The following is a 72,089-nucleotide window of genomic DNA, read 5'->3' as shown; positions in this document are numbered from 1 at the left end:
TCCATTCATATTTCTCTCTCGCCATCTTTCTCTACATCTCTCTCTCTACATATCTCGCTTTCTCTACTCATCTCTCTCTCTATCTAGGTTCAGACTGAGGTGGTTGTTATAGCGTCACAGGGAATGGGTTAGATTTTTTATTTTTGGGTTGGCTGATAAGGCTCTCTTCATGTCATTGGCCCCCCAGAGCCTTGACACCGTGGCTGCAGATAATAAATCACTCAGACAGTGGGTGGCCAGATAGATACATATTGTTTGTCCAGTCATACCTCAGTGTCTGCTGCAGTAAGAACTCTAACCCCAACACACCTGCATGGAGATGTCTGCATCTGATAGGCTAATGTCTGCACTGCATTCCCTGACTCACCAGCGCTAACGGTCTGAAATTACAATCCTGGTGTCAAATAGGTACCCATTATAATGATCATTACAAGATATTAGCTGCACTTGTCGTTGTGGCAACCCATTTCCCAAACTCTCATTCATGACCAAACCAAGCATATTTGATGGAGGGCCATTTAAGGGTAAGTATTTTGTATCAAACCTGTAAAAATGATTTTTACAATTAAACTTCTCCCACTGTATATTATTTTTTACCTTTATTTAACTAGGTAAGTCAGTTAAGAACACATTTTTATTTTCAATGACAGCCTAGGAACAGTGGGTTAACTGCCTGTTCAGGGGCAGACTGACAGATTTGTACCTTGTCAGCACGGGGATTTGAACTTGCAACCTTCCGGTTACTAGTTCAACACTCTAACCACTAGGCTACCCTGCCGCCCCATATGCTGCTAGATAGAAGGTATCAGTCAGGAACTGTAAGAACCACATTATATCCTCTTAGAATCTTATCTGATTGGCTGATTGAAGCACGAGGCCCAGTAAGTGGCTCTCCCAGTCATGTAGTACTTACAGTTGAAGTCGGAAGTTTACATACACCTAGGTTGGCGTCATTAAAACTTGTTTTCAACCACTCCACAAATTTCTTGTTAACAAACTATAGTTTTGGCAAGTCGGTTAGGACATCAACTTTGTGCATGACACAAGTAATTCTTCCAACAATTGTTTACAGACAGATTATTTCACTTATAATTCACTGTATCACAATTCAAGTGGGTCAGAAGTTTACATACACTAAGTTGACTGTGCCTTTAACCAGCTTGGAAAATTCCAGAAAATGATGTCATGGCTTTAGAAGCTTCTGATAGGCTAATTGACATAATTTGAGTCAATTGGAGGTGTACCTGTGGATGTATTTTAAGGTATACCTTCAAACTCAGTGCCTCTTTGCTTGACATCATGGGAAAATCTAAAGAAATCGCCAAGACCTCCGCCCCAAAAAAGAGTAGACCTCCACAAGTCTGGTTCATCCTTGGGAGCAATTTCCAAACGCCTGAAGGTACCACGTTCACCTGTACACACAATAGTACGCAAATATTAACACCATGGGACCACGCAGCCATCATATCGCTCAGGAAGGAGTTTCGTTCTGTCTCCTAGAGATGAACGTACCTTGGTGTGAAAAGTGCAAATCAATCCCAGAACAACAGCAAAGGACCTTGTGAAGATGCTGGAGGAAACAGGTACAAAAGTATCTATATTCACAGTAAAAGGATTCCTATATTGACATAACCTGAAAGGCCGCTCAGCAAGGAAGAAGCCACTGTTCCAAAACCGCAATAAAAAAAGCCAGACTACGGTTTGCAACTGCACATGGGGACAAAGATTGTAATTTTTGGAGAAATGTCCTCTGGTCTGATGAAACAAAAATAGAACTGTTTGGCCATAATGACCATCAATATGTTTGGAGGAAAAGGGGGGAGGCTTGCAAGCCGAAGAACACCATCCCAGCCGGGAAGCACGGGGGTTGCAGCATCATGTTGTGGAGGTGCTTTGCTGCAGGAGGGACTGGTGCACTTCACAAAGGACAACAAAGTCAAAGTATTGAAGTGGCCATCACAAAGCCCTGACCTCAATACTATAGAACATTTATGGGCAGAACGGAAAAAGTGTGTGCGAGCAATGAGGCCTACAAACCTGACTCAGTTACACCCGCTCTGTCAGGGGGAATGGGCCCAAATTCACCCAACTTATTGTGGAAGCTTGTGGAAGGCTACCTGAAACGTTTGACCCAAGTTAGACAATTTAAAGGCAACGCTACCAAATACTAATTGAGTGTATGTAAACTTCTGACCCACTGGGAATGTGATGAAAGAAATAAAAGCTGAAATAAATCATTCTCTCTACTATTATTCTGACATTTCACATTCTTAAAATAAAGTGGTGATCCGTACTGACCTAAGACAGGGAATTTTTACTCGGATTAAATGTCAGAAATGGTGAAAAACTGAGTTTAAATGTATTTGGCTAAAGTATATGTAAACTTCTGACTTCAACTGTATCTCTGACTCCACACACATGTCAACCTGGGTCTGGTCCAGACAAGGTCACTGATGTATGGCCTGGTGGGGGAAGAATGGTATCAGGTGTACTTAAAGGAGTGCAAACCACAACCTCACAATAACAGCTCAATCAGAGTCACCGCTAAACTAATCTCTTCTATCAAGGATTCTTCAAAGTTTCATCGGAAGGAGGAGGACTCACGTGTCACGGTGAAACCTCGTTGACAAGGTTTGCGTGCAGCCAGTAGTCATTCATGAACAATTCCAATGGTTTAATGAATCATATGTTGTTGTTTTTTTGTTTTTTTCTAGTTGAGAATATTTAAATATGAATGAAACTATAGGATGCTTTCTTAATCAGCCTTGTTCAAATGGTCAAAGAAGAGATATAAATCTTTAGCTGTTTTTCAGCCGTTCAATAAAAATATTATAATAAAAATGCTATAAAATGATTGCATCAGTCCATTAAATAAATATTGAATTCAGTAAGAGCAAATAAAAAGAGCGCTGAAGGTTTGGTAGGTTGTTTACAACTCAGAACAGCCCAGTCTCTTAGAAAGTTAAAAGATAAAAGCTAGCTGCTCAGAGGGGAATTTGTAAATCCACAGAAACAAGGAGAGTTATTGATTAATCAATATGTCAGTCGAGGAGCTGTTGCTGAGTGGCACAGAGAGACACAGAGAGGAGGTAGGAAGACAGAGACAAACAGAGAGATGCTCATCTCTCTTCAAAGTCCTGATGTATACTGCCCAGGCAATAGATGTCACTATAGAAGTCAATGTCATCATGGATAAACAAGTGCATCTTTGATCATTTCATCAAAAAGATCCCTCCCTTTTTCATTGGATGTGGGGAGATCATCTTTTTGGACTACCTGTCACCATTAATATGGTTGTGGAATGTCCCATTCAATCATTTCTTAAGCATATTTTTCCTAAATAGGTATAGTATCTGTGTTTCAGCAACCTGAATCTAATCCCTAGATAGAGATAAGGGCTGAACGCTCTGAGGCAGACAAATGTGTTTTGTTACAGTGCCACAAAAAACAACAATACAGAGCCTGATCTTTTGTCAGCATTTGGGTGCAACATTGGGTCAGGAGATAAGCAATTCCCTGTGGACTGTGGACAGATGTGATCCATCTCTGGCTGTATTTCCGTTCTTTGCTCACTGCCAGGCAGATCAGATGGTGACCTGTGGAGAAACAGCTCTGCCCTGGGGGTCTGAAAGGCAGCAGGAGCTTTTGACACATCAGCCGTCATCATCAGAGGTGAGGAGAGATAGCACAGAGATAAAGATAATTTTGTTCTGTCATCAGAGGCAATGGGAGAGAGCACAGAGATAAAGAGAATTTTGGTCTGTCATCAGAGGCAATGGGAGAGAGCACAGAGATAAAGAGAATTTTGGTCTGTCATCAGAGGCAATGGGAGAGAGCACAGAGATAAAGAGAATTTTGGTCTGTCATCAGAGGCAATGGGAGAGAGCACAGAGATAAAGAGAATTTTGGTCTGTCATCAGAGGCAATGGGAGAGAGCACAGAGATAAAGAGAATGTTGGTCTGTCATCAGAGGCAATGGAGAGAGAGCACAGAGATAAAGAGAATTTAGGTATGTCATCAGATGTGATGTGAGAGAGCACAGAGATACAGAGAACATGGGCCAGTCATGATCATACTACAACTAATTAATCCAGAACTGAAGTGTTGAGTAATTGGTCAGCGGCTCGATTAAGTTCTGGGTCCATACATCTTAAGAGAAGGGATTATTAAGAGATGCTAGAATGAGGAGCTCCACCCTCTCTATGCCAGTGATGTGTCCAAATAACCCGTGACGAAAAACCCAAACACCGGAAATACTGCTGCTCATTAGCCCACACATCCCATTCCTTCCTGATAGATTCTACGGTAGGCTACCAGTTATGTTGACGTAGATCTGTCCACGAGAGATTATACTACAACTCATCCCTACTAGGTCTAAGGAAAAACACTGGGGTTTTGGCATAATTTATCTGGTGCCATGAAACAGATGTTTTACTGCTCTACTCACAGTAAAAGGTCAGATGTTCTATTTGACTTCCTCCAGCACATGTTTTGGCCATTGAAATCACTGATTTATTGATGTGTTATCCAATGTATTATTGGCAAAGTCATTAATAATGCAGGTCATGTAGATTTGAATAGATTTTTGTGGAAAATACAAACCATTCAGCATTAATAATTTAAAAAAGGCTGAAAATATGCATGTGTGTGAAGGGTGAGGGTAGACTCATGACGATCAAGCCATAAACCAAGAACAAGTCAGCGGTACATCTCAGATAAGCCCAGTCCAGGTGTGCCTCTCTCTTGACCTGGCGCCTGACAGAGGCATTATTGAGGGAGATTTGGGGGACAGATGTGGTGATAGGGTTTAATGAAAAACACCCAGCATGTCATTCCTATATAACTGTTCCATGGCCTCCTTCCCATCTCAGACAGAGACATTATGTTTTTGGAGTGATGTGGGGGGTTCCCGGACTGTCATCTATCTCTCTGGGCCAGTGGTAAGCTCATTCTGCCCTCAGGGAGCTGAAACCAGTTAGAGCACATCTCCATCCACGGAGTTGTGTGTAACGACCGTCGTCTTGGCTGACCAATATATGTATAATAGGTACAATTCCAGAATAAGCATTTTCTGACCAGGGAACTATACAATATTATTCCAGATGGAACTAGTAAAACATACAAAGAAAGAATAGTGCTCTATTTGAAAGCCTTTATACAGCACTGACCTTCTGAAGAAACCGTTGTTATAATGATGATTATTATGTTTCTATGTGATGTACTGATATCTTTGTTTCCATCTCTGAATGTGCTTGTCAATATCTCTTTGTGTCATTCCCCTGGTGATTTAATGGGGCCACATGGGACAGATCAGCACCTATCGTCAGGATTATAAGACATAAGGGGTTTATTCTGATAAAGCCCTGCCACAGCCACAGCCCTAGCCTTTCCCTACTAATAATGCCCAACAAATGCTTCTCCACACGGCAGCCGGGTCATGGCTAGATGGGATACAGTTCATGTCATATTGACGTCTAAAATAGTTTCTATTTTATTTCTGAGATAAGCTGTATCCCATCTAGTTAAAAAGCCAGCCATGCGGGCGAACAAAGACACAGACAAAGGTCCCATGGAGAAACGCTGTAGCCTCAGCAACATCCTTATCTGGCCAGTCCAGGTCAACGCTGCTTGTAAAAAGGGGAAAAGCAGTGGGATTTATGGAGCGGCACAGAAAGCTACAGTCAGTGATAGGCGCTGCTCACCCAAAGCTGTTTCAATACACAGACACCAATCATGGCTGATAACCTGGGCTGTGTCTCCCTGTTGCTCTTTGGGGAGGAGACAATAGCTGTGCCCTAAAGGCTAATTAACGGGCTCACTCTGTATGAGACGGTTCTGCTCTGCTCGTTAGTGCTGTGCGTACTCACAGAAATGCAGATAAACCATCACCCCCCCCCCACCTCCCCTCCTGCCCAGTCACACCCCTCCTCTCCCTTCTGCTCTCACCTTCCAAACCTCCCCTCAGATCCACCCCTCTCTTCTTGGCTCCGTGGCTGGGCTGCATGCTCACTGTCCCGAAACATGATGAACCAATCAGCCCTATGGGAATTTCTCCTCCCAGCTAGCGTCAGCTACATCTGTGTCTGTCAGGGAGGACAGTAGTATTAGCAGGGATCAAGCATCATCTCTTTTCCTTTCTGCCACAGACACTGACTGAGATCCAACTTCACTGAAAAGGAGTGAGCGTCACCAGCCAGTCTACAGCAGTTCAGGGGAAAGTTCACCCCTCCTCTTTCTCTCTCTCTCTCCTCATCAGAAACCTTCCTCTACTCCTCTAGAGCATTGGTTAATTCACAAATAACAAAGTAAGGATGCCATGCAACTTGTGGATAATTTTCTTCATTGGACTGCTAAGTTGACTGATTTCTCTACATTTTTTCTCTCCGAAGAGATGTCCTCTCCTCTGTTGTCAACGTCTGAGCGGTGACAACTAAAGCCTTCTACTTCCCGACATACAATATTACTCTACACTCTGGGATCTATATATCTGGACTTCTATATATCTGACCTCATCCTCATCCTCTTTCCCAGGGTTGTGATTACACTTTTCAGCCCTGAGATTAACCTTGAGAGTTCAGAGCAAAACAAAGGGATTAAATATTAACTGGGAGAATCTATCTTCACACATCAAGAAGATCCTGCTGTCACACTGAAGGCAACGGGGCTTGAATAGTGAAAGTCAACTGTGAGTATATGTCTGTGGCTTGCTCTGCTTTTTCTAGAGGAACACAAGTGATTCTTCTGGGGGTTTTATATGCACAGAAGTTTGACCTCTATAAAGGCGAGCGGAAACTGCTGCGAGCACGTCTGAGAGGTCTTAGCATGTATATTTAATGCATCCTTTTACCTTCATGAAAGGAACAGTTAGGTGGTGCTCAAACAGAGAGAAAGAGTTACAGTGGAAGAGGAACAGGCAGTCACGTAGGGTAACTGTATCACATAGCAGCACACACATTTAGGTTTCTACAGTGAATCACTGATGAATTACATACAGACAGCTTTCCTGAGGAGGTAGCAGCTCATGGAAAAGTCCTACCTCTATCTCAGGTCACGTTTATGCACATGCACGGTATGTCTCTATACCTTGCTCTCACATCACATTTCTGGACATTTACTTAATTTTCCTCCCCATTCATCACTTTTAATCTTCCTCTTCCTCCATCACTATATTCTCCTCTGACAGCAGACTGTGCACTCCAGCCCCTGTACATCCCATATATATATATATATCCCTGACCTCTCTCCCACTATGTATCCTTCTGTATATTTTCTCAAAATCTTATTCTCCCTTTCCTTATTATCATGTTTTCTTCATCTTCCTCCCTCCTCCAGTCTTGCATCCTTTCACATCCATCTGGCTCTTTGTAGCTTTCTTATTCTCCTCTAATTAACCAACTCTCCTCCCCCTATCTCTCCTTTCCATGTGTCTCTTCTCTTTATCTCTCGTTTTCCCCCGGAGGCAGGGGACAGGTGCAGAAGAATGAGCATGTGCAGAAAAAAAGCAAATAAAGAGAATAACACTAAAGCCCTAGAACTTGTTATCTTGTAACTCAACAGAACAATGATAACATTTCATTTGAATTTAGTACACAGTGGAATTGTCTCCAAATGGTCCCAAGAAATCTAGCTACTGTACAACTGACTGTAGGCTGTCTCTCATCCTAAGGTTACACTCCTCCACCACTCAAACCCAATAAATCGTTATTTTACCCATTGAAGGGGCTATGTGACCCTTCCAGCCCTCGATCCCCTGCTCTGCTCTTTGACTGAATGAAAATGACAAAAAAGGATTAAGCAGTGGAGCGTGATTTTAACGAGTCCTTGCAGAGCCCTGAAACTTGGTGGAGCGTTAAAGAAATGTGTTGAGGCACAAGGCTATCAAATATTCAGGGATAGGTTGCCACAAAACAGGAAGGATCTGCCAAGCTTGGAGACATGACAAATGCGACAGTGGTAGTGTTAAAGACGTTGGAGCCTCACATATGGGAACAAAAATAACCTCAATGTTATTATGAGGCCATTAGGAATCATGTCTGGGGAGAAGTCAAGGCTTTCTAAAAGACTGTATATCACCAGAACCAGAGTTTACTAGAGTTGCTATAGGGGAGAATGGGTTAAAATTGAGCCAAAGGAGAAAGTTAATCCACCCATGTTTCTAGGAATCCACAAACAAAATGGATAATTTCACCAAATATTTAGGAAGAGGTCATCATTTCATTGAGTCTTTGAAGGAAGAAACCACATGGAAAAAGTGGTAAGCCACTGGGCAAAAACTGGTTGAATCAATGATGTTTCCACATTTCAACAAATAAATGCAATGCTATGACATTGAATCAACGTGGAAAACTGATTGGATTTGCTAAAAGTAATCAACGTAGTGGAATTTCGTATTTTTTTCATCCAACTTTTAACCTAAATCCAATGTCATGGTGAAATGTTTTGCTGATTTCATGTTGAATTCACATTAGTTGACAACTCAACCAAATGTAAATCAAAAATAAACATTGATCTGACGTCTGTGCCCAGTGCGAAGCAACATAGGTCAAATTAATTTATTGTGTTAGAGGATTCATGATGCTTATATCTAAACCAAAGCAGATTATTTTAAAATGGCTCTATATATCTGTTGGGGTCTCTATAAGCTTAAATATGAGGGTAAGTTGAGCCAATGGTAAGTGCTTTCTTCCCATTTGCAATGCAAGGCATTTTGGCTGGGATATGAGTTAACGACTAGGCCGGGCCTATGTTAAAAGTGTTAAAAAAAAACATACAAAGTGTTTGTTAAGCGTTAAGCCTGTTTTAAAATAGGCTTAACCCTTGGCCTACTATTTCTGCAGCCCCTAGGTTATCTAATTAACATCATAAAACATCACCATCAAAAACGGTCTGTTTAAGCCAGAGATATGTGTTTTTGCTGGGCTACATCTCAATCCACCTCATCCACCGATATCGCCTTTCCGCATTTGCAGTGAAAGGTGGCAGAGCTAGAGCTATGTTTGTCAGACCATGAGACATCCAGAAAATCGGTCTTCTCATGAAAACGTCTCTAGCGTCAGAAAGGTTTGACCTATAAACTATTATGGCCACTCCATTGATAGATGGGACTCTCACAAATAAGATAGTGTTCTCCATTTTGCGCCAGGGTGTCCCACAAGACTCATCTGAAGTCTGTACAGCCTCATCTGACAACTTCTGTCTGTAGTGTCTGAATGGTTTGGGCTACACACTAATATGACCCTTCTGTGGCAATTAAGGTGATGAATACAGTACATATAAAAACAATATATATATATATATTTTTCCTGAAATTTCATATATCTCTCAGATGTAGAGGACAGAAACTTCAGAACAGACTTCTTTTAGATTTTTTGGGGAACTATCTGTTGCATGTAGTGAATCTGTAGTGAATTCAATGCATTTCTATTGGCTAATAGCAATAATGCCAAATTCAATGTTTCATTCCCCCCCAAAAATATAAAAAATGTTGATACCTTTGGAGGTCTTAAAATTCAAAATCGAGTAGCTAAATGATCCCTGGTATGACCATTTTAAAACAATTCTACATGTTAGCTTAGAACTTATTTTGCACAAGCTATGTTTTTGGTCACACTTTATTTTGATAGTCCAGATAGTCCATCTGTAGATGCTTTACAGACGGTCATACTGTCAATAAACTACCTGTTGATAAGCAACTGCTTACTAAGGTTAAGGTTAGGTTTAGAATAACGGATTAGGGTTGGGGGTAGGGTTAGGGTTAGGTTTAGGTTTAGGATATGGGTTAAAGTTAAGGTTAGGGCTAGGACTAGTAGATAGTTGAAATGTTACTGATAGTCTGTAAATAGTCCATCTGTAGATGCTCTACAGACTATCTAAATAAAGTGTTACCGTGTTTTCAAAATTGTAATGTTTACATGAATTTGGATTATTTCCAGGGATACATAGCATCCTGAAATATATTTAGATATATTTGTTAGAAAGAATGCTATACTTCGCTTGATGGATGCCGAATGTAAAAAGAAGGCCTATCCCACTTTAGATACACACCCTTGAAGGTCTACTGCCCCCTTCTGGTTTTGATTTGACATGAACAGAAATGGCTGGCTCTTTCTACCTCCAATGCCAGTGAACAGCGATGGGAGCGTCAAATTATGCTCCTTTATTTATAGGTTTATGGGAAGAAAAAATCCCTAATAATGCTGTATCTAACCCATTCTTTTCTAATATTGTCATGTGGCACATATTATATTGACGATATTCTAGTAGTCAGGAGGGGCACAGAAACGGATTTGAGTAGACTTTTGTTGTATGAGGGTATGTCAAGGAATATTGGTGTCAAGTTCAAACAGAGTGAGCCGGACGCCAGTTCGAGTTCTGGAAGTGATATGAAAGGGGTAGAAGGTGTTGTGAGGAGCTCGGAGCCCGAACCTTGCATTGATGGATATGGTTGTGATAAAGATACGTTTGGTCCAGTGCGAGTGAGATTTTTGAAGAGGGTGATCCATGGGTGGTTTAAGGTTGGGTGGAAAAGATGGTGAGTGCTGTTGAGTCGGTGAAGGTAACCCATAATCAGAGGGAGCAGGCACTCGGTGCAACGCAACTTGGGGAAAGACCTATACCTTAGGTACCTTAGGTACAGAGCACTATTGAAGGGAGGGATTTCCACCCGCCCGTTGGTGCGATGCATATCCGGCTGGGAGTGTGGTGAAACAGAGGTGACAAAGTCTGTTCTTTTGAGTTTTGATTCGGAGTCTTTACCTGACAAAGTAATGTTGGGATATATGAGTTATGATGTTAGAGCTGTTGTGCTGATTACACTGCAGTGTTATAGGTGTCACGTTTATGGGCATGTCGCAGCAGTGTGTAGGAGGGAAATTCCAAGATGTGGGAAGTGTGCAGGAGGACATGTGCGAGAGAGGCAGGTTGAAGTGGTCAGAGTGGAGCAGAAGATGTCATATGGTGAGGCAATGAAGAAGGTAGAGGAGGGTTGATCAAGAGTGAATAGTAGATCTGTGTCAGATAAGAGGGATAGGCCAAGGAGTGATATATGTTTCAGTAAGTTTGGCTTCTTAGCGTTCATAGCAATGATTGTAAACTGTACCACAGAGATGGAACATACAGTGCCTTGCGAAAGTATTCGGCCCCCTTGAACTTTGCGACCTTTTGCCACATTTCAGGCTTCAAACATAAAGATATAAAACTGTATTTTTTTGTGAGGAATCAACAACAAGTGGGACACAATCATGAAGTGGAACGACATTTATTGGATATTTCAAACTTTTTTAACAAATCAAAAACTGAAAAATTGGGCGTGCAAAATTATTCAGCCCCCTTAAGTTAATACTTTGTAGCGCCACCTTTTGCTGCGATTACAGCTGTAAGTCGCTTGGGGTATGTCTCTATCAGTTTTGCACATCGAGAGACTGAAATATTTTCCCATTCCTCCTTGCAAAACAGCTCGAGCTCAGTGAGGTTGGATGGAGAGCATTTGTGAACAGCAGTTTTCAGTTCTTTCAACAGATTCTCGTTTGGATTCAGGTCTGGACTTTGACTTGGCCATTCTTACACCTGGATATGTTTATTTTTGAACCATTCCATTGTAGATTTTGCTTTATGTTTTGGATCATTGTCTTGTTGGAAGACAAATCTCCGTCCCAGTCTCAGGTCTTTTGCAGACTCCATCAGGTTTTCTTCCAGAATGGTCCTGTATTTGGCTCCATCCATCTTCCCATCAATTTTAACCATCTTCCCTGTCCCTGCTGAAGAAAAGCAGGCCCAAACCATGATGCTGCCACCACCATGTTTGACAGTGGGGATGGTGTGTTCAGGGTGATGAGCTGTGTTGCTTTTACGCCAAACATAACATTTTGCATTGTTGCCAAAAAGTTCAATTTTGGTTCCATCTGACCAGAGCACCTTCTTCCACATGTTTGGTGTGTCTCCCAGGTGGCTTGTGGCAAACTTTAAACGACACTTTTTATGGATATCTTTAAGAAATGGCTTTCTTCTTGCCACTCTTCCATAAAGGCCAGATTTGTGCAATATACGACTGATTGTTGTCCTATGGACAGAGTCTCCCACCTCAGCTGTAGATCTCTGCAGTTCATCCAGAGTGATCATGGGCCTCTTGGCTGCATCTCTGATCAGTCTTCTCCTTGTATGAGCTGAAAGTTTAGAGGGACGGCCAGGTCTTGGTAGATTTGCAGTGGTCTGATACTCCTTCCATTTCAATATTATCGCTTGCACAGTGCTCCTTGGGATGTTTAAAGCTTGGGAAATCTTTTTGTATCCAAATCCGGCTTTAAACTTCTTCACAACAGTATCTCGGACCTGCCTGGTGTGTTCCTTGTTCTTCATGATGCTCTCTGCGCTTTTAACGGACCTCTGAGACTATCACAGTGCAGGTGCATTTATACGGAGAATTGATTACACACAGGTGGATTGTATTTATCATCATTATTCATTTAGGTCAACATTGGATCTTTCAGAGATCCTCACTGAACTTCTGGAGAGAGTTTGCTGCACTGAAAGTAAAGGGGCTGAATAATTTTGCACGCCCAATTTTTCAGTTTTTGATTTGTTAAAAAAGTTTGAAATATCCAATAAATGTCGTTTCACTTCATGATTGTGCCCCACTTGTTGTTGATTCTTCACAAAAAAATACAGTTTTATATCTTTATGTTTGAAGCCTGAAATGTAGCAAAAGGTCGCAAAGTTCAAGGGGGCCGAATACTTTCGCAAGGCACTGTAAGTCACAGAAAATAGATGTTGTGGTGGCAGCTGCAGAGAAGAACTAGGGTGCTTAAGATTTTACTTCAGAAGAGTTACAGGGTGTGAGTGGGGGTGTCCTGTCCTCTCAGGTTGTTGGTCTGGGGTAGGATCAGATAGGGTTGAATAGTGGAATAGGGTGGTGGGTTTTTAATGTGTGTAGTTAGTTGGCAGGGTAGTTTTTAATATATTTGTATTTTATTTGTATTTTTTTTCCCATGTTGTATCACAGTGTTATGAATTCATACTATAGTTCAGTTGGGGTTGGTAATGCAACATATTGGATGCCAAACAACTTCTTAGGGCTGCAATCCCGTTAACGGGATCAATATGACAACAGCCAGTGAAAGTGCAGGGCGCCAAATTCAAAACAACAGAAATCTCATAATTAAAATTCCTGAAACATACATGTATTTTATACCGTTTTAAAGGTAATCTTGTTGTTAATCCCACCACAGTGTCCAATTTCAAATAGGCTTTACAGTGAAAGCACCACAAACGAGTATGTTAGGTCCCCACCAACTCACAGAAAAACACAGCCATTTTCCAGCCAAAGAGAGGAGTCACAAAAAGCACAAATAGAGATAAAATGAATCACTAACCTTTGATGATCTTCATCAGATGACACTCATAGCACTTCATGTTACACAATACATGTTTGTTTTGTTTGATAAAGTTCATATTTATATAAAAATAATCTCAGTATACATTGGCGCGTTCCGTTCACTAGTTCCAAAAACATCCGGTGATATTGTAGAGAGCCACATCATTTTACAGAAATACTCATTATAAATGTTGATGAAAATACAATTGTTCGACATGGAAATATTGATATACCTCTCCTTAATGCAACCGCTGAGTCAGATTTAAAAAAAACTTTACGGAAAAAGCAAACCATGCAATAATCCGCCATGTTGGAGTCAACAGAAATCAGAAATAACATTATAAATATTCCCTTACCTTTGATGATCTTCATCCGAATGCACTCCCAAGAATCCTAGTTCCACAATAAATGTTTGATTTGTTCGATAATGTCCATTGTTTATGTCCAAGTAGCTACTTATGTTAGGGTGTTTAGTACACAAATCCAAATGCTTGTGCAGGTCCAGCCGAACGTCGGACGAAAACTTTAAAAAGTTATATTACAGGTCGTAGAAACATTTCAAACTAAGTATAGAATTCATCTTTAGGATGTTTTTATCATAAATCTTCAATAACTTTCCAACCGGAGAATTCCATTGTCTGTAGAAAAGCCATGGAACGCAGGTCGCCATCATGTGAAATGCGCATGACCAGGACCTGGCTCTCTGCCAGACCACTGACTCAAAGAGGTCTCATCCGGCCCCACATCACAGTAGAAGCCTCATTCAAGTTTCTAAAGACTGTTGACATGTAGTGGAAGCCTTAGGAAGTGCAACCAATATCCCACTGTGTATTCAATAGGGGCTGGGTTGAAAATCGACCAACCTCAGATTTCCCACTTCCTGTTTGGATTTCTTCTCAGGTTTTTGCCTGCCATATGAGTTCTGTTATACTCACAGACATCATTCAAACAATTTTAGAAACTTCAGAGTGTTTTCTATCCAATCTGACTAATAATATGCATATATTAGCAACTGGGACTGAGGAGCAGGCCGTTTACTCTGGGCACCTCTGGAAACCTCTGGTCACCTTTCATCCAAGCTACTCAATACTGCCCCTGCAGCCTTAAGAAGTTTTCAACTCCAGCAATGAAGAAGAAGAAGCGCGTGCTCCAGAATCCTGCACCTGCTCCCTCTACCGGTCTCCCACAGGTCCCCCCAATGACTTCTACTGCTGCGGTCATTGCACACATTGTTCCAACTCAAGTGACACAAAAGTATTCTACCACCCACACTCATAAAGAATACAAGATAAAATACTTTATAAATTGTAGTACAAGAATATGGAATATGTGATTGCCAATCATGGCTCTGCCTCTGCCTTGAAATTCTGGGGAATGAGGGTGCAATACTTTTGTGAGGAAATTGTTACAGAGAGGAACTATGGATCGACTGCTTAGATTGCATCGAGCCAAATGGTCTGAATGAACAGCTATCTTTTTTGTAAATACGTTCTTTGTTTATTTCTATGTCTTTTGTAATTCAAGTGGAATGTATGTGTAGGAATCTTGAATGATGATCATACTCTTGTTTGAATGACCGGTATAGTTGCTACTACTACTGACAGTATTGACATGTTTGAGTGACATGAAGAGCGGCACACTCCCCTGTAAGGGTATATAGGTGCCTCCCAACCTTTTCCTATTGAAGTCTCTGATGAAGGTAATTCATGCCGAAACATAAACCTATTGTTTGTTTGTCCCGTCAATAAATCTATCAGGTTTACACAGCAACAGAGCACTCCTTTTTCTTCATTCTCCTGGATAGTCACCAGTAGAAGTATCCTGGGGTAATGGATGATAGTCACCAGTAGAATTATCCTGGGGTAATGGATGATAGTCACCAGTAGAAGTATCCTGGGGTAATGGATGATAGTCACCAGTAGAAGTATCCTGGGGTAATGGATGATAGTCACCAGTAGAAGTATCCTGGGGTAATGGATGATAGTCACCAGTAGAAGTATCCTGGGGTAATGGATGATAGTCACCAGTAGGATGAGTATCCTGGGGTAATGGATGATAGTCACCAGTAGAAGTATCCGGGGGTAATGGATGATAGTCACCAGTAGAAGTATCCTGGGGTAATGGATGATAGTCACCAGTAGAAGTATCCTGGGGTAATGGATGATAGTCACCAGTAGAAGTATCCTGGGGTAAGGAATGTCTTTTGGGATTTTCAAGTCCCTCAGCCGAGCACCTGATTGCCCCTTTTTCGTTTAAGCTGGACTGAAGCGTGTTTGGGCATACCTACCCATGTTTCATACATCAACAATAAGGTCAGTAGATGCAAACTGTGAGTATGTTGTCCACCTGAATGTATTGACAATGTCTCTAAGTCCTTTCCATGCAGGCCTTGGAAGAGGTAGTGCTGTGTGTGAGAGAGTCATGACACATTGAGGATCATTTATAATAGCCAGGTTCCATCAAATAAGCCCAACAGTCAGACAACAATAAGAATGCAAAGTAGAGACGTAGCAGTAACACAATGTTCCAGTGGTGATAGAAAATATGGATCCTCAGAGGCAGATAGTTATGGGAATGAGTATCATCAGCAGACAGTCAGTATGGTCATGAGTATCTTCAGCAGACAGTCAGTATGGTCATGAGTATCATCAGCAGACAGTCAGTATGGTCATGAGTATCATCAGCAGACAGTCAGTATGGTCATGAGTATCATCAGCAGACAGTCAGTATGGTCATGAGTATCATCAGCAGACAGTCAGTATGGTCATGAGTATCTTCAACAGACAGTCAGTATAGTCATGAGTATCATCAGCAGGCAGTCAGTATGGTCATGAGTATCATCAGCAGACAGTCAGTATGGTCATGAGTATCATCAGCAGGCAGTCAGTATGGTCATGAGTATCATCAGCAGACAGTCAGTATGGTCATGAGTATCATCAGCAGACAGTCAGTATGGTCATGAGTATCATCAGCAGACAGTCAGTATGGTCATGAGTATCATCAGCAGACAGTATGGTCAGTATGGTCATGAGTATCATCAGCAGACAGTCAGTATGGTCATGAGTATCATCAGCAGACAGTCAGTATGGTCATGAGTATCATCAGCAGACAGTCAGTATGGTCATGAGTATCATCAGCAGACAGTCAGTATGGTCATGAGTATATTCAGCAGACAGTCAGTATGGTCATGAGTATCATCAGCAGACAGTCAGTATGGTCATGAGTATATTCAGCAGACAGTCAGTATGGTCATGAGTATAATCAGCAGACAGTCAGTATGGTCATGAGTATCATCAGCAGACAGTCAGTATGGTCATGAGTATATTCAGCAGACAGTCAGTATGGTCATGAGTATCATCAGCAGGCAGTCAGTATGGTCATGAGTATCATCAGCAGACAGTCAGTATGGTCATGAGTATCATCAGCAGGCAGTCAGTATGGTCATGAGTATCTTCAGCAGACAGTCAGTATGGTCATGAGTATCATCAGCAGGCAGTCAGTATGGTCATGAGTATCTTCAGCAGACAGTCAGTATGGTCATCAGTATCTTCAGCAGACAGTCAGTATGGTCATGAGTATCATCAGCAGACAGTCAGTATGGTCATGAGTATCATCAGCAGACAGCTATTGTCATATCCATCAAACTGATTATAAAATGAATGTAATAATAATACTTAGCCTCTCTCGTCTGAATGGAAATGCCATTACAAAGTGTGTCATCACAGTTGTAAAAAGACACTTAGTGTGCTGAAGGAGAAAATTAACACCCACTGAAGGTAATTCAATGGTACATTAGGAGATAGATAATGCATAAAAGATATAAATGATTGGTATGAAACAAATGTGAAAAGATTTATGAAAACCATGTCAACCAGCTCCAGTTGTATGTCGCATCACAGAGTGTAGATGGCTTTAGAGGACTGATTTATCTTAAGCATGAGGTTAATAATCCAGAAAACTGTACCTGATATTTGTCTCTTTGCGCATATAATCCCCCTCTACCCACTACACTACCGCTCTCCAGAGCACGCACACAGAACAACATACATGTGCACTCTCTCTCCCCCTGTCTCTCCCTCTGTCTCTCTCTCTCTCTCTCTCTCTCTCTCTCTCACACACAAACACACCCTCATCCCCATTCACTTTTAGCTTTACCCAAGCACACAAACATGAGCAGAGCTGCAGTGCAGGGAAAGGTTAAACGTGACTCTGAGGAGTGGTCAGTGCCGGTGCGTGTGGAGACTGGTGGACAGAGAAGCCATGGCAGTGGAAGGCTGATGGCTGACTGCCAATGGACTTGGGTAATGAGCATGAGATCTACTCTGAGCGCTGCCATAGATACCGTTCATTGATACACACCTGACCGCACACCTGACCAATGTAATGAGGTGCAGATAGGAAAATACCTCAAATAAAAAGAGAAGATCCGCACTACAGCAGGATTGAAATTTAAGGCAATGTTCTTGCATTGGCGACAATTCATGATTCATGATAATTTCTGTATAAATCGGCTCAATCTAAAATGACCATTTCATTTCAATTTACGCTTCGGATTGAATCTAGCCCTTAGAATCCATCTCACTTTCTGGTTTTATTGTGATTGTAGTTGAGCTAAAATGCATACACACTAATGCAAAGATAAAGAAGGCAGCCAAATCCATAAAAAAGACACAAATACTGTATACAGTAGAAATATATGTAGTCAGGCCTCTCAAGTTGTGCAGCGGTCTAAGGCACTGCATCACAGTGCTAGCTGTGCAGCTAGAGATCCTGGTTCGAGTCCAGGCTCTGTCACAGCCGTCCGTGACCTGGGAGACCCATGGGGTGGCGCACAATTGGCCCAGCGTTGTCCGGGTTAGGGGAGGGTTTGGCCAGTAGGGATGTTCTTGTCCAATCGGGTACTAGCGACTCCTGTGGCGGGCCGGACGCAATGCACGCTGACACGGCATGGGTTTGAATCTGGCCCTTTGACTCATGGAGGAAGAGGGTTCATTTTAACAGGGTTAAAACAGAATCAACTCAAAGGTTAACAGTTTAGGCATTTCATTGCTTTTTTAAAACTTCATATTCATCACCCCAACATATGTTAAAATGGCTCGTTTCTATATTTTGCAGTAAGAAATATAGAAGAAGATAAGTGTTTCCAATAATACCCTAAACCAATTAGTAGGCAATTAGTAGACAATTAGTAGACAATTAGACACCGCCTATTCATAATTGGTAAAATCATATGATGCACGCCGATGATGTCAATGGAAACACATCTCCCTCTGTTTTTTTTGCTATAAAACACAGAAAAGTGCAATTTTCACATACTGTATGTTGATGTTACGGTGGCGCTGGAGATGATTAATATGAAATTGAAAACATTTAAAATTCCCCTTTAAGGTTAAGGCTATGGTTTGGGGAAGGCTTAGAACAAATAAATAAAAACAACGCGCATATGTATCATCAGTATTCATAGTATTCTTAGTGTTTGCTAGAGCATTGTGAACTGTCCCCAAGCTTTGAACTGCTGGTGTTAGTCTGACCACAATAACTCATGTTTTGTGCCATTTTGGGTGAAAATTAATCTTGGTTAACCCAGAACTAAAGTCTCACGTAATTGTTCAGATGCTCGATTAAGTGCTGGGTTCATCGTGTTAAGAGAAGAGATAGAATGAGGATCAGAACCGGAACAGAGAGCCCCAACCTCTCTCTTTGCAAGTTACGGACAAGTCTATGGGCCAAATGTCACCTCCTGTTCCGAAATTCTAAAGATGCTAACACCTGCGAAATCCTGATTTGTCCAAAGCACTGGAAGTAATGGTCCTCATTATTTCACGCATCCTGTTGTATCATGAGAGGGAGACAGAGAGAGACTGATAGATTGAAGGAGAAATAAAGAGAGGGAAAGAGAGACTGATAGATTGAAGGAGAAATAAAGAGAGGAAGAGAGAGTGATAGATTGAAGGAGAAATAAAGAGAGGGAAAGAGAGACTGATAGATTGAAGGAGAAATAAAGAGAGGGAAAGAGAGACTGATAGATTGAAGGAGAAATAAAGAGAGGGAAAGAGAGACTGATAGATTGAAGGAGAAATAAAGAGAGGGAAAGAGAGACTGATAGATTGAAGGAGAAATAAAGAGAGGGAGAGAGAGTGATAGATTGAAGGAGAAATAAAGAGAGGGAAAGAGAGACTGATAGATTGAAGGAGAAATAAAGAGAGGGAAAGAGAGACTGATCGATTGAAGGAGAAATAAAGAGAGGGACAGAGAGACTGATAGATTGAAGGAGAAATAAAGAGAGGGAGAGAGAGAGAGACTGATAGATTGAAGGATAAATAAAGAGAGGGAGAGAGAGACTGATAGATTGAAGGAGAAATAAAGAGAGAGAGAGAGAGAGAGAGACTGATAGATTGAAGGAGAAATAAAGAGAGGGAGAGAGAGAGAGACTGATAGATTGAAGGAGAAATAAAGAGAGGGAGAGAGAGAGACTGATAGATTGAAGGAGAAATAAAGAGGTAGAGAGAGAGAGTGATAGATTGAAGGAGAAATAAAGAGAGGGAGAGAGAGAGAGACTAATAGATTGAAGGAGAAATAAAGAGAGGGAGAGAGAGAGTGATAGATTGAAGGAGAAATAATAAGAGGGAGACAGATTTGTTCATCATCTAAAGGGACAGTACAGAAGAAGAAAAACAGCTGTCAAGTGATACCTGGGCTCTCCAGTGCTGTGATGTTGATTATGTGAGTGATATAAAATGTCACAGTAATAAGCTGAAGGGCGATCCAAGGGCTCGCTGAGCCTCCCTGTGGTGAGTGGAATGTCATTTGTGTGGACCTCAGGCTGCCACTGTGTGGAAACAGAATACCAATGAGTGGAGAAGTTACTCCGAAGTATAGGTCCCGATAGGGTCAAAATAATACTGGTAGATGAAGTGACAAAGTATAGATTCCTCTTCCAAGGCTGAGAGGATAACATATGAGTTTTTCAGGTATCCAGGATCAGAAATGGAGGATGTGATAGTCTATCATAATAGTTATACTGAGACAGCAAAGCTAAAATTGAGACAGCAAGTTAAGCAAGATATCGCACACCATACTGCGTCTTATGTAATGAACTGTCAATGTTTCCATTGTTACAACTTACGGCCGGACTCAAAATGTATTTGAAGAGCATCTGGTGTATGACACAAAGATCTCTCAGTAGACTGATGATGCAGATGTTTTGAGGAAGGGAACGACTAAGCAAGTGCCGACTTTATGGATGATAAAGGGAATCCTTCCATTACTGAGTGATCCCATTGATCCTAAGTATCATGGACAAGGTGTACAGTGGATATCCATTTAACAAGGCCCTAAACTCAGCATCTGTGATGCCACCTTCATCCCCTCTCAACAAAATGGACATTACCCATGTTGGAAGTTCTCCAGAAACACTGGGTTAGCAATGAGATGACCTGGGACATTGCATACTTAGGCTCATGGTAACACAGAGACACAGGTTTCAAACATAGGCACAGGTTGGCAATGGCACATGCTAAAAACGCTACCATCCTCATCTCCCATTAGATGTATTTTCATGGTAGTAGACACAGTCAACCCTATACACTGAGTATACAAACACTAAGAACACCTGCTCTTTCTGGTATACTCAGGTTAGATCAAATATGACTCACTAAATGTTGCTCACATCTCTCTTAACAACACCATTTCTTCATCTCAATATTATTAGAGATGTGGTTTTCTTTTCCTCCCTACAGTATTGTCAAGAACAAAATGAAATGAAAGGAGAAACGATTGCTGTCAGATGTGACAGAGAAACACAGGAAGAATAAATGATAGCAATCACTCCAATCATTATTTCATTCCACAGTCTCTAAGGGTGCTGCTGTTCCATTGACATAATGCCTGAGTTCATGATCATTACACTGAATAACCTGCCGGGAAGAAATGGGCAACGCTGAAATGAGCACTTGAAGTTCCTGTCTCCAGGGCTAGATGTAGGCCTCTGCTTTAACCCAATTGGTTAGAATCGAATCCAAGGTTGCATGTTCAATTACCATGGAGGCCATTTGACATATGACACTTCAGAATCTGTAGGTCACTTTGGAGAAAAAGTGTTAAGTGTAAAGGACAATTCTGGTAGCCCGGTAGCCTGTATTTTGTTGCTAATCTACAATCTACTTAATCACAAACCATAACAGTCTTGACATTGAAATAAAACATCCCAGTCAGCCCATTCAGAAGCGGAGCGGAGAGGCTGAAGCCAGGAAAACAGATAGAAATATAGAGACCTTGGGATTTAGCACCGCCATAGTGATCTGAGGTGGATTCTTCTCATAAAGGTGTGTGGAGAAACTGCAAAGGCCCAGGTTTAATTGTGTTTTATCAATCCCGGTCAGTACACATGGCGCACTACGTGTCCCAAGAACTGGGATCCTGCTCTTCTTCAGCTGGGTAAACTCAGCCAGGAGGCAGAGAAAAACCCCTGATAAAACCACCGCCTCGCCAGACAATTCAAACAACCTCTGGGACAGAAATGTCATGGTCATCTTTTGTCTGTTTGTTGATTGTTCTATCAGTACAAAGCTTAAGCACATTTTATTTAGCTCCACTGATATCAGTGTTCGTCATTCAGAATCAGAAGCAATCACTTCATCGTCACCCTGGTTACAGAGAGCCACTGAGATAATACTGTGACATCTATATCCATTTAATACAGACAAGAAACATGCTTGCTGGTATTGATGAGCAACGGACTAGTTATTTTAATGACCTGGATTTAAAAAGTGTCATTTGGCTAGACTGCCTATAATGACCCATGTGTCAATCTGCTAAGCCTCTTTGTCTGCTAATGTACCTCTGTAGTGTAACAAACTGTCTGTGAGAGACCTCAATACAGACACACATATCTTTACATACTAGATGAACACACAAGAACTATAGCAAAAGAGACCTGAGTGCTTATATGACCTAATAGCCCTAAAATGTTCATACAGACATTCATGTGTGACACAGCTCTACCTGAGCTTTTTTTGCAGCAAAAATAGAATAATACACTTTAATATGACACAGCACAAACATGCATACTTTTTAGGTGCTGTTATCACTTTATTTACATTGAGGTCTTAAACTGTCTAGACAATATGTTTTGCAGGGTGAATGGACCCCATATTTGGCCAGTGTGAGCATTGCTGCCCTACTTACTACTAGACTCACATGGGGATGATTGTTGATTATTACTGCCATCTAGTGACTATTTATGGCACTACCCTTTATTTTATATACTGTACATGGAGTTTGACTTTGCATGAAAAGATCACTTGTAAACTGCATTTGTTATTTTATTAACTCACTTTATTTGTTCTTCTTTCTAGGATAGCCTACTCAATATGGCATACCCAACAGATTACTCTCTCATAGCCATACCACTCATACCACAATAAGGACAACATTAGAGAAACAACATGGACGGTGGGGGAATACAGAACTTATCCATAAATGGCAATGCATCAGACATCCACCCTGTCACACACAGTCTATGGGAGGTCATAACCATAGCAACTGTGTCGGCCATCGTGAGCCTGATTACGATAGTGGGGAACGTCCTGGTGATGCTGTCGTTTAAGGTAAACAGCCAGCTGAAGACAGTCAACAACTACTACCTGCTGAGTTTGGCTGTAGCTGACCTCATTATAGGTGTGTTCTCTATGAACCTCTACACCTCCTACATACTGATGGGATACTGGGCACTGGGGAGTGTGGCTTGTGACCTCTGGTTGGCTTTGGACTACGTGGCCAGTAATGCGTCAGTGATGAACCTGCTGGTAATCAGTTTTGACCGGTACTTCTCCATCACCAGACCCCTGACCTACAGAGCCAAGCGCACCCCCAAACGGGCTGGGGTCATGATAGGCATGGCCTGGCTGGTGTCCCTCATCCTGTGGGCCCCTCCCATACTGTGCTGGCAGTATTTTGTGGGGAAAAGGACAGTCCCTGAAAGGCAGTGTCAGATCCAGTTCTTCTCGGAGCCAGTGATAACATTTGGGACAGCCATTGCTGCGTTTTACATCCCAGTGTCAATCATGACCATCCTGTACTGTCGGATCTACAAGGAGACGGAACGTCGCACCAAGGACCTCGCTGAGCTCCAGGGCATCAACAGTTCCACAGACACTGGTGTCACCAAGCCCCAGAAAACCATCATTAGATCCTGCTTCAACTGCAAGCAGCTCAGCTCTGCCTCCCGGGACAGAACCCAGGCCTCCTGGTCCTCCTCCAACAGGAGCAATGCAGCCAAATCAGCAGCAGCCACCAACGACGAGTGGTCCAAGACTGACCAGCTGACCACCTTCAACAGCTATGCCTCCTCGGAGGACGAGGAGCGGCCCGTGTCCCCGGGGGCCTTTCAGCCCACCTGCCAGGAGTGTAGGCAGAGCACGGGTGCAGCGGGCTGTGATAAAGAACAGCTCAGCAGTTATGAGGAGAACAACTTCTTCCACACGCCACCAAAGACCAACTCCCAGAAGAGCAAGAAGTGTGTGTCCTACAAGTTTAAACCAGTTCCCAAAGACACTAGCAGCGGTGCCCAGCTAAGCAAGAATGGGGACACTAACATGGCCCCATCATCTTTCTCTTCAGCTGACTCTATGAGTGCCCCACCCTCCACCTCCTCCTCCAAGCCAATAGACACCACTCTGAAGATCCAGCTGACCAAGAGGAAGAGGATGGTGCTGATTAAGGAGAGGAAGGCTGCCCAGACTCTCAGTGCTATCCTGCTGGCCTTTATCCTGACGTGGACACCATACAACATCATGGTGCTCATCTCCACCTTCTGCTCTGACTGCATCCCTGTGTCTCTCTGGCACCTGGGCTACTGGCTGTGCTATGTCAACAGTACAGTCAACCCAATGTGCTACGCCCTCTGTAACAAGACCTTCCAGAAGACCTTCCGCATGCTGCTGCTCTGTCAGTGGAAGAAGAAGAGAGTGGAAGAGAAACTTTACTGGTACGGGCAAAACCCTGTAGTGAGCAGCAAGCTAACATGAGCCATTCACACCTTCCTTTCAGAGGAACGAGTATGAAGACTATATGACTCGATAGATGTTGAAATATTTCTGTCAGTATTTGAGTTATGTCTACACGTAGGGTGTGTCAAAAGTGCAAAGGTTAGAGACAAGACTCTAGTTTGTCAATGGTATTGTTCTTTAATCAATACCTTGATCACTGCTCACAAGGAATTCAGAAGTGTTTGATAATCTTGCCCCAAATGCTGATACTGTACACCAATACATAATTGAACATGTAAATATTAAAAATAACCCAACATGCACAAAAAAGTTAGAGATATTTAATAGAAAAACATGTTCTGAATGTTTTCTAGGCATTATGTTAGACTACATTGTGTTTATTTTAAGGGCTATCACAGTTCTTGACTTGATTTCAGAGTGAGCCGGATAACAAATGATTGTACACTCTGATCATCAAAGCCTTGTTCACATGTACCATTGACTTTTGTCAGATACTAATAATCAAACATTCAACAGCCAATCTTTCCACCAATACACAAGCACAAACACATATACAGTACAAATGTATTCATCCCTCAATCCAAATGAATCCAGACACCACAGAAACAGAGGGGAAGAGATTTGATTAAAGTAAATGCTGAGTTTGCGATATCAAATTCTATTTAATTCTCAACTCAGCAGCTTTAATCTGCACATAAACTGTGTAAAACATGTGATTTCATGCAATAGTTTATGGGACACTTCCGCATAAAGTATACACCTGACAAATGACTTGTCAGATAAGGATTAGCCTTTAATCAATCATAGTGGGTTCAGTTCAGGCCTAAGCATGGGATCATATCAGGGAGTGATTTAATCTGTCCAGGGTCACTATAAGTCACTCAGTACAGTGACAGCCCTCAACATTTACATCCATACTGAGTGGGAGACCGTAGGCTTTGATTCATCCACTGTTCTGTGTCATGTATTCATTAGAATGTGTTTAACATCTGTCTGTACTCAGGAGACAGGCTTTTGTTTTGGTCATTCTGTGCTGTATAATTCTCATGTCCCCATTGCTAGACATTATATTTACAGAATTTCAATTGATCAGAACAATCAAAAAACGTTAAAATCGAGTTATTTAATCAGATGTGTCATCAGAAAATCTACTGTAAACTTACTGGATTGAATCTTATTTTGATCCAGTATATCTTGTTTTTTGGCCCAACAACCAACACATTCGTTCAGTGATATTAGGTGAGTAAATAAATACAGCAAAAGTGGGTTTACATGTGTAATAAGCTATGATATAATGACCACAAAATGTGGTCTGTGATCATTTAGACATACAGTTCTGGGGGAAAGGTAGAGGGGGAGATTTAAGTGTATGAAGTCCCCAAAATAACTATAGCTTTTTTTTTATTACTTTAAAAAAATGCGTGACAAATCAGTTGATACTGAACTGTTTCCTTTACAGCATTTTGTGATCATATGTCTCTATGTATTTCTGAATTAAATGTGTTGAACTATTGTCTCTATTACGTAAACAATGTTTTGAGAAGCACTGCGTTAGAATAACCACAAATGGCACGGATCAACCTAATCTCCAGACAACAGACTCACAGTTCATCCTTCTTACAGTCCCCAGTGTGGACCACCTTTACTGTGTCTGAGGGCTTTACCATCATCCAGGCGTATTTACACAGGTGCTCTTTGTTGCAGTCCTTCTGCCAGTAGATCACGTTCCTGCGGTTGAGGTTGGCCCCAGCACAGGCGTCGTACCACCAGCCCCCTCCCGCCACACCCTGGAACTCCAGCTTAGCACAGTTTTGGAAGTAGTTGTCATTGTCTCGGTCCTTGGTGGTAAACCTCTGGTTGTCATGCAGGTAGTTCTCTGTGTCCTGGGTGAGAGCGTCTAAGGCAGAGCCCTGGAACAGACCAAGACGCAGCCTGAACCCAGACCGCTCGTCCTCCACCATGAAAGGGTCATACTCGCCAATCTTGGCGACGGCATCTTTGTCCACCAGCTTGACCCCCAGCTTGTAGCGTCCTGGCCCTCGGGTGAGATGGTGGAGGTGTTCGTTCCCCAGCCAGTGGTCACCATTCAGCAACCCAAAACCCTGCTTGTATTCGACCCAGGTGCGGTCGAAGTCCACGCTGCTGTTAACCGTGATGTGCTGCACTACGGTCCAACCACCATCTTGCATGGCACAGTAGGCCAGGATGGGGTAGTCAGCTGGCTGAATCAAGTACACTCCATCTCTGGCCTGACCCCCTGAACCCATCAACATCTCATAGCAGTCCCTGGGGTACTCTGAAGGGTAAAAGAGCAACAAACTGAATTAACACCCACAATACGCAAAATACGCAAATTGCACAAAGAGTTGACGAGTAACATGAGATCAAGTTGATTAAATCAAAGCAGATAATCTGGATTTATTTTTCTAATCATTGTGTACACCTATTCAAGGTATTGTATGATGACAGACCACGATGATTAACCTGCCACTCCCTGTCTTATCATCAATGGGCTAATCTTCATGACTGTTGGCAGTTTCATAATCCATGGGATTTCACCGTGTCCATGACAAGCGTAGTCAAACCTTGATGCTCTAATGTAGCATCTCTGCTGTTTAGTCTGACAAAAGTGTGTCACTACAATACACTACTGTTCTCAGCAGCAGGTAAGAAATGTGAAAGAAGTTTATAAGGAACACAGTTGTCAAGTATGAAGTATAGAAGGGTCAGTAAGTAATTCGGTCTAGGCTTTTGCATTTGAACTACCTCCAGAATTACAGAGACTCAAAACAAATGGGTTTGTCTATCAGCAAAGATATGATACTTCAAGCACCACACATAGGGCTATTAATACAATTTGAAGCCCAAATTAAATCCCACTGAAACGACACATGACAACTACAGAAACAGCCATAAGTCCTACTGTAGAATCCATTTCTACATTATGTTGGTAATTCCATTCCATTACTAATAATACAGTATTGTCATCCCTACCTTTCATTCCCTGGTTGAGGACCATCTCGTGCTCTTCAGAGGTCAGGAGATGGGTGTTCTCAGCTACCAGGTGTTTAGTGTGTACTCCCATCAGACTGAACACCAGTGCTGCTGCTACTGTCCATGTTCCAAAACTCTGCATCTTCTAACGGGAACTTCCTTCAGGGTAAATAGACATGTGGATTCAATTGACCATACATACAGAGTGGTAAGGCAATTTCTCTAACAATTGTGTTACGCCCATTCAAGAGATACATGTATTTGACAATTTCATACTTGGACAAAAATCAGTCATTTTGGAATACAATGTATAGAACAGGTACTTTAAGAACCTTACTGAAATGTTGTAAAGAATGAACACTTACCTTCACTGCTACTGTTCCACTGTGTGTGTTTGTGTGCTGCGCTCTGTGACCATAAACCGTTATACACACATTGTACTTTGATAGCACTATATAGGGGGGAGAGAGAGAGAGAGAGAGAGAGAGAGAGAGAGAGAGAAACAAACAAGGCCACCCAGGCTGCCAACCAGTCCACTGAGGTGCAGTCCCTTCCACACAGCCTCTACAGGCCAGTCACGACTGGACTTCAGCCTCAGCTTCACGTCACAATAGGAAACACCATGGGTTAAAGCAACCTTCAACGTATCTGTGTCAAGTGGGATGGTTGCCTAATATCTCACCTTCTGAACACTTCCTCCACTGCTGGGAAGAAGCGATTGTAACCTTTGTCTTGGTGTTGCAATGTCAGTTTGTTTTAGCTGATCAAGTAGAACAACAAACAAGACAACTTTTAAAACTGGCATCCCCTAAATGTGTTCCCCCATCCTCACAAATACTGTATCACCATGTCCCTGTTATGCAAAGAGGTATTTTACAGTTATTTGTTTTCATATACAAAGAGAGTCATAAACAAAGCACCATAAACGACAAGGCCTAAACAACTTATCTTCATGATGATTCAAACAGTGAATATAAACTATGTCTGGAGGACCTGTGCACTAACACAACACATACTGTAGATGTACCTTATGAATAGGGCCAGGAATATTTTCTAACATGTGACCTGACCAAGAAAAACTCCAGGCATTATTTATACTCTGGGTCCTTGTTATGGGCTCTAACTAGGGCTTGGAATATTTCAATAGCCTGACTAAACAAAAATGAAACCTTCAGCAGTGGCGGTTGCTATTAACCGGAGCGCCAGGTCTAGGTCCAAGAGGCTTCTAAACAGCTTCTACCCCCAAGCCATAAGACTCCTGAACATCTAGTCAAATGGCTACCCAGACTATTCACCATTTATTTGTTTACAATAAAACAAGTTTAAGTACCATTTTAATGAACTAAATACAACTTCAAATGGTTCACTACTGTAACCAGACAGTTCTATGCGCTTTCATCCTTTGGATCAATGTTGTGCCGTTGAGATGAAATCATGATAGCATTGTGGTCATATCAAATTCTAATTCAATGAAAAGGCTTTCAAGATCCAATGCAGCCATTTTTAGCTCAATATCAAATCATTTATGGGTAACAACTAAGTACTTTTACTGTGATTGTTTTCAATTAAAATGGTCAAAAAGAAACACAAATAGCTTCTTAGCAAAGAGCAATTACTTTCATCAAGAACTTTGCTAGGACTTTCTGGGAGTGGTTGGAGTGGAAATTAGCTGTCATTGGCAGAGATGTTTGGAATTCTCTTTCTCATTGGTCTATTAACTAATGTACCGCATGGTGATAGTACCATGGAAGACCAACACCCCATCCCACTAAAAGTCAGAAATGTCAGTCTTTTCAAACAGCTCTTACACTAAAAGGGAATTATTATAATTTCCACAATTTCACATTATTATTCCAACCTCATAGCGTGGAAATATACAGTATATAAAACACAGGGAAATCCTGTTTGACTGCACTGTGCCATTAACAAGAATTAGGCACAATCATTGTCTGGAGTGTCTCTCTGAGTCAGATAGACACTCTTTAGCAGCCCTCAAATGAACTAGGTTATGTTTTTCCAAGCATAACACTTCAAGTAGTGCAGTTCATTGAGTCACAAGTCCATTTGGTTCTTGTGAGTTGTTTCACAATGGGAATTTGGAAACAAAGTCATCAGGACTTGAGCTTGACATGGGCCACCATTGCAAGCATGGCAACTGAAACAGGTAAGAGTCTATAGCCTGAAAAACAGGAACGAATGTCACATACATCACAAACACTATTTGTACTTATGTTCAAATGATCATGTATTTTAAATAGTGTTGCAAAGGGAGGGTATATTACTAGGAACTGTTTTGGCATCAAACTGGTGGCAGTTTGGAAAAAATTAAATGTTGGAAGAGTTGCAGAGTTGATTGAAAATAATGTAAATATTTGATTAGATGCTTTTTTCATTAATTAGGTTATTTTCTCTTGAACTATGTATGGTCTATCTACTCAACTCATTGAAAATATGGACACAGACATAATAAATTAATACTGTATATGAATACAAAAAATTTTTAAAAGTTATTCAAGGATAAATTACCAAATTTACGATAGATTGCCATATATTTTCTGTTAAAACCTACCATCCATAGATTGAGCGTTAGTACCTCGACTTGTTGAGAGCTCTGGCCACCAATGTTTCAACACTGATTGTACCCATCGTTAATCAACTACCCGGTAGCTGCAAGATAGCATGGGATCAGTTTGGTTGGATTATCAAGAATTTGTAATGGATAGTGTGTCATTAACAGTGGTACTCACTCTTCATATGGACTAGTGAGGACCTTTTTCACTAGAGGGAAAAGGTCAACACAACAGCCAATGGAAACACTGGATGACTCTGACTCATCGTCAAGACTATCGGGGAAAGATTAGATAAATAATACATAAATGGCATTAAACGTCAATTGTAATCATTGTTTTTTTACCAGGAAAAAATCATTAGAAATGTACCTTTTTGTTATTACTTACAAGTGTCTTTGATCCTGTAGGACAAAAGAGCTATGCTATTCTAGAATCAAAACTTTGGACCAATAAAACCTCCGATATTTCAATCATGACAAGTTCTACTGTACCTTAAAAAATATGTAAGCAGTTCTCCAACATTTCTTCGTCACAGGGTCAAGGCTAGATTTAGTCTCAGATTTCTTCCAAAGAGCAGCTTTGTATTGTGGAAAGCAGAACACCGGAGGTGGAATACATTCAAATATTTGTGACACCAAGCATATCACGACGATGAGACAATCAACCCTTCAGGCAAACAGACTACTGATATTTCACACCTCTGTAAAGTAGTCATTGTCTTTTGAACCAGCCTCGTCAGTCTTGTTAGTATGATGGGCAGTGGGTGGATACTCCCATGGGTCCATGTAGACGATCTCTTACATGCTCTGCACACAGGCCATTTCGTTCTCCTTGTTGGCCACATCATAAGTCCTCCCTGTGGATCGCTGCTTCCTCCGAATGATAGTGAGATGGTGGGTCTTCCACTTACAGTACACGACACAACTCCTTCAGTCTTCCAGGGTTGTTCCTTGAACGACCTGACAGACGTCTATGAAACAAAGACATGGTTGAAAACTCAGACATGCTAGATTCAATCATCAGTTATATGAAGCGATGACAAAAGGTATGAGGGTTGTTCCAGTTCAAGATTTCATTAAAGTGGCAATCAGCAGTTAACAATAACAAAGCCACCTCCCAGCCTCTGTATCAGTAGAAAAGCTGAAGGATGGGGCTGGAGAAATGTAATCACTCTCAAATTCATAGGCAGAGCTATGGATCCATCTATGATATCAGTTTTAACCATGTGTTGAGGCTATATAGTATTTGTTTACATTTACTTTGTTTACAAACACGGGAGTAATACAATGGTTGGTTGGTTGGTTCTGTTGGTGTACAACAGTTGAACTATGCTCATGAGGCAAAAAGGACACATTCTTTTCAATCAATGTACATCAAAACTCCTCACACACACACAAAGCACTGTAAATGGCTCTGGGAATACCCACAGTGAGAGAGAAAGTACAGCTGTCTGTACAATAACGGATTGAAGGGCTGACGGCCGAGTGGGAACCTGAATCACACCACATTGAACATACACATACATTTAAAGCTAAATTATTCCTAGGTTTGTCTGTGGCCCTACATACACTATATAGGGAAAGCAGCAGTGTAATCATTACTCCAAACTGTTATCTATTAGACAGGTTCAGCAAACAGGGAGGGAACTACCTGAATCTGTCTAACATAAACGCACATTTTCGTTGCAAAACGGAACATTTTGCAACTATTTGAAGTAATGATTTCACACAAGCTGGGTAAACTGGTTTTTACCCACAATTCTTCGCGGGCACATTGTTGTTATTTTGAATAATGACGTAGCCAGAAAAGGTGAGGGCAACTTTGTCTGTCTAGCTAATGTATTTTTGCCACGTTTGGTTATTTTGCGCATTTCAATTTATAGGAAGCTACTGTACACTTGCAATTATCACGATACATATCTGTTTTACAGTTATCATCCAGTGAACTCAGCATTGCAGTTAGCATTGGCTGCTGTCTGCTAGTTGCGTTAGCTGTTAACAGTAGCAGCACAGCTGACAAAGAGCTCGAGGAAGCAGTATAATGTTGAAGGATAGCTACAGACGATGAGCACATATAACGTGGCTTGTACTAACACTTCCTCGATTTAACCTACTCTACTAGTTAGCTACCTTGCTAATGCTGCAATCACCTAACGTTACCTGTCAGTGTTGATGTACTTTCTAAGAAGTCATATTAAGTAGTCATATATTCCGATCTAATGAGGCTGGTTTTTACTATCCTTTTCAGCTTGGTTTCTTAACCCAAACGAAGCCCCGGTTCCTTTCCTGAACTGTGACCAGAGACTTTGTTGGGGATTCATTAACCTCGTCCCCAGGCTCAGATTGGCTGGTGGACGTTATTGGGATTCATAAATGCGGTAAATGTACAATAGACATATTGGATTATTGTTGTCGACCCCCTAGTGTTCAATGTGCTCAGTGCATTCGATTTCAAAATATACATCTTGATTGCTTTAAATACAGAATGAATCATCTATTTTCGATCACTTTTAGGTTTATCTTGTTCTCATAGTAGATTGGATCTTTCACTGCTTCTCTCTAACATACTGTTTTAAAAGAGAATCATAGTTGACGTTTTTAATAACATGTTAATAAGGCTTGTATAATTGTATGGGGGAGGCAATCATAAAGTGATACAGTTCTCATCAGTTAGAAAGCCAATGCAAGAATAGATTAACTCAAAGCGAATGACTTGTCCTTTAAATGAGCACACATCAACAATCCAACTGCTTTTATTGATTCATCATGCCTTGCCACACTGCATTTGCTGACTTCACAGGTTTGGCTGCTGTTTCATCAGTTTGGTCAACTGATTCTGATTTCCTCATCAGAGACACACTGACTGACTGGCTGACTGTGCAGTACACTAGCACAACTGTAGAAGAACATGTATCTGGCACAGTTTTCTGTAGCCTAATTGAGACTATTTGTATCCTGAAAGGCTGGGTTTCATTTAAGGGAAGCAGAGTCTATTGAGTTGAACTAGCCTACATGTTTTTTATGACATCATGTGACATTGTATGAGAGGGCAACAAAAGTCATGGGACTGCAGACACAGCAGTATATTAGTATATTACCGGTATCCACTTCCTACTGTGTGAATTGCACCTCTCCTTTCCCCTCAGGACTGTGCAGAAGTAGACCAGACAGAGCAAAGATGGTGTCTGTTGTTGGTGCTGTGTTCGTTGTGTTGAGCTTGGCACCCCTGCTAGTGCTTAGTGTTCCTCCCATTGGGACCCAGCCTGAGCAGGTGCACATTTCCTATGGTAGGTAGGTCTTTGATCTGTTTCCATTCATCTTTAATATAAAAATCTATTTATATGTCCAGGCTTTAATCTGGGGGGCGGTGTATGAATGTGGTACCTGGGGGCGGTGTATGAATGTGGTACCTGGGGGCGGTGTATGAATGTGGTACCTGGGGGCGGTGTATGAATGTGGTACCTGGGGGGGCGGTGTATGAATGTGGTACCTGGGGGGGCGGTGTATGAATGTGGTACCTGGGGGGGCGGTGTATGAATGTGGTACCTGGGGGGCGGTGTATGAATTCAGATTTTTTTGTGTCCCACACACAAAGTTGCTAATTCCTGGTCTAAAGGCTTGATTCTGTCGACATACTCGAGTCATGGTTCATTCAGATCAAATTATCAAGAGAGCGGAGAGTGAAGGGCAGACAGAGCCTGTTGCTATTTAACCATAAACGTAATTGCTTAAAACCTGGACGTTTTATGCCATTTTATGGTTGTCTTACCTTGTTTCAAAGTAGCCTAACCAAAATATGACCATAGAAATGTTGAGAAAATGATTTTATAAACACTTAATATGCCATTGAAACCAGCATTTTTCTCAAGTTCTGTTGGTTTTCAAATCAACTTTATTTTATTGTCCAGCAGCCAAAGGCATAATCCTAGTGATGTTAGTAACCCTGCCTGGTTGATGCATCTTTAGATCTCCCCTCTCTCTTAATTTTGTACTGATATTTTAATCTATGTCACATGAAAGCGCTCATGCGCGTGGTACACTTCTGAGAACAGTGTTTTCCCACTAACTGCATTTTGGTACATTCGCATGTAACTTAAAGCCATGTGAGCAGTGTTGAGCTTATAATATGAAGTAATAAAACTTTATCAACGGTCTAATCTGTTGCATCAGCCTCATTACTTAAAAATAAATAAAACATGTAATCTGCTGTGGTTGTATGAATTTTGCATCTGTCGTCCCAGAACTGTCCCAGAGTCTGTTTTGAACTACAGACATATCTTTGATCATCCCAGGGACAACGGGACACCCTTCATTTCGAGCACTGGAGATAATTATTTTATAAAGACATAAAAAACTATTTGGTTGTAATTGTAATATTGCAATATTTTATAGGCTACCAAGGGTGGCCAACCATCCTCCATGAGAGCCTTAAAGGTTTGAATATGCAAAGAAGCCTATAGGTAGAGGTGTAGCCTTCATTTTTGTCTGATTCTCTATGGTAAAAAAGATAGTAATTCATTTTATTTTGTAAAGTGGCTCCTTGCATCATATAATGATGTAAAAATGGTGTTAGACTTTTTTTTTTGGGGGGGGGGGGGACAAGTGACTTGAGCTTTTGAACAAGTGATAAAAAAAATATAATGTTAAGCTCTGTGAGCTATTGAACAATCAGCCTTTTGAGCTAGTTTCTCCCAGCTTACGTAATTGGATCAGTAAGTATCCAGGGCTGTAACTCTCTCCAGGTGGGTAAGGTGAGCAGCCTGATCTGGCTGGATAACTATGGGTCTTTTCTCCCTAGGGTTCCCTGGCTCTATGGAGATCACCTGGACCACATTCAATGAGACGGAGGAGAGCACCGTGGAGTACGGCCTGTGGGGCGGACGGCTGTTTGAGCTGACAGCCAAGGGCAAAGCTACTCTGTTTGTGGATGGAGGATCCGAGGGGAGGAAGATGTACATCCACAGGGTCACTCTCACTGATCTGAGACCTGCCTCTGCTTATGGTAGGTTTCCATGTTAATAGAACTAGCATGATGTATTTAGGATATGTCTGTTGTGTGTCACATTCAGTCTGTGGTCTGTCATCATCATAGTATTTATAGGGGAGTGATTTCTTCCCTGTGTTGACTGCAGTGTACCACTGTGGCAGTGAGGCTGGCTGGAGTGATGTATTCTCCTTTACTGCTCTGAATGAGAGCACTAGCTGGAGTCCCAGGTTTGCCGTCTATGGGGACATGGGCAATGAGAACCCTCAGTCTCTGGCCAGACTGCAAAAGGAGACCCAGGTCGGGATGTATGATGTCATCCTACACGTTGGTAAGTGGTTAAACTCCCAACTGATTGTCTTAAGTGAATAACCTTATCAATGTTGACAATTGTTGATCCTAACTACATAATAACTTGAATCACAGTGGTATAACATTGTGTTTTACTTTGGGTGTAACATGGAGCACACTTTGGAGAGGTGATGCATGACCAATATGTGGTTTTGTGTTTTCTAGGGGACTTTGCATATGACATGCATGAGGTAAAATATCTACATATTTTTGTTTCCTGCACACACACACGTTACAACGTCCATCACTGGTCAGCTGGTAGAATGATACACATACCATTTATGTTAAGGACTTTTTCATGAGATTTTCATGAAGTTAAACTATGGGCATAAGGGGGCACACTCAAAGTTTATGGTACCCTCAGGGTAAGATATGAAAGTGGATTATGTCAGCATGAGGCTAGACCTCTTAAGCCCATCTGGGTGTCTGGCTAGATCCATGATGACAGATGAGATAGTGCTACTCTAACCCTGCTCAGTCTTATCCCATTACTATTCATCAGAAGATCATGCCTGGGCCATGGTTAAGACACGCTGCTGTAATGAGCTGCATAGCTGTGAAATGCCTTAATCCTGTGCTGAAAGACTGGAATTAGGGGCATAACACTGAAGTAACCCATGAAGTACAACAGCAGGGCTCTTTTCAGCCGAGACAACTAGCTAATGTAGACAAGAGGCCATGTTTCCCCAAACCTAACTGGCCAGTCTCACAGTGCCCTTCATAAATACTATGACATCTATTAATCACCAATGGCATACATCAGCTGCTGCTGTTTCCCTCAAATTAAATAGCAATGTTGGTTATGTTGTTCCTTTCATACTTTTCTCAAATATGGAGAAAAATGCTGGACATTATGAGCAGACAACCATAAAAATTAATCGCCGCAATTCATGCTGAGTTTGAGCTGGAATGTCGAACTCTGTTCCGCGGCTTCCTTGATATTATAAATAGAAATTCTTTCAGAAAGCTCATTAAGGGCAATGGCAACTGAAAATCAGAAGATTACCATGCCATCCACCACAGTGTGTTCCTAAGCTCAATTGCCACCATTAGAATAGTTGTGAAATCAATGGTTCTAGTTTCATTGGGGTTTTGTTTGGTATGCAAATTGAACATTCCTGAAGCTGTCTGGAAAATTGATTTACAGTACTTTGGCTTTAGATCGTTTAATGTGCTTTTTACTTGTATCCTGTCAGCCTTATTATATCAGGTTTAATTACCACTGAAACGGTTTGTTATGCTGTGGTAAATGACTAAATCTAATTGTTTCAGGACAACGGCAGGATTGGAGATGAGTTCATGCGTCAGATCCAGTCCATAGCTGCCTACGTGCCCTATATGACCTGTCCTGGGAACCACGAGGCTGAATAGTGAGTAGGACCTTATCATGACCCCCTTTACTTATTTACTTACTCCTCTCTCTCTCTCTCTCTCTCTTGCTCTCTGCTTGTCTGTCATGAGTAGAACCTTATGACCCCCTTTAATTATTTACTTCTCTGTTTCTCTCTCTTTCACACCCACGCACATGCACACACACACACGCACCAGTCATTTAGTGTTAAACTGATGATTAAAACTGACAGTGTTATGAACAGTTTCTAATCTTCATAAACAGTGAGTCAACATGGTAGCAGTCGGCTTATTTTCTGCTCACCATTAGCCAATGTTTTCTGCTCCTGGTACATATTTTGGTGCATTCTGTACAGGTCACATCTAATCAATGCTATTATTAAAGGGTTTGGGAAAAATACTCGGTACATGCTGTATTTCATATTGGTGAGACAGACTGCCAGACCTCCCCAGACTTGATATCCATAATGTGCTACTGTACTGTACTGTGAGGCAAGGGTAGAAGCTCAGAAAAACAACTTTTTGGTCAGAGTGGAGCAACCATAGCTTTTCCACTATAGGAAACACTTTGGTCAACTCCGCTGTGCCATTGGAACAGATGGGAACTATTTCTTCTTCTAAGGTCTGGAGGTGTTTCAAGAACCACCGATAACTAAACAAGTATACCTTGTCCAAAATAAACACTGACTGAGACATCAGTTTCCTATCTTGCATCTAGGCCAACAGAAACTACTGACAGAAACTCACTGAAATGTTGTTTTTGTTTATTTACTACACAATGACTCTCAGACAAAGTCTACTGGTCTGTAATGTTATTTCTGTGCAGCTCAGAAAAAACAGGCTACTGTATATTATTGACCAAGTTTAGTTTAAATACATACTCCACTCTCATCATGCTCAGTACAACCCTGTCCTTGATGGACAACCTTGTTGCCCCCTGGTTATTGGGGTGAATACCAGAGCTTTAGTCCTGGGGATCTTGGTCTAGGCTATCAGCTCAGTGAGAGGGCTGCACTAAAAGGCCAGCCATTTAGTGTCATATCCTGTACCGTGTGTGCGTGTCTGTTTCAAATACAATTGTAGTTGTCACGTGCTTCGTAAACAACAGGTGTAGACTAACAGTGAAATGCTTACTTACAGGCCCTTCCCAACAATGCAGAGATAAAGATAATACAGTACCAGTCAAAAGTTTGGACACACCTACTCATTACAGGGTTTGTCTTCATTGTAGAATAATAGTGAAGACATCAAAACTATGAATTAACACATGGAATCATGTTGTGACCAAAAGTGTTAAACAAATCTAAATATATTTTATATTTGAGATTCTTCAATGTAGCCACCCTTTGCCTTGATGAGAGCTTTGCACACTCTTGGCATTCTCTCAACCAGCTTCATGAGGTAGTCACCTGGAATGCATTTCAATTAACAGGTGTGCCTTGTTAAAAGTTAAATAGTGGAATTTCTTTCCTTAAAGAATTTGAGTCAATCAGTTGTGTTGTGACAAGATAGGGGTGGTATACAGAAGATAGCCCTATTTGGTAAAATAGCAAGTTCATATTAGTGCAAGAACAGCTAAAATAAGCAAAGATAAATGACTGTCCATCATTACTTGAAGATATGAAGGTCATTCAATTTGGAAAGTTGAAAGTTTCTTCAAGTGCAGTCGCAAGAACCATCAAGCGCTATGATAAAACTGGCTCTCATGAGGACCGCCACAGGAAAGGAAGACCCAGAGTTACCTCTGCTGCAGAGGATAAGTTCATTAGAGTTACCAGTGCAAATAAATGCTTCACAGAGTTCATGTAACACACATCTCAACATCAATTGTTCAGAGGAGACTGCGTGAATCAGGCCTTCATAATCGAATTGCTGCAAAGAAACCACTACTAAAGGACACCAATAATAAGAAGAGACTTGCTTAAGCCAAGAAGCATGAGTAATGGACATTAGACCAGTGGATATCTGTCCTTTGGTCTGATGAGTTCAAATTTTAGGTTTTTGGTTCCAACCGCTGTGTTTTTGTGAGACGCCGAGTAGGTGAACGGATGATCTCCGCATGTGTGGTTCAAACCATGAAGCATGGAGGAGGAGGTGTGATGGTATGGGGGTGCTTTTCTGGTGACACTGTAATTAATTTAGAATTATAGGCACAATTAACCAGCATGGCTACCACCGCATTCTGCAGCGATACGCCATCCCATTTGGTTTGCGCTTAGTGGGACTATCATTTGTTTTTCAACAGGACAATGACCCAACACACCTGCAGGCTTTGTAAGGGCTATTTGGCCAAGAATAAGAGTGGAGGAGTGCTGCATCAGATGACCTGGCCTCCACAATCACCCGACCTCAACCCAATTGAGATGGTTTGGGATAAGTTGGACCACAGAGTGAAGGAAAAGCAGCCAACAAGTGCTCAGCATATATGGGAACTCCTTCAAGACTGTTGGAAAAGCATTCCAGGTGAAGCTGGTTGAGAGAATGCCAAGACTGTGTGAAGCTGTCATCAAGGCAAAGGGTGGCTACTTTGAAGAATCTCAAATATAAAATATACTTTGATTTGTTTAACACTTTTTTGGTTACTACATCATTCGTATGTGTTATGTCATAGTTATGATGTCTTTACTATTATTCTACAATGTAGAAAATAGAAAACTAAAGAAAAACCCTTGAATGAGAAGGTGTGTCCAAACTTTTGACTGGTACTGTATATATGTATGTACTGTGTCTGTGTGACATGATTAATAAATACACAGTGAATAGCGAATAACAATGACGAGTAAAAATAACATGGCTATATACAGGAAGTACCCGTACAGAGTCGATGTGCAGACAATGTGCTTTCAGGTGTGAGTGTGTTAGCATGAGGAAGTGATTGAATGTTAAACACCTACATTAATCATGCATCATAATGATAATGCTTCTTGTATCCCCAGGCCAGGCCTGGTCTCCTCTTCCCTGGTGGAATGTGCCTAGTCTGCCTACTGCCTGGCCTAATTTAAGGAGCTGCTAACAGTAGCCTGTTTTTCTTGGCCTTGTCACCTGACATCAGAACCTGATATCAAAAAGCAGTACCCTCGAACCTTGGATAACATAGCCTAAAGCCTACCGTCCCCCTCAATCAGATACACTGTTTTATTCAGTGGTGCTTGTCAGAACCAATCAAATGATTTATTATTTAGATATTGAAAGTGCGTGGGCTACGGAGAGAAACAAAATGGTGCAGTTTCAGGCCATGTTGAGGAAAGTGATCCTGGCGATGGGCGTGTGTGCTAGTGGGTTTGGACAGTGTGTGATGTAGATGATGTTTGTATGATGTTGTCATTTGTATGTGTATGTTTTATTGTTTAGATAAAAAGTATATAATATTTAAGAACCAAGATTTTCAGCAGTTGCTTCTGCTTTTTATTTATATGTTCTTAACCCAGTAAAAGCAGGGGTGAAAGTAGATTTGTATTCCCAGTACAGGATCTACTAAGCACGTGCACACATTTGTTTTTATGGGCCTAATCATAGAATTTCATATAGAATCTCTGTGGGCCTCGTAGTAAAGATTTGTCATTTAACTTAACAAAAATGTATTGCCTTTTTAATGTGGCATAAACACAACCATTCAGGGTGTTTTCATCTGATTGTCAAATAATCAAAGGCTCATGTAGGGTACCTGCGCACGGTCTCACACTCACAAATGAATTCCAGCTATTTGCACCTGCCATTTGATGAATGTAAAGTACATCTCAATGATTATCATTATGCCTACATTTTTTGACTGAATTGATGAGTCTACTGCTGTCTGTGTGCGTCAGTCTCGGGCCATTCATCCCTGCCTTGGGAAAACGTCAGTGTTCTCCTCGAACCACACAGCGTTGGAGTGTTCACTGTATACCACACGTTTTCAAGGGATTTTGATCATTTTTCATGCAGCTGACATCAAGATAAATGTTTTAAAAGCCTACAGTTTTCTTTACATTTTCATTATTGTTATAGGCTCAGATTTTATCGGTACACCGTACCCCCAATATTTATTTTGCCAGGACTCCGTATGGGACCGTACTGGTTTATTTTCACCCCTGATAAAAGCAATTGAGCCGGGCTGACCACGAGTCCTCAGCATTCCAGCTGCATGAGGCCAGCATGTCCACATTAGATGCTAAGGCCCCAGTCAAGAGCGCCTTTGTTCCCCCGCATAATCTATAGTTCAATGGCCCATCTGAGGCAATAGGAAGTGACTGTTGCCATTTCAAACAATGAGCCATGACGTGAATTGATGTTCAGACAGCAATTGTTCCTTTTAAGGTTTCAAAAAGCCAGGATTAGGTTGGCATCTTGTAGCTCAGACTCATCAGTGAAATGAAAGGGTTGATCTGATTTGTTAGTATGTGTGGTTTCTAAACAGTTTACTTGCAGGGGAAAGTCCTGTTGATTAGGATTATGAATCAGTCCATCCACGTTGCATTTGACAAGGTTTAAGCTGGATCATTTCCCTTCAAATGTGTATCATATTATTTTAGGGGAAAATAAATCACACAAGGGAAACAGCCTTTCTAGTTACAAACTATAACTGATTGTATTTGTCACATGCGCCGAATACAACAGGTGTAGACCTTACAGTGAAATGCTTACTTACAAGCCCTTAACCAACGATTTGGTTAAGAAAATCCCTAAAAAAGTAAGAGATAATAATAACAAATAATTAAAGAGCAGCAGTAAATAACGATAGCGGGGCTATATACAGGGGGTACTGGTACAGAGTCAATGTGTGGGGGCACCGGTGTCGAGGTAATTATGTACATGTAGGTAGAGCTATTAAAGTGACTGCATAGATAATAACAGAGTAGAAGCAGCGTAGAAGAGGGTGGGGGCAATGCGGGGACACAATGTAAATGAATGACACAAATAAGCATTTTCAATTGAGCTGATCAGTTTTTCCACTGTAGAGGAGAAAAAAACTTCTGAGCGGCTGTTTTAGGAAGTTGTAATGATTCCCCTTTAGACATGCACATATATCATTCAGTATACCAAAACAAGGTCATATATTATTGGACCAAATAGAAGTGCTTTTATTACCCCTGTTCTATTTTCATTGTCCAGGGTCTCTTAAAATGTATATTGTTTTATGTATGAGGTAAGAGGTGTCCGCCCATAAGGAGACCTTGCGTCTCGTGTCCATCCAACAAACAGTCAGCTGCTTCCCTGCCTAGCCACCACAAGATGGGGGAATTAACCCATAACTGTGCTCCAGACTAAGTAGCTTTGACTCAGACATGCTGCTGCTCACAGCGTCTCCCAGTTCTGCATACGGCGGGACAACACTGTGGCTTCCTTTCTCAACCACCCAGAATGGTTTGGGATTAAGTATGTTACAGCATGAAAAGGATTATGTCAGAATCTCTGTTACAAATGGTGGACTGGTCAATTGTTACAGACCGTTCAATTATTGAGTTATTATTACCTTTGAATTTGACCATGTAATCTTGACCCCAATGTCGACTTATCCCATTAACTAGAGATTCTCTATGATCCTGATCTTTCCTTTAAATCTCTGATCAGAACTGTCTCTGGTTACCTAACTTTGCATTAACCCTGTCATCTGACCTCCAGCATCCATACTCACTCAGGTGGGCCGCTCTGTCCCTGTCTGCCTCTTACATAAGCCAGGAGAGCTATCAGACTCCCCCATCACTTCACCACATACCTTACTGGGTCGTTCCACCAATTCGGTGCCTTTTAAGAAGTGTAAGTTGGTTTTTTAAAAACTTTGGATTTCACCTAATTTTAACGTCCTGTCATAAAGAGCATATATTCAACTTAATAAAAAACATGTTTTCCCATCTCAAGAGGTTAAATAAAAAAAGGACTATAGTAAGTGCCTATTAAGTGACAAATAAAGTAGCATGGTTGACCGTAACAGGGTTGACGATTTCATCGTAAATCAGCCATAAATCCCCATGTGTGCAACCAGGGATGGGCATTTTAATGCAAGTTTCACACAAAAAAATGAAATTGTTAAAACATTTCTAGCCTGTTTATGGGTAACAGGGTTAATGTGTTATGCTTGACACACTCCATTTTCCACCACAAAACACCAGTAAATTGCCAAAAAAGTCATATGCTTTTACACTGTGATTTGACTACATATTCAATGTTTATTTTTATTCAAACGAGAGTTCAGTTCACGTGAAAGGGTTGACCATAAAATGAGGGACAGATGAATATGAATCACTAATCACAAGAAATAAATAATCATCTTCAGAAATGACTTTGTCAAAGCATCAAAGTAGCAAGGGCTTTACAATGGTGAAAATAGGGAGAAATGCTGGGGTTAAGTGGGTTAAAATCTTCCTAGAAGTTAGTGTTGACGGAGGGAAATAAAAAACACTTGAGCAAAGTCTTTATTCATAAAAAAAAAAATCTAATTTATTTTATTCTCCATGCAGTCTATATTAAAGGGCACTTTATTTAATATACTTTAACAGGCTTTTAAAATGAAATATTGGTGCACAATTTCTACTTAAAATATCAAAGGGATGCAAAAGACAGTCATTTTGTGGAATGACTCTACTGCTTTAACTGGAAGGAAGATTGGCTCCCAGTTTTATATGTGAAATTCAAATCTGTAAACCCCTAAAGACAGCTAGCTCTTGGCTTGGCCTGCCGTCGTTAGTGAACGTCTTCCTAGAAAGGCTTTTCCTTTCTGCATGCCGCTTGTTAACACAGGTTTGGCCCATTGAAATATTTAGGAAATGGCACGTGTTTGGGTGGGTGGATAGCACGCCTGCGACTGGTGCTCTCCAAGGCACAAGTCTCGGTTTGGGTGTCATTAGGGGAACCGGTTCGGTCTGTGTGTGTCCGGATCTGGTGGTTCTGGCACTATAATATTGATAAATGACCAGTGGTAGAGGTGGTGGCGTTGTAGGAAATACCGTCTGGTCGTATCCTGTCCTGTCTCTAGAGGTGACCACTTACAGACCTTGGCTGTAGCAGTGGACTAGTGTAATAAATGGCTGTATTCCATGCAGGTTTAAAGCAGATGCTTTACTTCTGTAGTCAAAGCTGGCTAGATAGGTCATCTCCATGAAGATTGTGACTCAAAGCTATTGTGAGTGTGGGAGAGGTAACGACCACGATTGGCTAGCAACTACAAAAAATGGCAGTGTCATTGTGTAATGAATCTTTCTATAGTATGTATTCTGAATTAGCTGTCTAAGATTAGCCTTGTTTATGTCACAAAGTGCAAATAACATGTTCTAAGATCTGGGTTGAGCAGGTGGTGTGAAAGACCAGACAATGGGGTTGTTTGATTCCAGTTTAACTTTGTCAATGCATTGTTTTACAAAAAATACACTTTAGGTTTCCAATATACATCAAGTTCAATTTATTTAAGTTCAGATTCAAGTCATTTAGCCAAATAAATTATCCACTTTTTGTTCAAACCAATGCAAAGTAATAATTTCAGTCAATTACACAAACCTAATAAACAGAAAGCGACCCAGTCCCAAAGCAGGTGTCTTGAGGGCGGACAAGGGAACCACATGATGATAGAACTAAGGTTTCTGGCACTAAATATCTCACCTGAGGTATTTAAGGCACCTAGATGGAACACTAAAGTCCATGCATCTCATTAGGCGAACCCGTTCTGTTTTCACAGCAACTTTTCCAACTACAGGAACCGCTTCAGCATGCCAGGACAGACTGAGAGTCTATGGTACAGGTAAGGGAGCATCTACCACACACACACTTACCCTCTACTGTATAGAAGTGGTCATTGATGAAAGTAAACTCACCCCCAAATGATTTGGCCAAAGAGAGGGGAGCTCTAGCTAGCATCCCCTTTGGAACACTTTGGTTCAGTCTGAGTGAAGGGGCTGACGGCACAAAGGAGCCATACATCCGATCTGTGGCAGGCTCATAACACACATGCCATTCTCTGAGGCAGTAAGATAATACCTCCTAGACCACAGACCTGCCCCTCACTCCCCTGGCTCAGGCTAAAGAAGGCCCCTTCTTTCCAGCACCTGCACAGCATGCAGGACTGGGGTGATGACTGAGGAGACAGACATGTATATGAGGGACACAAATGTTGCTAAGGATCCGCAAAAGACTATGGCCACGCCGAACCGCAAGCCACTGTGGCCCCCCTTGATGAGCTCAGATTCTTTGTCCCCCACCCCGATTAAAGTTGCCCATCCCTGCACTAAATCTTGTCCAATTTAGCTGTGAGCTAGCCACATACAGAATGGCTCTCTCCTGGTCCCCCACTCTGCCAGGCACCGTGCAATCATAGGGCTCTCACGGTCACTACCCACATCCCTTCCATTGGAAAACAAGATAGCTAGTAATGTTTGAGAGATTGTACCGTAAAATAGCAGTGATGACACAGCACTATTTTCTTTGTTTGTGCAATGTATCAAAAGGTAAAATGCATGCCATGTAGCCTATTACATAATGCAAGTTAGTTCAATTTTAATCTTTCACACGCTCCTTTGCAAATGTTCCTTTGGGGAAAGTATTTCACTATAGACTAAGTATGTGTCCCTATCAGTAGTTTGTTTACTTTGGATGGTCAAGGCTTTTGATCGTTTGTATGCTCTGTCCACAGCTGGAATGTAGGATCAGCCCATATCATTTCTCTCTCCACTGAGATCTACTTCTTTCTTGATTATGGTGTGGACCTCATCTTCAAGCAGTACGAGTGGCTTAAAAAGGACCTTGAGGTAAAGTACTTAATTTACAGTCCCAGTATTAGTGAAGCCATTTGTCGCATCTCTGGACAACTGAACCTGGCAGTGACAGTAATGCCCTTTTTAGTAGTATTTCTTGAGTAATAAACTTTGCTGTCCTAAACAGTACAAACACACACATGTGCGTGCACACACACAGCGATGTGACTCCTTCTCTTGTCTGATCCTCTCTCAGGAGGCCAACAAGCCAGAGAACCGAGCAGAGCGCCCCTGGATCATCACTATGGGACACAGACCCATGTACTGCTCTAACAACGACAAAGACGACTGCACCCAGTTTGAGAGTTATGTATGTATGGCACAAAACACCTCACTGATTAGAGAGAGAGGGGTGGATGATTATACCCTCTGTATTAGTTGTGATATTTAATAGTGTTCTTGGATGTAAGAATTAATTAATGTACAATTTGCTTTCAGCAAGTGAACTTCCACAGCAACTAGTGTTAATATGCACAGGGGTTTTAGTCTCTGACCAAATCTGAGCAACTAGCTGACTGGCCAAACATCCCCTGTACTGATCATAAGTGAAGTTTTACAAGCAGAAGTAACTCCCTGCTCCCCATCAGTGCAACTATTTATTCATTACATGTTGATTGCTGTTATTTTCTGACCAAGTAGGCTCTATCACTCTGTTAATATGCTTTATAACACTTGGCCCTGATTTACTTGACATGGCATTGGCAGATATATAAAGAACAGGTAGGCTGTATCCCAGAGAACTATTCTATGTTAAATACAAGCATTTACAGGATTTGTTTTCTGCGCTGTTGCTGGAGACATTAGTTGCCGTGTCTGACTAAAACTGTCAACGTCTGGCTACATTAATCCCTGAAGCACAGTTTCCATTCAGACCTGTTGCATTCAGCACTTGGCATGGGTAAGGAGTGACAGCCTGGCATGGACATGAGGGTGATATCTGATGACATTTCTGATCCTAATCCCAGCATGCTCTGTCTGTCTCTGCTCTGTTTCAGGTCCGCCTCGGACGGAATGACACAAAACCGCCAGCGCCAGGTCTGGAGGATCTATTATATCTATACGGTATGGTCTCCATTTTACACAACAGAACTGTGCTCTAAAGTTGTTACCGTCACAAATCTGTCCTCTCAGACAGACTAACGTCCCAGCACTCGGCTTGAACAGAGTAATCCAGCAACTTTTCCTTTATTACAAAAGCTGACCATTATCCAAATGTTTTTCAATGTTACATTTCTCTCGCTTGTTGGTTGTGTTTCTTGAGGGGAACCCTTATATTTAGTGCTCTTTGAATAGCAAACGTGAGTAAATAGGTAAAACATGAGGTATGTTCTATGGGGTTCATTAATTAAAATGGTCATAATGCACCTTTTCATGGCTATATTGTATAATGCAATGAAAAAGCCTGAGGATCCCGCAGTTGCTCATAGTCCTTTGTGTTGCTGTCAATAGTCTTTGTAGATAGGCTTGGGTGGTAGCCAGATTTTCAGACCGTTTCTGTACCATGCTGAAGTATATGGTATTACTGAATGTGCACACAAGGGGTGCTATTTAAACATGTATACAGTACCAGTCAAAAGTTTGGACACCTAAGGGTTTTTATTTATTTATCCTATTTTCTACATTGTAGCATAATAGTGAAGACATCAGAACTATGAAATAACACATGGAGTCATGTAGTAACCAAAAAATGTATTTGAGATTCTTGAAAGTAGCCACCCTTTGCCTTGATGACAGCTTTCCACACTCTTGCTATTCTCTCAACTAGCTTCATGAGGGAGTCACCTGGAATGCATTTAAATTAACAGATGTGCCTTGTTAAAAGTTAATTTGTGGAATTTCTTTGAGCCAATCAGTTGTTTTGTGACAAGGTAGGTTTGGTATACAGAAGATAGCCCTATTTGTTAAAAGACCAAGAACAGCTCAAATAAGCAAAGATAAATGACAGTCCATCATTACTTTAAAACATGGTCAGTCAATCCGGACAATTTCAAGAACTTTGAAAGTTTCTTCAAGTGCAGTCGTAAAAACCATCAATCTATAATCTATCTAACTAAAACTGGCTCTCATGACGACCGCCACAGGAGAGGAAGACCCAGAGTTACCTCTGCTGTAGAGATAAGTTCATTAGTTAGCTGCACCTCAACTTGCAGCCCAAATAAATGCTTCACAGAGATCAAGTAAGAAACATCTCGACATCAACTGTTCAGTGACTCAGGCCTTCATGTTTGAATTGCTGCAAAGAAACCACTACTAAAGGACACCAATAAGAAGAGACTTGCTTGGGCAAAGAAACACAAGCAATGGAGATTAGACTGGTGGAAATCTGTCCTTTGGAGGTGTATTGGTGTGGGGGTGCTTTGCTGGTGACATTGTTTGTGATTTTAAATAGTATTCAAGGCACACTTAACCAGCATGGCTAGCATAGCGATACGCCATCCCAACTGGTTTGCGCTTAATGGGACTATCATTTGTTTTTAAACCAGACAATGACCCAACACGCCTCCAGGCTGTGTAATGGCTATTTGACCAAGGAGAGATGGAGTGTGCATCAGATGACCTGGCCTCCACAATCACCCAACCTCAACCCAATTTAGATGGTTTGGGATGAGTTGGATCGCAGAGTGAAGGAAAAGCAGCCAACAAGTGCTCAGCATGTGTGGGAACTCCTTCAAGACTGTTGGAAAAGCATTCCAGGTGAATTTGGTTTTGAAAATGCCAGGAGTGTGCAAATCTGTCATCAGGGCAAAGGGTGGCTACTTTGAAGAATCTCAAATATAAAATATATTTTGATTTAACATTTTAGTTACTACATGATTCCATATGTGTTATTTCATAGTAGAACAATAGTAAAGTCATCAAAACTATGTAGAAAATAGTAAAACTAAAGAAACCCATGAATGAGTAGGTGTGTCCAAACTTTTGGCTGGTACTGTGTGTGTGTATTATTAGATAAGTATTCAACCCTGTGAGTCAATGCATGTTAGAATCACCGTTGGCAGTGATTGCTGCTGTGAATTTTTCTGGGCAAGTATCTAAGAGTTTTCCATACCTGGATTGTTCAACATTTGCTTTTTTTATGCTTCATGCTCTGTCAAATTGGTTGTTGAAAAAATGGCGCCAGAAGAAATGGCAGGAGTTTTACGGGCGGCAACCAATTGTGCTATGATGTGGGTTTTTTTTCTCATTATTTGTAACTTATTTTGTACACAATGTTTCTGCCACCATATTTTACGGTAAAAAAGAGCTTCTGGATATCAGGACAGCGATCACTCACCTCGGATTAGACAAAGATTTTGTCTTCAACAAGCAGGACGCACAGGACATGCTCCGAACACCCGACAATGCCAACATCCCAGTTATTGGCAAGAGGAAGAGACACAGGTACAGAGGACACAGAGCGGGGTACCTCGTAAGGATCCGCAGAAGGCGAGTGGGAAAGCTGCCGTTACCGTCAATATTACTCGCCAAAGTACAATCATTGGACAGTAAATTAGACGAGGTACGATCACGAATATCCTACCAACGGGTCATCAAAAACTGTAACATCTTATGTTTCACAGAATCGTGGCTGAATGATGACATGGCTATTCAGCTAGCGGGATATATACTGCACCGGCTAGATAGAACAGCACACTCCGGTAACACGAGGGGGGGGGGGTCTTTGCATATTTGTAAACGACAGCTGGTGCACAAAATCTAAGGAAGTCTCAGGATTTTGCTCGCCTCAAGTATCTTATGATCAACTGCAGACCAGACTATTTGCCAAGTTCTCATCTATACTTTTAGTGGCTGTTTATTTACCACCACAGATGGATGCTGGCACTAAGACCGCACTCAGTCAGCTGTTTTAAGGAAATAAGCAAACAGGAAACCACTCACCCAGGGGCTGAGCTCCTAGTGGCCGGAGACATTAATGCAACAGAACTTAAATCAGTTCTACCTAATTTCTATCAGCATGTTAAATATGCAACAAGAGGGGAAAAGATTCTAGATCATCTGTATTCCACACACAGAGACGCGTACAAAGCGCTCCCTCGCCCTTCATTTGGTCAATCTGACTACAATTCTATCCTCCTGATTCCTGCTTACAAACTCAAATTAAAGCAGGAAGCACCAGTGACTCGGTCTATAAAAAAGTGGTCAGATGAAGCAGATGCTAAACTGCACAGACTGGAACATGTTCCGGGATTCTTCCGATGGCATTGAGGAGTACACCACATCAGTCACTGGCTTTTTCAATAAGCGCATCGAGGACGTCGTCCCCACAGTGACTGTACACACATAATCCAACCAGAAGCCATGGATTACAGGCAACATTCGCACTGAGCTAAAGGGTAGAGCTGTCGCTTTCAAGGTGTGGGACTCTAACACGGAAGCTTATAAGAAATCTCACTATGCCCTCCAACGAACCATCAAACAGGCAAAGCGTCAATACAGGACTAAGATTGAATCGTACTACACCGGCTCCGACGCTCGTCTTATGTGGCAGGGCTTGCAAACCATTACAGATGACAAAGGGAAGCACAGCCGCGAGTTGCCCAGTGACACGAGTCTACCAGACAAGCTAAATTGCTTCTGTGCTCGCTTCGAGGCAAGCAACACTGAGGCATACATGAGAGCATCAGCTGTCCCGGACGACTGTGTTATCACGCTCTCTGTCGCCAACGTGAGTAGACCTTTAAACAGGTCAACATTCACAAGGCTGCAGAGCCAGATGGATTATCAGGATTTGTGCTCCGGGCATTTGCTGACAAACTGGCAGGTGTCACTGACATTTTCAACATGTCCCTGATTGAGTTTGTAATACCAAAATGTTTGAAGCAGACCACCATAGTCCCTGTGCCCAAGAACACTAAGGCAACCTACCTAAATGGCTACAGACCCTTGGCACTCACGTCCGTAGCCATGAAGTGCTTTGAAAGGCTGGTAATTGCTCACATCTACACCATTATCCCAGAAACCATAGACCCACTCCAATTTGCATACCTCCCCAACAGATCCACAGATGATGCAATCTCTATTGCACTCCACACTGCCCTTTCCCACCTGGACAAAAGGAACACCTACGTGAGAATGCTATTCATTGACTACAGCTCAGCGTTCAACACCATAGTACCCTCAAAACTCATCACTAAGCTAAGGATCCTGGGACTGAACAACTCCCTCTGCAACTGCATCCTGGACTTCCTGATGGGCAGCCCCCAGGTGGTGAGGGTAGGTAGCAACACATCTGCCACGCTGATCCTCAACACTGGAGCCCCTCAGGGGTGCGTGCTCAGTCCCCTCGTGTACTCCCTGTTCACCCACGATTGCGTGACCAGGCACGACTCCAACATCATCATTAAGTTTGCAGACGACACAACAGTGGTAGGCCTGATCACCGACAACGAGACAACCTATCCCTCAACTTAACCAAAACTAAGGAGATGATTGTGGACTACAGGAAAAGGAGGACCGAGCACGCCCCCATTATAATCGACGGGGTTGTAGTGGAGTAAGTTGAAAGCTTCAAGTTCCTTGGTGTCCACATCACCAACTAACTAGAACGGTCCAAACACACCAAGACTGTTGTGAAGAGGGCACGTCAAAGCCTATTCCCCCTCAGGAAACTAAAAAGATTTGGCATGGGTTCTCAGATCCTCAAAATGTTGTATCACTGCCTGGTATGGCAACTGCTCGGCCTCTGACAGCAAGGCACTACAGAGTGTAGTGCGTACGGCCCAGTACATCACTGGGGCTAAGCTGCCTGCCATCCAGGACCTCTACCCCAGGCAGTGTCAGAGGAAGGTCCTAAAAATTGTCAAAGACCCCAGTCATAGACTGTTCGCTCTACTACCGCATGGCAAGCAGTACCAGAGCGCCAAGTCTAGGACCAAAAGGTTTCTCAACAGCTTCCCAAGCCATATGACTCCTGAACAGGTAATAAAATGGCTACCTGGACTATTTGCATTGTGTGCCTCCCCCAACCCCTCTTTTACGCTGCTGCTTCTCTCTGTTTATCATATATGCCTGGTCACTTTAACTATACATTCATGTACATACTCCCTCAATTGGCCCGACTAACCTGTGCCCCTGCACATTGGCTACCCGGACTATCTGCATTGTGTCCTGCCACCCACCACCCGCCAACCCCTCTTTTACGCTACTGCTACTCTTTGTTTATCATATATGTGTAGTCACTTTAACCGTGCCTACATGTACATACTACCTCAATCAGCCTGACTAACTGGTGCCTGTATATTGCCACGCTACTGTTATTTTTCACTGCCTTTACTGTTGTTTTTATTTCTTTACTTATTGTTCACCTAATACCTTTTTTTTTACTTAAAAATTATCTTCACTCTCTTGGTGAGCAAATCCAGTTTAGATTTGGCCTTGTTTTAGGTTATTTTCCTGCTGAAAGGTGAATTAATCTCCCCGTGTCTGGTGGAAACCTGGTTCAGTCTACTTTTCTTGTAGGATTTTTGCCTGGAACAACTCCCCAGTCCTTAACAATTACAAGCATACCCATAACATGATGCAGCCACCACTATGCTTGAACATATAGAGTGGTACTCGGTAATGTATTGGATTTGCCCCAAACATAACAGTTTGTATTCAGGACAAAAAGGGAATTGCTTTGCCACATTTTCTTTGCGGTACTACTTTAGTGCCTTGTTGTGACAAGGATGCATGTTTTAATAAAATAATTGATTCTATACAGGTTTCCTTTCACTCTGTCAATTAGGTTAGTTTTGTAGAGTAACTACAATGTTGATCCATCCTCAGTTTTCTCCTATCACAGCCATTAAAATCTAACTGTTTTAAAGTCACCCTTGACCTCAAGGTGAAATCCGTAAGTGGTTTCCTTCCTCTCCGGCAACTGAATTAGGGAGGACTCCTGTATCTTTGTCGTGACTGGGTGTATTGATGCACCATCCAAAGTAGAATTAATTGCTTCACCTTGCTTAAAAGTATATTCAATGTCTGTTTTTCAAATCTTTATCCATCTACAAGGTTTCCTTTTTGGCGAGGCATTGGAAAACCTCAATGGTCTTTGTGGCTCAATCTGTTTTTGAAATGTACTGCTTGACTGAAGGACCTTACAGATAATTATATGTATGGGGTACAGAGATGAGGTATTCATGTTATTGCACACTCTTTGCAACTTACTGAATGTGACTTAAGTACATTTTTAATCCTGAATTGATTTAGGCTTGCCATAAGATAAGAAAGAGGTTGAATTATTATTGACTCAAGGCTTTTCATTTGACATTTGTGAACCTTTCTAAAAATGTAATTACACTTTGACATTATACAGACTGTGCACCTGCAATTTGATGAGTGGAAAGAGGCATCGGTTACAAAACACCTTAACATAATTCCACTGACATTATGGGATATTGTTAAAAAATAATAATAATAATAATAATTAATCTGGATGTAACACAACAAAATGTGGAATGTCAAGGCTGTGGTATTTGTATTTTTTTCAGTATTGAAAATCATGCCATATGTATATTGCCCAGGCTTATACTAGGTAAGTACTGCATCAAAAATGGTCATATCAACTAATGCGACGTCTTTTTCCAGGAGTGGACCTGGAGCTGTGGGCCCATGAACACACATATGAGAGGTTGTGGCCTGTCTATGGCTACAAGGTCAGTTCCCATGTGAATAATCACTACATCACACACTCTCCATGTCATCAGTGTTTTGTCTGAAGAGCCTTTAATGTTCCTCTTCCAGGTCTTCAATGGGAGCATCGAACAGCCTTATGTAAACCCCAAAGCCCCAGTACATATCATCACAGGCTCTGCTGTAAGTAGACCACTGCTTTGACCACTCCTTTTTCAGTCAATGGGGGGTGGTGTGCTGTGGTGTATAAATACACATGAATAAATGCACACATGAGTTGGTCATCCCCATATAAGAGTGGTGTCAGGACCGCACCAGAGCGAGCCTCAGTCCTGTTCCGAATGTCAGATGCCTGAGGATGAGCTTTAGGGAGGCATGTTGCTCTCCAGAATGAACCTTTGACTGAAAATGGGACACTATAGACTATCAAAGGACAGTGCTTAGTGAAAGTCTACACAGCCTTGCAGTTTTAATATTTTGCTACCTAAAATTTCTGTCTGGATTTTTTCACTGATCTATACAACCTCCACATTTTCCAAGTAAAATACTTTTTCTGAAATAACAAGTCTTAATTGCAAAGGTCTTCACACCCCTTGCTGAGGTACATCTAAATAAGTTTAGGAGAAAATATTTTCATACAAAATCATATTTGTTGAATGAGGTCTATCTGTTTGCAAAAGTAGTGGTTCTCATGATTTTAGTTCTTGTGTCTAAGTTCCCTTGGTTAGTGAATGTCTAACAATTTAACCGCAAAGCCACCAATGAGCTTTAAAAGCATGTCTGGGATACATTTTTAAACAGGAATAGATCAGGGGAGGATAAGAAATGATTCCAATAACTTTTTGGCCTAAATTTAAAACCTTCAGGTTTGGATTAAAAGGATCGGACCCTTTTTTCAGTTTTCACCTAAAATGACATACGCAAATCTAACTGCCTGTAGCTCAGGACCTGAAGCAAGGATATGCATATTCTTGATACCATTTGAAAAGAAATACTTTGAAGTTTGTGGAAATGTGAAATTAATGTAGGAGAATAACACATTAGATCTGGTAAAAGATAATACAAAGAGGAAAAAAACAAGGTTTTTTGTGTACCATCTTTGAAACGCAAGAGGCCATAATGTATTATTCCAGCCCCGGTGCCATTTAGATTTTGGCCACTAGATGGCAGCAGTGTATGTGCAAAGTTTTAGACTTATCCAATGAACCATTGCATATCTGTTCATAATGTTGTATCAAGACTGCCCAAATGTGCCTAATTGGTTTATTAATACATTTTCAAATTCATAACTGTGCACTCTTCTCAAACAATGGCATAGTATTCTTTCACTAATAGCTACTGTTAATTGGACAGTGCAGTTAGATTAACAAGAATTTAAGCTTTCTGCCCATATGAGATATGTCTGTCCTGGGAATTTTTTTGTTACTTACTACCTCATGCTAATCATATTAGCCTACATTAGCGCACACCGATCCCGTAGAGGCTAAATCCAATATAACATATCAGAGTGAAATCCTCTGTATTTTCAACTATTGTGGTGGCAGCATCATCAAATCAAATGTTATTTGTCACATACACATGGTTAGCAGATGTTAATGCGAGTGTAGTGAAATGCTTGTGCTTCTAGTTCCGACAATGCAGTAATAACCAACAAGTAATCTAACTAACAATTCCAAAACTACTGTCTTATACACAGTGTAAGGGGATAAAGAATATGTACATAAAGATATATGAATGAGTGATGGTACAGAGCAGCATAGGCAAGATACAGTAGATGGTATCGAGTACAGTATATACATATGAGATGAGTATGTAAACAAAGTGGCATAGTTAAAGTGGCTAGTGATACATGTATTACGTAAGGATGCAGTAGATGATATAGAGTACAGTATATACGTATGCATATGAGATGAATAATGTAGGGTATGTAACATTATATTAGGTAGCATTGTTTAAAGTGGCTAGTGATATATTTTACATCATTTCCCATCAATTCCCATTATTAAAGTGGCTGGAGTTGTGTCAGTGTGTTGGCAGCAGCCACTCAATGTTAGTGGTGGCTGTTTAACAGTCTGATGGCCTTGAGATAGAAGCTGTTTTTCAGTCTCTCGGTCCCAGCTTTGATGCACCTGTACTGACCTCGCCTTCTGGATGATAGCGGGCAGTGGCTCGGGTGGTTGTTGTCCTTGATGATCTTTATGGCCTTCCTGTAACATCGGGTGGTGTAGGTGTCCTGGAGGGCAGGTAGTTTGCCCCCGGTGATGCTTTGTGCAGACCTCACTACCCTCTGGAGAGCCTTACGGTTGTGGGCGGAGCAGTTGCCGTACCAGGCGGTGATACAGCCCGCCAGGATGCTCTCGATTGTGCATCTGTAGAAGTTTGTGAGTGCTTTTGGTGACAAGCCGAATTTCTTCAGCCTCCTGAGGTTGAAGAGGCGCTGCTGCGCCTTCTTCACGATGCTGTCTGTGTGAGTGGACCAATTCAATTTGTCTGTGATGTGTATGCCGTAGGAACTTAAAACTTGCTACCCTCTCCACTACTGTTCCATCGATGTGGATAGGGGGGTGTTCCCTCTGCTGTTTCCTGAAGTCCACAATCATCTCCTTAGTTTTGTTGACGTTGAGTGTGAGGTTATTTTCCTGACACCACACTCCGAGGGCCCTCACCTCCTCCCTGTAGGCCGTCTCGTCGTTGTTGGTAATCAAGCCTACCACTGTTGTGTCGTCCGCAAACTTGATGATTGAGTTGGAGGTGTGCGTGGCCACGCAGTCGTGGGTGAACAGGGAGTACAGGAGAGGGCTCAGAACGCACCCTTGTGGGGCCCCAGTGTTGAGGATCAGCGGGGTGGAGATGTTGTTGCCTACCCTCACCACCTGGGGGTGGCCCGTCAGGAAGTCCAGTACCCAGTTGCACAGGGCGGGGTCGAGACCCAGGGTCTCGAGCTTGATGACGAGTTTGGAGGGTACTTTGGTGTTGAATGCCGAGCTGTAGTCGATGAACAGCATTCTCACATAGGTATTCCTCTTGTCCAGATGGGTTAGGGCAGTGTGCAGTGTGGTTGAGATTGCATCGTCTGTGGACCTATTTGGGCGGTAAGCAAATTGGAGTGGGTCTAGGGTGTCAGGTAGGGTGGAGGTGATATGGTCCTTGACTAGTCTCTCAAAGCACTTCATGATGACGGAAGTGAGTGCTACGGGGCGGTAGTCGTTTAGCTCAGTTACCTTAGCTTTCTTGGGAACAGGAACAATGGTTGCCCTCTTGAAGCATGTGGGAACAGCAGACTGGTATAGGGATTGATTGAATATGTCTGTAAACACACCGGCCAGCTGGTCTGCGCATGCTCTGAGGGCGCGGCTGGGGATGCCGTCTGGGCCTGCAGCCTTGCGAGGGTTAACACGTTTAAATGTCTTACTCACCTCGGCTGCAGTGAAGGAGAGTCCGCATGTTTTCGTTGCAGGCCGTGTCAGTGGCACTGTATTGTCCTCAAAGCAGGCAAAAAAGTTATTTAGTCTGCCTGGGAGCAAGACATCCTGGTCCGTGACTGGGCTGGTTTTCTTCTTGTAGTCCGTGATTGACTGTAGACCCTGCCACATACCTCTTGTGTCTGAGCCGTTGAATTGAGATTCTACTTTGTCTCTATACTGACGCTTAGCTTGTTTGATAGCCTTGCGGAGGGAATAGCTGCACTGTTTGTATTCGGTCATGTTACCAGTCACCTTGCCCTGATTAAAAGCAGTGGTTCGCGCTTTCAGTTTCACGCGAATGCTGCCATCAATCCACGGTTTCTGGTTAGGGAATGTTTTAATCGTTGCTATGGGAACGACATCTTCAACGCACATTCTAATGAACTCGCACACCGAATCAGCGTATTCGTCAATGTTGTTATCTGACGCAATACGAAACATATCCCAGTCCACGTGATGGAAGCAGTCTTGGAGTGTGGAGTCAGCTTGGTCGGACCAGCGTTGGACAGACCTCAGCGTGGGAGCTTCTTTTTTTAGTTTCTGTCTGTAGGCAGGGATCAACAAAATGGAGTCGTGGTCAGCTTTTCCGAAAGGAGGGCGGGGCAGGGCCTTATATGCGTCGCGGAAGTTAGAGTAACAATGATCCAAGGTTTTTCCACCCCTGGTTGCGCAATCGATATGCTGATAAAATTTAGGGAGTCTTGTTTTCAGATTAGCCTTGTTAAAATTCCCAGCTACAATGAATGCAGCCTCCGGATAAATGGATTCCAGTTTGCAAAGAGTCAAATAAAGTTCGTTCAGAGCCATCGATGTGTCTGCTTGGGGGGGGATATATACGGCTGTGATTATAATCGAAGAGAATTCTCTTGGTAGATAATGTGGTCGACATTTGATTGTGAGGAATTCTAAATCAGGTGAACAGAAGGATTTGAGTTCCTGTATGTTTCTCCCATCACACCATGTCTCGTTAGCCATAAGGCATACGCCCCCGCCCCTCTTCTTACCAGAAAGATGTTTGTTTCTGTCGGCGCGATGCGTGGAGAAACCCGCTGGCTGCACCGCCTCCGATAGCGTCTCGCCAGTGAGCCATGTTTCCGTGAAGCAAAGAACGTTACAGTCTCTGATGTCCCTCTGGAATGCTACCCTTGCTCGGATTTCTTCAACCTTGTTGTCAAGAGACTGGACATTGGCGAGAAGAATGCTAGGGGGTGGTGCACGATGTGCCCGTCTCCGGAGTCTGACCAGAAGACCGCCTCGTTTCCCTCTTTTTCGGAGTCGTTTTTTTGGGTCGCCGCATGGGATCCATTCCGTTGTCCTGGTTGAAAGGCAGAACACAGGATCCGCGTCGCGAAAATCATATTCTTGGTCGTACTGATGGTGAGTTGACGCTGATCCTATATTCAGTAGTTCTTCTCGACTGTATGTAATGAAACCTAAAATGACCTGGGGTACTAATGTAAGAAATAACACGTAAAAAAACAAAAAACTGCATAGTTTCCTAGGAACGCGAATCGAGGCGGCCATCTCTGTCGGCGCCGGAAGTAAGGTGTTACGGGTATGCTTGTCACCAGGAGGGACTGAGTTTGTCATGATCAAAATAAATATGAAAGTAGCAAAGCCCAGGTAAAAAGTTAAAGGAGAACCTTCTAAATATCTAACCCTGCTGGACAATTTGGTTTTACTGTAGAAAATGTTCTTTAGGGGGAAGAAAATGTTATGTAATCCTTTTTTTCTTCTTTTCTTTTTAACTTCAAGTCAGCTAAATCTATGCTGTGCAAGGGGTGTTTAGACTTTCACTAGGCACTGTAGGACGGCTTGTGTCTATGGTCTTTTCAGGGCTGCCGTGAGAATCATGATCCGTTCGTCCCTAATCCGAGGGACTGGAGTGCCTTCCGCAGTACAGATTATGGATACACCCGCATGCAGGTGCACAACACCACCCATCTGTACCTGGAGCAGGTCTCCGATGACCAGGTGAGCAGAGAGGGAAGTCCTCAGTTCTATAACTATGAAATGAATGATCTTCTCCAATCTCTTACTGATATGTAATACACTTCATGGGGAAAAAACAAGTCATTGCACTGTTCATTCAGTTTTGTTGGCTCAGTGATAAAGGAGAGTGCCTCTTTGTCGTTCAGTATGGTAAGGTGATCGACAGCATCTGGGTGGTGAAGGAAAAACACGGCTTCTCAGCCTGGTTCTGAAGACCCCAAGAAACCCAGCCAATCAAATCAACATCTCTTCTCAGGAAATGCACTTTGAAACATAATCATGGTGAACTGCACTGTTGACTGCTATCAAACCAATCATAGGAAAATTATTATTTTCCAAATAATGGATATCTTTGCACACAGGCCCATCCGTGGAGGACCATTAGGGATTAGACACATGTTTCAGATTGGGAAGAAAAGCGAATCTTCAGATTTCAAACTGTCTGCTCATATTTATGCTGTCTACTGTTGGTTATTCAAGAATCAAGATGAAATCAGTGAATTAGCTGAGCACATTGGGAGAGGCCCAAACCTGAGGTGACAGTTATTTTATACAGTAGATCACAATCATATCTCTGTACATCTTAGTTTCATTCAAATGGGCACAATGTGGTTAGTTTCCCCTGACAAATGGTTGTCAGGGGCCTACATTTTATAACAGTCTACTCATATTGCTACCTAGATTTGTATGTATCTGATAAATGTTTAACATAAAAAATGTATATTGTTAGTGAGAAAGGAACAAACAAACGGATGTTTAAAGCACCATTAGAAAAATGCTATGATTCAATGTAAATCGTCTCATTTTACTGTCTTGTTAAGAATGGTACTGTAAAACAAGGCATCAGACTTAACTATATCAATCAATCCTGTCTTTCCAAGTGTATGTCAGTTTCTCCAGAAGTAGCAGGCACCTGGCAGGCCACCTCAAACAAATGGGCTTCTTTAACTCAACCTGCCCTCAGTCCTCACAGGCACACTAAGGGATAGTACCACCAGGCCATATCCTATCTGCTGCACCAAGCACGTTTTCCACTGGCCAAGAACTGGAAATATGTTTAAAAGATCAAGTCTCTCATCATTCCATCAAGATGACTGATCCTTACTTGGCGAATCTAAAACGCTGCAGCCTCAGTTGACTTGTCCAACACAACAACAGTCAGGAGCTGCATGCTGACTGGGATGGTTACTGGCAGCCCACCAGCCCAACTCAATGTGTGTTTGAGCTAACAGACTCCAGCTGTTAAAATGCAGTATACGACAAAATAGGTACTGTATCGTAACCCGTACATAACCATTCTGCCAAGTGAATAAATAAAGTCCCTGTAAATTGAAAAGGTTTTACAACTCGTCACCTGGATCAATGTCCAAATGTTTAAAAAAGGAAGTCACCCATTGCACACATGCAGTGGCTGCTGCGTTACTGGTGGTATTCAGTCACTAATGAAGTCAGTACACGTAGGAGGTTGTTAATTTACTGAGCCTAACAGTAGCTCAGAGAGTTAGAGGTCGTCTGAGGCCTGGGTCATTTAACAGTACGTGCCCATTTCCTAGCCTAGCGCGCATGCCTCCTGTTAATTGCCAGTTTTACTACCTTACATTATCTGTCTTTGGTTGCAACACTCACTACCGAGTTCCACACTGCCTCTGGAAGCACTGTTTGTCGGGAGCTTCATGAAATGGGCTGATAGGGCCGAGCAGCACACAAGCCTAAGATCGCCAAGCGTCGGCTGGAGTGGTGTAAAGCTCGCCGCCATTGGACTCGTGCAGTGGAAACGTGTTCTCTGGATTCTTTTTTTTTCAACCTTTTATTTAACTAGGCAAGTCAGTTAAGAACAAATTCTTATTTTCAAAGACGGCCTAGGAACAGTAGGTTAACTGCCTGTTCAAGGGCAGAATGACAGATTTGTACAATTTTGAACTTGCAACCTTCCGGTTACTAGTCCAACGCTCTAACCACTAGGTTACCCTGCCGGATTGATGAATCACGCTTCACTATCTGGCAGTTCAATGGACAAATCTGGATTTGGTGGATGCCAGGATAATGCCTCCTGCCCCAATGCATAAAGTTTGCTGGAGGAGGAATAATGGTCTGGGAATATTTTTCATGGTTCGGGCTAGGCCCCTTAGTTCCAGTGAAGGGAAATCTTAACATTACAGCATACAATGACATTCTAGATGATTCTGTGCTTCCAACTTTGTGCCAAAAGTTTGGGGAAGGGCCTCTCCTGTTTCAACATGACAATGCCCCCTTGCACAAAGCAAAGTTCACACAGAAATGGTTTGTCAAGATCGCTGTGGAATAATTTGACTGGCCTGCACAGAACCCTGACCTCAACCCCATCGAACACCTTTGGGATGAATTGGAACACCGACTGCGAACTAGGCCTAATTGCCCAACATCAGTGCCTGACCTCACTAATGCTCGTGGCTGAATGGAAGCAAGTCCCCGCAGCAATGTGGAAATCCTTATCAGAAGAGTGGAGGCTGTTATAACAATAGGGGGTAAAAACTCCATATTAATGAATGTTTGAAGAGCAGGTGTCCACATACTTTTGGTCATGTAGCGTATTTCAGTCATAGTAAGTACATTTTACCTCAATAAAGTAGCTAGTAGTTTAAGTCAGTGCTAATAAGAAAAGAAAAGAAGTGTGCATGTTAGTTAACAAAAAGGCAAAGGCGTTAAAAAATATATATATTGGGGGGGAGTGCTGTGGGATTATTTAAGATACTCTGAAGATAAAAGACCCCTATGCCACTGTGTTCCTGTCCTTTGACCCTTTATCCGGTATATTGCGGAGACCCTGTTGCGTGTGCTGAGGTGCACAGGGTACAATTTGTCGGGTGGAGGGGGACTGGTTGACTTGCTGTAAATGTATATCTTGAGACATTGTGTTTGTTTACTATGATTGATGACCACCATTTATAATCCTAGAAAGCTCTGCTGTTTTCCCTCTCAATCATCTAACCGTAATGTATATTACATGAGAGGACAATACATAGATCTCATTTCAGCAGAGGGGGCTGCTTTGTAAGCACAAAGTGCATGCTGTTAATGAGTGTATCACATGGTATTCACGTTTGTCTGTTGTTGACTTCATGTGTTTTTGTGAAAAATGTATCCCTTTCTAGGAAAAAACTAGCAAGGAGAAAATAACATGTCACTTCAGATTGCATGCCTATTTGTGAAATACGATGTGCTTATTAATGTCTATGGCAGAGATAGCAGGTTTGCGGTTAAAAGTCCTTTGTTGACCGAAGTAATTATTTCTGTATCTTGAACAGAGATGTTATTTTCTTGTGTGTCCGGCCATAATTTTGAATTGGTGGAATGTGCACTTTTACTTGGCAAAATAAAAGCAAGCTGGTTTGGCATAACAGAGTCTTTGATCAGACACTAAAGACACTTTTAAATCCACCACTCCTAGTCCATGTTAGTATAGTGTGTTAGTAAAGTTGCTGTTTCCTTTGCCCTGCAGTATAAGAAGTCAAGGAGACCTATTGCCTTTCCTAGATAGGCTGACGGTTCCACGTAGCCTATAGGAAGTAGAGGTTGACCCTGCTCTTTGGCTTGTCTCAAATGAACACAATGGAATTCACCTTGTTCGTCCTAATCAGATTGCATGGCCCTGGGAACTATTAACAGGCCTTGCTCTGGGTTATGATGATATAGCACAGGATGTAGTACCTCCATTGTACCATCCAGGTCATGACCTTCCTGTAGTCTTCAAGGTAACATATCTACTTCCATCATCACTCATTTTACCACTACAAGGTCATTAGTAATGACACATCTATACCCAAATAGTTGTCCTCTGGAGGCTGATGGGTTTAATAGTCTCCAGAGTGATGACCACGTAGAGACTCACGTGAGACTGGAAAGAAAACGTCTCCTTCTATTCAAAACAGCCGTCAAGAATCCCTGGTAGAACACTCTAAACTCTCCTCAGAATGGCACTGCGGTTAGTCCTCACTGTTTATCTATTTCCAAAAGAGTAAAGTAGTCCCTTCAACATCAAATTCCCCCTCGAGAGTCAACGTCTGTGTGGTATTTTTGCTCCACAGGAGATCAAGAGGAGAGCTGCTTGATCCAAGGATAGCCTGCTGCCATCCTCTCTGTGGACTTGGACTTGAACATTTTTAATGAATTCAAGCTCTCAGATGTTCCGTGAAGAAATGTAATCAAATCAGAACACTCAGTGTGCTTCCACAACCACAATGCAAGAGATACAGATGTAGGATCTTAATTTGATCACTCTTTTGTTGCTGAGAATTTTACTCCCCAGCAGGAAATGCAAACTTGTAGTATATTCAATGTTTAAAAAGGTTTCTAAAGTTTGTAATATTGACTTTAAAATGTAAGACTTGATTTGCCCTACAAAGAAGTTATTGTATCAACCCCAACAAAGAATCCACATCATAATTCACATTTCCTGTTGCTGCAGGATTATTTTCTGTTTCTGTAGCAAACTGGCTCAAATTAAGATCCTATATCTGTATGAGAGATATTTTCCCTCTGCCCCTTATAAAGAGCCCAGGCTGGTATGCAGCGCTGCACATCTCCCCACATTCCTGCTGTAGATCTTCTCTTAATAACAATACCACTGATTTACAGGACCCAAGAATGTGGTGTCAACAGGAGGAGCGCAGCACGAAAAGCTAACCTCCATAGTAAATCTGAAACAAACACAACACAGGGCTCAGCGCTGGAAAAACGCTATGGCAGTCCTGTGTTTTTTCGTCTCGCACAACATGTGTAAGCAAAGTGTCACATTCCAACACATGGGCTCAGATTGTCTGGTTGCAACTCACATCATCAGAATGGGGTGTCAGATGGACAGTTTCAAAAGGTGACCTCCTTTGATCGATTGCTGTATACACATGTACTATAAGTAGTTACCACCACCAGAATTCATTGTAGAGGTCCCTGTTTGACTGAAAGATACCTTGAGTGTGTGTACAATTAAGATGGAATCAATGTCAATACACTAATACACCTCATGTTAACTGAAAAGGTACTACCATAGCTTACTTCTGAGCTATTTCATACCAAATGAGACCATGCATATATTAGTATAGCATATATGTACTGTGTATGATCCTTTGCAGATAGCTAACTGTTAGCTTGCCTGCCCTGGTCTGCTAACTGCTAGCTCCTGCTAACTGCTTGCTTGCTAACTCGGTCTGCTAACTGCTAGCTTGCCAGCCCCGGTCTGCTAACTGCTAGCTTGTTTAGCCCCGGCCTACTAACTGTTAGCGTGTTAGCATCGGCCTGCTAACTGTCTGAATCGCCGTGTCCCCAGTCAGCCCAACCACTCACTGGACCCATATGTTCACTTGGCTACGCATGCCTCTCTAATATCAATATGCCTCGTCCATTACTATCCTGGTTAGTGATTACTGTCTTATTTCACTGTAGAGCCTCTAGCCCTGCTCAATATGCCTTAACCAACCATGTTGTCCCACCTCCTACATATGCGATGACATCACCTGGTTTAAACGTCTCTAGAGACTATATCTCTCTCATCATTACTCAATGCCTAGGTTTACCTCCAATGTACTCACATCATACCTTACCTTTGTCTGTACACTATGCATTGAATCTATGCTATCGTGCCCAGAAACCTGCTCCTTTTACTCTCTGTTCCGAACGTGCTAGACGGCCAGTTTGTATAGCATTTAGCCGTACCCTTATCCTACTTCTCCTCTGTTCCCCTGGTAATGTATAGGTTAATCCAGGTCCTGCAGTGCCTAGCTCCACTCCCACTCCCTAGGTGCTCTCATTTGTTGACTTCTGTAACCGCAAAAGCCTTGGTTTCATGCATGTTAACATTAGTAACCTACTCCCTAAGTTTGTTTTACTCACTGCTTTAGCACACTCTGCCAACCTGGATGTCTTAGCCATGTCTGAATCCTGGCATAGGAAAACCACCAACAACCCTGAAATCTCCATCGCTAACTATAACATTTTCCCCCAAGATAGAACTGCTAAATGGGGCGGTGTTGCAATCTACTGCAAAGATAGCCTGCAGAGTTCTGTATTACTATCCAAGTCTGTACCCAAACAATTCGAGCTTCTACTTCTAAAAATTCTCCTTTCCAGAAACAAGTCTCTCAATGTTGCTGCTTGCTATAGACCTCCCTCTGCCCCTAGCTGTGCCCTCGATACCATATGTGATTGCCCCCCATCTATCTTCTGAGCTCGTGCTACTAGGTGACCTAAACTGGGACATGCTTAACACCCCGGCCATCCTACAATCCAAGCTTGATGCCCTCAATCTCACACAAATTATCAATGAACCTACCAGGTACAACTCCAAATCCGTAAACACGGGCACCCTCATAGATGTCATCCTAACTAACTCGCCCTCCAAATACACCTCTGCTGTTTTCATTGCCTCATTGCCTGCATCCGTAATGGGTCTGCGACCAAACGACCACCCCTCATCACTGTGAAACGCTCCCTTAAACACTTCTGCGAGCAGGCCTTTCTAATCGACCTCGCCGGGGTATCCTGGAATGACATTGACCTCATCCCGTCAGTAGATGATGCCTGGCTATTCTTTAAAAGTACCTTCCTCGCCATCTTAAATAAGCATGCCCCATTCAAAACATTTAGAACTAGGAATAGATATAGTCCTTGGTTCACTCCAGACCTGTCTGCCCTTGACCAGCACAAAACATCCTGTGGCGTTCTGCATTAGCATCGAATAGCCCCCGTGATATGCAACTTTTCAGGGAAGTTAGGAACAAATATACACAGGCAGTTAGGAAAGCTAAGGCTAGCTTTTTCAAACAGAAATTTGCATCCTGTAGTACTAACTCAAAAACGTTCTGGGACACTGTAAAGTCCATGGAGAACAAGAGCACTTCCTCCCAGCTGCTCACTGCTCTGAGGCTAGGAAACACTGTCACCACCGATAAATCCACTATAATTGAGCATTTCAATAAGCATTTCTCTACGGCTGGCCATGCTTTCCTCTACCCCGGTCAACTGCCCGGCACCCTCCACAGCAACCCGCCAAAGCCCCCACCATTTCTTCTTTACCCAAAGCCAGATAGCTGATGTTCTGAAAGAGCTGCAAAATCTGGACCCCTACAAATCAGCCGGGCTAGACAATCTGTACCCTCTCATTCTAAAATTATCTGCTGAAATTGTTGCAACCCCTATTACTAGCCTGTTCAACCTCTCTTTCATATCGTCTGAGATTCCCAAAGATTGGAAAGCTGCCGCGGTTATCCCCCTTTTCAAAGGGGGTGACACTCTAGACCCAAACTGCTACAGACCTATATCTATCCTACCCTGTCTTTCTAAGGTCTTCAAAAGCCAAGTTAACAAACAGATTACCGACCATTTCGAATCCCACCGTACCTTCTCCGCTATGCAATCTGGTTTCAGAGCTGGTCATGGGTGCACCTCAGCCACGCTCAAGGTCCTAAACAACATCATAACCGCCATCGATAAGAAACATTACTGTGCAGCCGTCTTCATCGACCTGGCCAAGGCTTTCGACTCTGTCAATCACCACATTCTTATTGGTAGACTCTGCAGCCTTGGTTTCTCAAATGATTGCCTCGCCTGGTTCACCAACTACTTCTCTGATAGAGTTCAGTGTGTCAAATCGGAGGGCCTGTTGTCCGGACCTCTGGCAGTCTCTATGGGTGTGCCAAAGCATCCTTAATTCATGCTGCCAAACATACCCTCGTAAAACTGACCATCCTACCGATTCTTGACTTCGGTAATGTCATCTATAAAATAGCCTCCGACACTCTACACAACAAACTGGATGCGGTCTATCACAGAGCCATGCGTTTTGTCACCAAAGCCCCATACACTACCCACCATTGCGACCTGTACGCTCTCGTTTGTTGGCCCTCGCTTCATACTCGTCGCCAAACCCACTGGCTACAGGTCATCTTCAAGTCGCTGCTAGGTAAAGCCCCGCCTTATCTCAGCTCACTGGTCACCATAGCAGCACCCACCCGTAGTACGTGCTCCAGCAGGTATATCTCACTGGTCACCCCCAAAGCCAATTCCTCCTTTCCTTCCAGTTCTCTGTTGCCAATGACTGGAACGAACTGCAAAAATCAGCTATCAGAGCAGCTCACAGATCACTGCACCTGTACATAGCCCATCTGTAAACAGCCCATCTATCTACCTACATCATTCCCATACTGTATTTATTTATTTATCTTGCTCCTTTGCACCCCAAGGCAGGTCCTACAGGCCCTAGTTTTGTCGCACCTTGACTACTGTTCAGTTGTGTGGTCAGATGCAACAAAAAAACAGAACAGGGCAGCACGGCTGGCACTTGAATGTACACTGAGTGGTAATATTAGTAATATGCATGTCAATCTCTCCTGGCTGAAAGTGGAGGAGAGATTGACTTCATCAGTACTTTTATTTATGAGAGGTATTGACATGTTGAATGCACCGAGCTGTCTGTCTAAACTACTGGCACACAGCTCGGACACCCATGCATACCCCACAAGACATGCCACAAGAGATCTCTTCACAGCCCCACGTCCAGAACAGACTATGGGAGGCACACAGTACTACATAGAGCCATGACTACATGGAACTCTATTCCACATCAAGTAACTGATGCAAGCAGTAAAATTAGATTTAAAAAACAGATTAAAAAAACACCTTATGGAACAGCGGAGACTGTGAAGCAACACAAACATTGGCACAGGCACACACACGATAACATCTGCACTATACATACACATGGATTTAGTACTGTAGATATGTGGTAGTGGTGGAGTAGGGGCCTGAGGGCACACAGTGTGTTGTGAAAATTGTGAATGTTATGTAAAGTTTTAAAAATTGTATCAACTGCCTTAATTTTGCTGGACCCCAGGAAGAGTAGCTGCTGTTTTGTGGATCCATAGTAAATACAGGGAGGAGGTGAGGGCCCTGGCAGAGTGGAGCCAGGAAAATAACCTCAACGTCAACAAAACGAAGGAGCTGATCGTGGTCTTCAGGAGACAACAGAGGGAGCACGCCCCCATCCACATCAACGGGACCGCATCAACCACCCAAGCCACGGTCTTCCACCAAAGCCACAACTCTATCATCCAGGAGGCGAGGTTGCTACAGGTGCATCAAAGCTGGGACCAAGAGACTGAAAAAGAGCTTCTATCTCAAGGCCATCAGACCGTTAAATATCCATCACTAGCTGGCTACCACTCGGTTACTCAACCTTAGAGGCTCTTGCCCTATTTACATAGACATGGTATCACTGGTCACTAATAATGGAACACTAGTCACTTTAATACTGTTTACATACTGTTTTACTCATTTCATATGCCACTCCGACATTGCTCGTCCCAGGGGCGCAACTTTCACTGTGGACGGGGGATACATGTCCCCGCTACATTCTTAAATTGCATTTTTGCCCCCAAGTTCTAGCATTGGAATATGATACAAAACAAGGCAACGGTGTGCTTTAGGACCATGCTGACACCTCCGAGCGGTCGGGTAGGCTTTTTGGAGTGTTTATCCGACTGGATTTTAAAAATATAATTATTAGAATTTTGCCCCCCCCCACTTCTAAAACCAAAGTTGCACCTCTGGCTCATCCTAATATTTATATATTTCTTATTTCAATTATTTTACTTTTAGACTTGTGTGAATTGTTAGATACTACTGCACTGTTGGAGCTAGGAACACAAGCATTTCGCTACACCTGTAACAACATATGCTAAATCTGTGTATGTGACCAATACAATTTAATTTGGAACTACAATCACAGATTAATGAGGTGCAGGTCTGAGAATACACCAAGAGCCGACAGGAAGAGAGCGCTTGTGCCAAGGAGCATGGATTCAATTTATTAACTTTGATCCTCGACACTAAAAGGCATAGGGGGCTGTGTGACAACAGGGTATACTAGAAAACTGGCTGTTGTTGGCAGGCAGTACTGGGGCATGCCTTTTGGCACAAGAGGTCTCCATTTGGGTCCATTTAACTCCAAACGATTCTTGTTTAACAGCCTTCTCATTTCCAGTAAGAGTAGTCTGTGCCTGATGTTCTTCTCCAACCCAGCGAAATGTACAATCGATGCTGGAGACAGCTCGCCTATTCATTCTACTGCTACTCTTTTCAGTGCTGTGTCAGACACTGTAATATGAACATCAGTAAGAGAAACAGCATGGCATGGCTGGCACAACTCTAGGTTTGGCACAGCTGACCAGTGTGTTCACAGAAAACTGCCACGGAGAACAATGCCCAGCTTCTTATGCCTTCTCCCTGTCCCGGTTTCTCCATGCCAGGCAGTCTCTCCGTCTCCTGTACCATTGGTTGAGGTAATGTTCTCACATAGGGCTTAAGGCATCAGCGATAACTTTTAATGGGGAAAACCCTTACAAACAGGACAAGAAGGTTGTTGATACTTGTCACAGTCGGACTGGGCATTACTGTCGTAGAGTACAGGGCTATGTGGAGGTGAACGGTCCACTGCTGAGGTGTCAGGTATAAAAACTCACTTTAACTCCATTTCAGATCTGATCATTCCCCATCTAAAGGCCCCTGTGAGGTTTACACAGTGATACAGGGTAACATGAGGAGCCTTGTAAGTCTCCCATTTTAAAACTATCTAGATAGGATGGACCCTATAAACAGTTTTAATGGACGCTATACTGTAAAAGAGTTATACATAGAAAAAACATTTAGTGGTTAATTAAAAGAAACCACAGGCCCTGTGCTGTTTGGGATTTAGTAGTGAAGCTCTGCTTCCTGCCTGCCTGCATCTGACAGTGTACTCATCTTTTGCTAAATGGGCTAATGACAAGAAACAACATGACACCAGCCTGTTAAGCAGACATTAAAGGGTGTTTCAACACCTTATTCCTCATGGGGGGAATATGACTGGGCCCATTCTCTGGCAGCTTCAGACTCTCAGAGGGATCACTCTTGGCGCACTGCCATGTCAAGCAGGAGAGCTATTAGCTGCTCTAAGCCCCCACCGTTCCCCCTGAGGTCACATTACACTGTCTGTCATCTCAAACCCATTGACAACTGACCATGTCTACAGGGCTGCTCTCTGCTGGTTGGGGATTATGGTGATGAGCACTCAGAGTGACACTTACATAGAGAGGGCTGTGTTGGCTCTGTAGGCCTGGCAGCTTCTCACAGTTCACAGGGGAGTCTGAGGCCTATAGGCTGGATTGAATTGCCTTCTAAACTTCCATGCCACAGTTGGGGCTTCTAAGGTAATATTCTACTGGAAAAGGGTATTTAGTTGTGGTTTTGTGTTTCCCACTGTCTCCCTCTGAGGGACCTCAAATAGCCCTCACCAGCCCGCTCTAACTGCAAAAACACAGATGTGCCACGACTGAATAAGTATTTGAAAAATATGTTGAGCAACAGCAGGCGTTTTTGTCATTACAGTACCTGATGTCCTTGGCCTTGTGACATAGTAAGGACCAGACACAGACAGGTCTGGTGGTATGCTGCTGTCCGCTCTCTGTCTGTCTAGACCTGTACTGCTGACATTGGATCTGTCTACTGAAACTTCTCAAAACCTTCAAAAATGTATTAAGGACAGCTGACAAAAATACCAAATGTTTAGTTATTTCTATTAGTTATTATTTGTCCCAAATAATGTGTGAGTCTTCGGGCTCTGTTCAATCCACATTGTGGAAATTTAGCTTTACAGCGTGATTGAAATTTAAAGGCAATGTTCCTGCTTTACAGGAGACTGCATTCACGGTAACACTGCTTATGCCGGCTCAATTGGAAGTTACCTTTAAATTTCTAGTGCGGAATCTGCAATTCTTCAGCTTTAAAGTTTGAAGAGAGCCCTTACTATTAGTTATCTCCAATGAATAAACTATGTAACCATAAATTGTTACACCAATAAACATTCATTATGTAACCATATTCTAATCTTACAGAATTCATGAAACCCCAGAAAAACGGCTCACCTATTAGGCCCTTCTCATTATAAGAGGAACAGGTGTTTGTAGTTTCTCACCTGTTTCACCACGAGAGGGAGAGAACCCTACATAATCATAGCTCGGGGTGTTTTTGCACTTCACAATAAGCACATTTATCTAACGATTAGACGGGTCCTGCTGGGCAGAGTGGAGGGGGAATTTTGTGGCTGCCCGTTGCTTATTTAAGCTCAGGTAGAAAGGGGGTCCGTAAGATGGCTCTAAAGGACAGAGCCAAACTTCACTACTTGTTCTACCAGTAAACCAAAACCAACAGGGCATACGCGATGCACGTGTTTCTCTGTCACCTCAACCTGTGCTTTTTTTCTCTCATATCATCTCAATTCTGTGTGGGAGAGCAGATACCGTACAATCAAGAGCTGGGCCTGAAATTACTAGAATTATTTGGGGGAATTCATTTGCAAGTTTGACGTATTTGCCCCTCCAAGAGTAACAAGCGTTATTGTACATGTGCTGACCACCTGAGTTGGAAGACTACCTGAGCTTCATACAAATGGACAGGAGGAACTCCAGAGCAGTTATTATGAATACACCAATACTGGCTTGATAGACTTCTTTGGCTACGGTAAAGGACAATGGATCAAATCAAATCAAATTTTATTTGTCACATACACATGGTTAGCAGATGTTAATGCGAGTGTAGCGAAATGCTTGTGCTTCTAGTTCCGACAATGCAGTGATAACCAACAAGTAATCTAACTAACAATTCCAAAACTACTGTCTTATACACAGTGTAAGGGGATAAGGAATATGTACATAAGGATATATGAATGAGTGATGGTACAGAGCAGCATACAGTAGATGGTATCGAGTACAGTATATACATATGAGATGAGTATGTAGACAAAGTAAACAAATTGGCTGCTGCTGACCAGGGTAAAAAGAAACAGAACTGAAATACCTGCCGGACCTAACAATATGCAATATCACGCCTCTAATGAATCCAACCAAATACCTTTCTTATCAAATCAATATATTTGTACAGCTTATCAGATATTGATGGCATCCTGATGGCATGCCATGGGAGGGACAGATTGGGATTGTCCTGGCCAGGCCAGATGTGGCCTGAGCTAGAGAGGTTCCACTGGCCTGCCCAGGAGCCCTCTGGGTAAATCTTATTATCAGTCCAACGCAGCTCTCCCCATGCAGGCTTTTCCATGCAGCTCTTTCTCTAAAGAGCCCACGTGTTGATCATTAAGGGAACAGCACCCCTGGAATGTTCTCCAGCTGGCCCAGGACACTTTATCTGATAGAGACTGGATCTGGTCTGGTGCTGTGTTATGATCGCACACAACAGGACCAGGCCGAAGCAGTGCAGAGGGTCAGGGGGACTGCTAGTCAGTTACTGTAACTCCCTCCCTCATGACCTCACATCTGTTGTTCATGCTTTAACCAAACACATTTTCTTATTTCTATGGAGCATTAAAACTATTCGTCACTATTCGATTTTTCTTGACAACAGGTTGTTAATGTTATGAATCAAAGCGTAAAAGGAATGAAATATTTCCATGCATGACACATCCTCATAAAACAATTATGATCCCAGTTCAAACATAAAAAGGTGTAGTTGATGGTATTATTTCAGATATTATTGTAATAAATAATGGAGATTATTTCATTTGTTTGTGTGCATAAACTTTGTGTCAAAGTTATTTTGGATTTGACTCCAGCACAAGAAAACAGAACGTTAAACTGCATTAATAAACCCTT

At 42.3% G+C, this 72,089-nt stretch overlaps 3 protein-coding genes and 1 pseudogene across 4 annotated transcripts; 2 read left to right on the top strand and 2 right to left on the bottom strand.

Moving 5' to 3' along the window:
* The first annotated feature begins 22,648 nt into the window (after window positions 1-22,648).
* On the top strand, window positions 22,649-24,879 carry LOC115146250 (muscarinic acetylcholine receptor M5-like). The gene has a single exon (XM_029688226.2). It carries the CDS (start codon window positions 22,816-22,818, stop codon window positions 24,394-24,396), a length of 1,581 nt encoding a protein of 526 aa, XP_029544086.1. The 5' UTR covers window positions 22,649-22,815; the 3' UTR covers window positions 24,397-24,879.
* On the bottom strand, window positions 24,683-27,830 carry zgc:194887 (uncharacterized protein LOC571819 homolog). Its single transcript, XM_029688229.2, has 3 exons — window positions 27,738-27,830; window positions 27,373-27,531; window positions 24,683-26,674 (listed from the first exon to the last, which is right to left on the bottom strand). The coding sequence occupies exons 2-3, from the start codon at window positions 27,512-27,514 to the stop codon at window positions 25,980-25,982; spliced, it is 837 nt and encodes a 278-aa protein (XP_029544089.1). The 5' UTR covers window positions 27,515-27,531; window positions 27,738-27,830; the 3' UTR covers window positions 24,683-25,979.
* Window positions 27,831-27,854: 24 nt separating this feature from the next.
* On the bottom strand, window positions 27,855-30,727 carry LOC115146495 (KATNB1-like protein 1; annotated as a pseudogene).
* A 909-nt stretch (window positions 30,728-31,636) lies between these two features.
* On the top strand, window positions 31,637-61,796 carry LOC115146251 (acid phosphatase type 7). 2 transcript variants are annotated; one of them, XM_029688227.2, is made up of 15 exons: window positions 31,637-31,751; window positions 32,190-32,319; window positions 33,088-33,228; window positions 34,740-34,943; window positions 35,074-35,256; window positions 35,442-35,467; window positions 36,549-36,646; window positions 44,275-44,337; window positions 45,226-45,340; window positions 45,543-45,656; window positions 46,342-46,408; window positions 52,919-52,986; window positions 53,075-53,146; window positions 58,264-58,401; window positions 58,566-61,796. In XM_029688227.2, exons 3-15 carry the CDS (start codon window positions 33,120-33,122, stop codon window positions 58,629-58,631), a joined length of 1,323 nt encoding a protein of 440 aa, XP_029544087.1. In that variant the 5' UTR covers window positions 31,637-31,751; window positions 32,190-32,319; window positions 33,088-33,119; the 3' UTR covers window positions 58,632-61,796. The 2 variants fall into 2 exon arrangements, with proteins under 2 accessions (XP_029544087.1, XP_029544088.1); XM_029688228.2 differs by lacking the exons at window positions 31,637-31,751; window positions 32,190-32,319 and having other exon boundaries at window positions 33,146-33,232.
* Window positions 61,797-72,089: the final 10,293 nt, after the last annotated feature.

The sequence above is a fragment of the Oncorhynchus nerka genome, linkage group LG18, assembly GCF_034236695.1.
Source record: "Oncorhynchus nerka isolate Pitt River linkage group LG18, Oner_Uvic_2.0, whole genome shotgun sequence".
Classification (NCBI taxonomy): domain Eukaryota; kingdom Metazoa; phylum Chordata; class Actinopteri; order Salmoniformes; family Salmonidae; genus Oncorhynchus; species Oncorhynchus nerka.
Note: the sequence above shows the minus strand (reverse complement) of the source record. Positions and strands in the feature narration are given on the sequence as shown.

What these genes read in the sequence shown, in the direction of transcription:
- LOC115146250 (XM_029688226.2), top strand. Translation starts at nt 22,816, where the DNA reads ATGGACGGTGGGGGAATACAGAACTTATCCATAAATGGCAATGCATCA.
- LOC115146251 (XM_029688227.2), top strand. Translation starts at nt 33,120, where the DNA reads ATGGTGTCTGTTGTTGGTGCTGTGTTCGTTGTGTTGAGCTTGGCACCC. An exon ending in GGCCTGTCTATGGCTACAAG is followed by an intron (nt 52,987 to 53,074) that starts GTCAGTTCCCAT and finishes TTCCTCTTCCAG; the next exon opens with GTCTTCAATGGGAGCATCGA. An exon ending in ATATCATCACAGGCTCTGCT is followed by an intron (nt 53,147 to 58,263) that starts GTAAGTAGACCA and finishes TGGTCTTTTCAG; the next exon opens with GGCTGCCGTGAGAATCATGA.
- zgc:194887 (XM_029688229.2), bottom strand. Translation starts at nt 27,514, where the DNA reads ATGCAGAGTTTTGGAACATGGACAGTAGCAGCAGCACTGGTGTTCAGT. An exon ending in CCTCAACCAGGGAATGAAAG is followed by an intron (nt 26,675 to 27,372) that starts GTAGGGATGACA and finishes TTTACCCTTCAG; the next exon opens with AGTACCCCAGGGACTGCTAT.